We start from the raw sequence: 72,089 nt of genomic DNA, 5'->3' as shown, positions 1-72,089 counted from the left end.
AAATACCAACTTCTTTTATGTGTAAACAATGACCGTGCTATTAGAAAAGAGTTGTAGTTGATAAAAAAAATCGTATTTAGCAATTATTTTTATACTATATAATATTTTATTACAGAAATTCCCCTCTGGACCAAACTACTGTAGTTTTACAACAACAGATGTCACATACATATGTATTATGCCTAGACTATTAGTCACTATAATATGTACCTTTAGGATGAAATTATGGACACATTAATTCGTTATAATAAAATCTTACAAATATTCCTAGGAGCAAAACAATCCAAATTTGAAGAATTTTGGGAGAAAATATTTGCTATTTTTCCTACTAATTTACAAGTCCTCCTACAGCCCTTACTATTCATCAGGAGGAATTGTAGACTTTCGATAGATCTGGAGTTCTATACTTATTAACTGGATGCTATACTTATTTACTACCATGGTCTTTCCATTTTCTTTTTCAAAAATATTAAACCCTCCCCTCTCACATTCAACCAAGTCTAATATGCTGATAGGTAACAATTCGATTATTCCAGAAGCTAATCTTCTTGCAAAAACGAACGCTCCAGAAATGGACAGATATTGCGCCACTTATTAACTACTGTTTTCCGACACATCGACACAAGCTGATATTTCATTACCTTTTGTTAATAAGCTACATAAAGTTTCTTTTTTTAAATACGATTTACTATAATTCTTTCTTTAGTTTCGCTAAACAAAATAATTAAACGGATTAAGCGATTAATATAGCCGGGATAAGACTTTTTTTTACAAACCAAAAATTGACAGTTTATTTACTTCATAATCGTCTTATGTATGTTTGAAACCCTTTAAACAGTCTACTTCTTGGTATTTGACTGGCGTTCTTAGTTTTTATGCTAGTAAAATGAAATAAAACGGATTAAATGAATAATATAGCCGAGACTCATGTGTCTGCTGTTAACTTACACAGTGGCTTATATTGATTTACTCTAACATCAAATAATAATATTGACAGTTTATATACTTCAAAATAAACTAAGGTGTGATTTTGAAGTCTTTAAACTTTCTATTTTTTATATTTGCAAAGTGTGCTCATGTGCGTGTGTGTGCATGTGTTTGGGTGTGCTTGTGCGCATGCATGTCTGTGTGGTTACGTGTATACGTGTGCATGTGTGCGTGCATGTCGTCTGTTATTTGTGTGTATGTACATGTGTGTTTTTTTTGTATGAGGGTCTTTGGTCGTTTTTGCGTGTGTGTTCGTGTCCGGGTGCGCATTCGAGTCTGAGTGTATGTATGTGCGTGCGTGCGTGTGTGCATGTTCGTGTACCTGTGTGTGTATTGTGCGCTGGCATGTGTGTGTGTGAGTTTGTTCGTGTTTTAACGTGTGTGTGTGTGTGTGTGTGTGTATGTTCGTGTGTCTATGCGAACCAACAAAACTGGGCCACGGCAAGCTGGTCGAGCAAGTGAAATATGTTAAAAAATACTTTATTCACATAATCAACTGTACTTTGTAAACTTATAATCAAATTTAAGTCAAATATTTGTAGATGCAATTTTTACATTGAATAACATCATATTTATTACAAGCAACGTGATATATTATCCATATAATGTAATCTTGTTGTAATACATTAAATAGTAATGGTATATTGGTGAATAAATATTGATCAACTTAAATTCAACTCGGGCATATTTGAGTTTCAAATTTAGAATTGTGTAGATAAAATACTTCAAAGGGAATGAACCTTGGAGAATATTTATCACTTGATGCTTTATATATAATGTTTAAACTTAAAAATCCCGATGTGTTTTAATTTATGTGAAAAATGTATTTGCCTTTTTATTAAATAACAAACTAAATGCTCTATGTAATCGTACTATAAGCCTACTGTGTGTGTTTGTCGAACCAGTGCGTTTTTAATATTTTGTCTCGGATAATATATGCGTGTTTCTTGACTGAATGATCGTAGAAGAAAATTACAAAAAATTCATTATATTTTGACAATGGTAAATATATAACGACGTCTGTGAATTTTGTGAGATTCGTTGTGTGGTTGAAAAAAATGAGTCAGCATTTATGACTAGAATTTATTCAATTATCAAGTGTGTTTTATCATGACAGCCAATCTAGTGTTGAAAATTCGACAACACGAAATTCGAAATTAATCAGGAAAAATGGCATCATTACAACTAGCGAATAGAGATACATAAGTATAATCATCGTATAGGACCAACTGTTTCTGGAATATAATTATATATATATATATATATATATATATATATATATATATATACATATATATATATATATATATATATATACATATACATATATATGATATTAAGTGAAATATATTAGACAAATTAATCTAAAGATAATAATCTTCTTCAGAAGATACTATATATATATATATATATACACACACATATATATATATGTTTATATATACATATGCTTATATATATATATATATATATATATATATATATATATATATATATATATATATATGTATATGCTGTAGATACCGTAACGCCGTCTACTCAAATATCGTCTTCCATCAAACTGCGGTAGACTGTTGAATTACCCTTCAGACCTCCGACGTTCTGATTGTATTTTAATGCAGAAGGGCAAACGTAATGTGACCGGACGTCTCACTGCCCAACTCCGTACATAGTATCCATGCAAATAGGTGCCATATCGTATTCTCTTATGACTGAGTTGCACTCTCTCTTTTTAAGTAAAAAGCAGAAGTTGCTGTTTTAAACATATCATACATTCATATTAGAATATTGTTCAAAACGATATAAAAAATGGTAATTTTTATAGTCCTGTGCAGAGTATCAAAATTGCATTTGTAAATCTAAATTTCGTGCATTTTTCTAGTCTGAAGCAGTTTCGTTTTTGGAAATTGTATTTGAATTTTTCAGAATAAACGTGTTGAGAGAATGTATAATGAGCATGTAGAACATTATACAGACACATTAATATATCTTTTTATTTAAAAACTTTTCTTAGTTCACATAGAGGAAGGAGTGGGGGAATAAAATGTCTCGGGAAAGTAAAACAAAGTAGGCAAGTATGGAAATATGCTGACAAAAGATAGAATAAAGGAAAAATATGCGAAGATGGGCACAGAATCAACCCGAATCGGATGACAACTCTGTATAGATTCATCGATCCTTACAGCGAATTAAATCCTGACGTCGAATTTCAATTTTTGCAAAAGATAATTTTTTTAATTTAATTTTATCTTCAAGCTAATTGAATTTAAATATGTAACTTCCTGTTGTTATGTGCGTAAGTGGAAATACATTATGCATATACAATATGGAAATATATTATGCATGCATATAATATATTTCCTCTGACGTATATAACGACAACATTTTACATACGTTAAATTAAATTAATTAAATAAAAATAAAAACGATGTATTGCAAAGATTAGAAATCGAAGCTATGATTTCAGGTTTAAATGAACAGCTACAGCAATAATTGGAACACACCCTACTAAAATCTGATTTTATCAGCTGGTGAATTTAAAAATGCAATCTTACCGTAAGGACATATTAGGAGAACGATATGCAATAAAACACTTGGTGGGGTTTTAGGAAAATTGGCACAGGAATGTATAGAATGTTTCAGACTCCTCTTCAATTATCTTGCATGAATCAAGAATCCGTTTTAGAGTGGCATCAAAGACTCAAGGAAAGAAGGGAGTTTGTGGGGGATTTTAAAAATGTAGGGAAGTTACAACACCACAGTTTAATAGCCAAGTAAATAATTTTATGGATAAGGTCTGCCGTGCGTCGATAAAAAAAAACAAGTGCAAAGTTATATATATATATATATATATATATATATATATATATATATATATATATATACATATATATATATAGATATAATTATCTAAAAAGGAAATAAAGATGCGAAAGATTTGCGCGAAGTTTGTTCCAATGATAACCAATGCTTGTCACAGACTTTTTCACAAAGATAGGCATAAAGACGGTTCTCCACTTTCCATGTCTTTTGGTTATTCTATAAACTTAAAGGGAACCTTACAGACTGTCGTTATTAGATAATTGCTGTGATTCAAGAGACTTTCACTAGGGTTATTGACACGCTTCCACATATGAACTCTAATAGGGCATTCGTGAAGTTGTTAATCCGCTACAACAAGTACATTGCAGCTGAAGGAAATTACTTCAAATGGGACTAGAGTTTTATGTGTGTAATATCAATAAAAAATGTCCATACGAGAAAAGTCTGGAAATGTATTAAACTGATCTCATAAGTGATTTCGATATGCGAGGCTGAAATTTGACATCTCTTAAAAGTACCTCTATTTGCACAGTGCAACTTTTGATCTTGATTTTTTTCGCTATGAATTTTTAAATCATGTTTAATTTTTTATTCTAAACACGTTTAATTTAGAGCTTAGTTTAAAGGTTTTTCGCTTTGAAGTATAACATAATTTTAAAGTCATTACACACACACGATTTTTTTTTTAAATTACATTTTCACCCAAAACAAGGCACATTGCCACTTTGGTGTAGGCGGCTACTATCAGGGGCAACAACTACTGGGGCACTATGTTGGGATTTGGGCAGCAAGATGTCAGTTCACGTTGCACTTGAACTTCTGCATGTCAGTACAGTTAGGGAAGCAGGAACCTGCAATGGAATTCCAGAGTCTAGCGGTTCTGGTGAAGAAACTACTGAAGTAGAAATATATTTTACATCTAGGGATCTCTACTGTGTGTGTGTGGGATTTAGCTGCCTATCGGGTTTGTCGAAGGTGTCTGCGTCGTGGAGGCACAAGTGTCTGCAGTTCGTCAGGGCATTCACTATTAAAATACTTGCAGAACAGGCAGAGAGATGCAACGTTTCGTCGTTGGGACATAGGCTTAGATGCCAATTCAGGACCTATCAGATTGGCGACTTTTATAAACCTTGTCTAGGAGCGAGAGACTAGTAGGAGATGCATCAGCCCAAATGTGACAACAATACTCCGTACATGGGCGAATGGTGGCCTTTTACAGGTACAGGATACTTTCAGGTGTCAGTAGTTTTCTAGCACTTTAGAGAGAGCCTACCTTGTTCGCAGCGGCCCTAGCAATGTTTTAAATATAATTGTTCCAACTCATGTTTCCTGTGAACGTTAGGCCAAGAAGTTTGAAAGATGTACGCTCAGACAGGGAGTCACTGGTCATTGCTATTTGTGGCAGAGGTTTCTTTTAATTATTGAAGGAAACCAGTTTAGTCTTGGCAGCATATAATGTGCGCATCCATTTATGTCCCCATTCCACTGCAGATTGGAGGTCATCCTCTAGTAGTTTTACCATTTCTTTAGATATGTGTTCATTATTTTTCCTGTCATGTCTGTTATAGAGTGTAGTGTCATCAGTATATATACCCATCTCAGAGGCAGTTTTGTCGGGGAGGTCATTAATAAATATTAGGAACAATAGAGGCCCAAGGATAGACCCCTGAGGCACTCCCGCATTTATATCACACTGTTTGGATGTATGACCGTCCAGGACATCCTGGATTTGTCTCTTATCTAAGAAGGATTTAATTATGATAATTATTCTGCCAGTGATACCGTAGGATTAAATTTTCCTGAGGAGACTCTTGTGCAATACCCAGTCAAAAGCCTTAGATATATCTAGAGTTACCGCTCTGCCCTCCCCCGCTTTGTCTAGTGAATGGTATATACGTTCAGAGATTACAGTGAGGATATCAGCTGTGGAACGGGCTTGTCTAAATCCATATTGTTTGTCAGTCAGAAGTGTAGCATCTAAAAGGTGCCGGACTAGAGCATGGTTAATTATGGTTTCAAATATTTTGCCGACAAGTGGGAGGAGGCTAATGGGGCGATAATTTGAGGGGTACGTTCTTTCGGCAGAATTCTTGAAAACTGGTACCACAGAAAGTCGGAGTAAACAGAAAGTCGGAGAAAAAATATTTTAACGTTAGAGAGACTAAGACGCACTTATATACCAAAAGACATCGAGAAAATACTTACACTAATTCTGAAACTGTGTCTGGATGTCACAAGGTCGAATTGTTCCGCACAGTATGTGAAGCAGATTTCCAACAGCCCGGAAAGCATTATTAATTAAGGCATTTGTTGTGGAGTTTGGAGAGACCTGAAGCTACTTCGGCTGATCACTTTTTTAATAGCACAGCTGGGATGAGATCAGGTCCACATGCTTTTGAAGTGTCAAGGTTTTTTTATGATAGCATGTACCTGAGCAGGGGTGATTTTTAGATCGTCTAGCGTGGCGTCTGTCCGCAAAGGAAAGTCAGGCAGGGGGTGGTTGGTTGAGGGAATTGCATTATAGAAGTCGGAGAAAACTATTTTAACGATAGAGAGACTAAAACGCACTTATATACCAAAAGACATCGAGAAAATACTTACACTAATTCTGAAACTGTGTCTGGATGTCACAAGGTCGAATTGTTCCGCACAGTATGTGAATACATATTTAATTACTAATGAGGTTGACTGTAGTCAATTTTTTTTTTATTTGTAGTCTGATGGCTTCTTTGCGTACATCAATTGATTTTAAATCAAAGCATGACGGATGAAAATATTAAGTGTCAAAAGCGAGATCTGTTACTTTTTATTGTAATTGATGTAATCTGTATGTTTACGGAAGAATATAGAGCACACCACATTATTGTAACAAAAAGCAATATACGTTACTGTCCATTAAAATATAGTGTATTGTACATAATGTTACAAACAAAACAGTAACCATTGTGGTATAACTTTTGTTTAACCAACAATTACGTAACATCATCGAATAAATTAAATATAGAAAACGGACGTACAGAATACTACCAGTATGGAAAATAAACAAGATATTTATCCTTACATTAATAGGCTCGCACAAGAAACATGTGAAACAATTAAACTTTTTATATTTAAATAAACAATTTCAATTGAAAAATTCGAGCTTGAAAAGAAATATGCTTACTCTTAAACATGGTAAAATAAAGGACTAGTTATTAACACTGAAAAAGTAAAAGACGAGATGATCTAGTAAAAAAAGATAACTAATTTATAACTTAAAATATTGCACCATTAAAATTGATTATATAATATTACACACTGAATTCTAAACGAAATCGGAATGCTGCAATATTTTAAGTTATAATTTAATTATATTTTTTACTCAAATATCCTGTCCTTTTCTTTTCCAGACTAACCAACTAGTCCTTTTCTGTTCCATGATTAAGCGTTACCATATTACTTTTTATGCTCGTATTTTTCTATTGTAATTCATGATTTTTCGAGGCTTCCAGTAAATTAACTTATTCTTTGTTAAAGTAACACTTATTAAGCCTTTTCGATTCTTACTTTTGCCGTAGCTGCAGCCTTATATTCGGTTGCATAATCCGCCGAATAACTAATTCAACACGACAAGAGATTACACCGGTACGACTCACCCTTCCTTATCTATTCATATATTTTGAAGGAATTAGGAAGCATTTATATAACGGATTTTTATGTTCAACCTTCCAGAGATGTAATCAACCGGATTGGCAGAAGTTAAAATATACTGAACGTTGACTATGATGCTAAATTATATTCAATGTTTTAGTTAGTTGAGTAATATTGTGTAATCGTTTTCGTACATGTTTTTCCGTGTTTATGAATTTAGAAAGAATCAAAGACAAGACTATCTTAGCGTTTTTTTTCACGTAAAAAAGTTTACTAGAATATTTTCTGAAGATCATTTGTAGAAAAGGAAACATTCAACGGCTTACAACACTGACAAGAATTATAATGTTTATTTGGATTTGCCCTGTAGAGGAGCTAATTTTGCTTTTACTAAGATAAGAGAAGGCTAGTGCACCGTGCACTGCAAAACCGTTGTCAGCTTTCGGAGCATCACAAAAAATAACTTGGTATCGTTCCCTTCATTTAAATCTCCCGTAGTAAATGATACATGGTTTTACGCTGATAGATACTTCCCCTGCGTTCTCCAAACTGAAATCTGTCTTTGTTGAACCTCATCATCCAAACTCAGTTTTGTCTCTACAATTCTCCTATCAGACGACTTTGTACTGTAACAATCAGATTAAGAAACAAAGGATCAGACACTTTATCTTACTCGTAGGTGACGTCTTCATATCGCACAGTTGTGGAGAACTTTTATAGAATACTTATAGAACGTTTCCCAACCAGAATCACATCTTGAACATTTTTTATCAGCCTATATTTTCTTTTGTAGCCTTGCAGAATTGAAATTGCAAGACCGTAAATAAAATCCCATTACTACAGAACCTTCGGCGCAGATACATAAATAACAGATGTGGAGTCTGCATTATTCCCAGTGGTCACAATATTGTCTACATAAAAGTTGGACTTAAGAGCTTCCGAAAATCTATCCAAGGAAATTTGGCGGCATGCAACTTAAATAACTAGTATAAAATAAAAAAGCTTGTGGTTATCCTTTACCAATGCAAGTTTCCCGTTCTTCAGAACAGAAGTAAAACCGATTACGATCCTTTTTCTGATGCCAGGCGAACACTTCGAAATGCATTTCTGATCTTAGCTTACAAAACATATCGGTTTGTTCTTAGGAAAACCAGGGGGTTTACAATTCCTTGATGAGATGTACTGCTTCATTAGCTTTAATGCCGACGTCTAGAGAATAATACAGCGGCCGTCTACAAACGCTCTAGGATATACAATTATTTCTGTAATAATACCCTTGTTTCTTGTTGTCGCAAAACTCGCAGGTTGGACTATACAGCCGTTTTTTTTCGAGAGACTTTTCTAATATCCTCTAAGCCATGTGAGCAGCAGTGTCTTTAAAGGATACTGATTAAACTTTATATTCATACTATCAAAGATGTATATGAATACCAATATGATAATATCATAACTGGGTTACTTTTCTTCATTAAAGTTGGAAAGTTCCGGTCCTAGGTAATTCAATGGATTTAGCATTGAACATCTTCTCGAATGCCCGCTTAACCTAGCTTTGTTCGTACTTAATTCACACTAGGTTTGAGTAGCATATATCTATATAGTTTATTCTAGAAGATAATAGTGCCCAACAATCATCTATCGACAAAGTAGCATCGATATTGATGCTTAGATTGGCTTTGAATTGCCTTCTGTAGAAGACATAACCGTTGTCGTTCTACATACTTAAAGTGGTAAAGGGTAACCCCGACACGGATTAAGATTCTTGCTTTCAACCTAATTGTTCATTATGTCAAAGCGAAATGCGTAAATTCTTCCGACCAACCTAATATGTAATGCCTGAATACATGGTATCCTCTACAAAACCCTGCTTTGTCTTCTGAAATATTTCTAAAATTTTCTGGATATTACTTTTAAAACAATTTTGTTCAACTTGAGGTCTTCTATCTGATTTTAAACATGGGCATTTTCTTCCGCTAACAAACTGAAGATATTTCGTTGCAATGTGTCCGAATTATGTAACAGAGGAATAAAAAGATGAAAATACAGCTTGCAAAGAAATGGCGTCTTTATTTATCGTAAAAAGAGACGCTGGAAACGCAGACAAATAAAAATCACACATGTCTTCAGCCTGATAACTTTTTAAAAAATGCTGACTTCTCTTTCCGCGAGATTTGACGAGAGTTGGGAAAGTCTACATAACACCTAAAATGAGGGCACTCGATTAAGTAACAGAAAATGATCTAGCATCGTCCATAGTTGCGTGAGAATGTTTTCTTTCCTTCTGATTTACCCTTAGTATACCACTCAGAATACTTGTCTATAAATGAAACATACATAGAAAGAGTATAAAGAGTATAATTTCTTTATGTTTTTAGAAGAAACATGGCGATTATTATTTGAAAAGGGCTAATATGTTACGGACGCATGATTTCACACTGTTGCCATTGATTGCATCAGTTATGAGATATATTTCGCGTTGTGAAAAAAACATCACTCCCTGACGATGATTGATAGAAGATATACGAGTGGCGTGCAATAAGTAATGCCCCTGACTCACTTCCCATAATAGTAGAGGAACGAAACTTGGTACAGTCATTAGTCTTTCTCTATCTAGGAACCACCCAGAGTTATGCATTCTCCCACATTTTGATGCTCTTCTAGAGACCGTTTTTGTAGAAAACCCCAGGTCGGTCCTCCACCCACGACGTGACTTCAGAAATCAAGGCTGTATCATCTGAGAAACGCTTCCATTTCCAAAAAAAGTCAGAGGGTGCAAGGTCAGGAGAGTAGGGAAGATGGGCGAGGAGTCCATAACCACACGCCCGTGTTTCTGATCTGGCTACATGCGAGTTGTGGACCGGAGCGCTGTCCTGCAGGCAGAGAGTACCTTTGCTGATCTTGCCCCGCCTCGTGATTTTGATAGCTTAACTTAATTTCCTAAAAAATTACGCATAATAGTCTCCTTTAATTGTGGTACCCTTTTCCAGGAAATCTGTCATCACTACTATGTCCTGGTTCCAGAAGACTGCGAGCATAACTTTGCCAGCGGAGGGCTTAACACTCGACGTAACAAACTCCAAAATGCCATCATGACAAGTTTCAATAAAAAATACACGATTAAACCCGGATCTGAAAGTTCCAACGTAGACCACCACTACCATGTCTCCTTCTCCAACATCAGGGGGCTACGTTCTAACCGTCCAGAGGTAGAAGCCCAATTACAAGAGACTAAACCAGACCTTTTATTTTTGAGCGAAACTGGAATTGGACAGACTATTTCCCTAAATGAGTTCGTAATTAAAGGATATTCTAACCTAACTTCCAAATCTGACCCCCGAGATCGCTATGAGCATGGAATATGTGCCTATATAAAAGACGGATTTCCATGTGGTAAGGACATCTCCAGAGAAGATCCTATCTTACCCTATATGTGTTTCGGAGTAGCACTAGCTAACTACGGCATTTATATTTACTCTCTACTGCCCCCATAACAGCGGAGTTACTATCTTTAAAAGCATATCTGATAAAATTGACCAAGTTCTATCAGCATATCCTTCAGATAACATTCACGTATGTGTAGACTTCAATGTTCACAATGTGGAATGGTTGACCTACTCAAAAAAGACCGATGATGAGAGGAGATTCTGTCATGATTTCTCCATTGCTTATGACCTTACGCAGATTGTTCACGAACCCACCCGTGTGCCCGACAATGACGGCCAGTATGCGAGTTTCCTAGACCTTTTTCTCACAACTTGCCATGAACTATGTTCAGTTTCCGTTCTGTCTCCTCTTGGATCTTCCGACCACTCAGCTGTATCAAAAACACTTCAAGAAAGTTAAAAGAATTTCCATTTGTACAAGTAAAATCCAAGGAAATCCCGTGAAGTCTTACATTTGAATTTTACCGTCACTGGATTTTTTTATCTTCCACCAGACTATCCATTCATGTGTACCCCCCTTTTTCCTTACCATATTCCTTCTGCTTAACTTATTTTGTTTTCAAGTAAGATCTTTGACTTACTTGTTGTTTCATCAAATACTTATGCATGCAAAATCCGATCCCGCATTTTGCTAATTCCTAACCTCTGATGAGGAGAGTATTTCTTCGAAATTCCGCGGATTAAGGACTATCCATTAATCTAGTGTTTCCTTTTCAGATTAAATATGTTTTTTAACTCATTTCAAAGGTTTTTTTTAACATATTTTATTAACTGTTTGCTCATATTTATATATATATATATATATATATATTTGTGGGGCATAAGAGAAATTAGTTGTTATCTATCTATTTATCGATTTTAGTATCTATTTATCTAGCTATCGATCGATCTGTCTCTTTATTTATCTATCCATCGACGTATTTGTATCTAGTTGGTAGTAAGATAGAGATGAGGTGTGAAATTATGTTTGATTAAAATTGTCAAAACATTTTAATTTGTTTACTTGACAATTTGCACCGGAAAAAAAGTTAACCAGCACTGAGTGTACGTGTCTGTAATGACGTGTTCTGGTTAGCTAGGAAAAATAGAGGAGTTAGAAAGATATCGTCTAACAGAGGGGCAGGTTTAACAGATTGAGCTCCTCACTAGGGAGTGAGCTGACGTGTATCTAAATGGAGACTACTATTACCCACCTAAGTACATATATTCACATCCCATTTTTCTGCAATCGGTCGACACCTGGGAAGTCATAAAAAACTATATAAAATGAAACATCATCTTGGAGTTGAAATGCATTCTGGCCAAAAGTTTCAGCTTCCATTGAAAAACAGATGAAATTCCCATGTGGACACAAAAGACCTAGGACGCAGTTGATGAGGAATGTCGTAATACACGAATGTGTTTATATAAATATCAGACACACTCGCACGCAAGACACAGGTTACTTAGATAAATAGACTGAAACACGATAACGTTGAGGTCAGAAAGTGAGGAAGACAATATATAAACATTTATTAACACGAGACAATGACATAAAAAGAAACCCCTACATTATATATATATATATATATATATATATATATATATATATATATATATATATATATATATATACATATATATATAGAGAGAGAGAAAGAGAGATTGAGAGAGAGAAAGAGAGAGGGTGCGTTAAGTAGGTTGGCATTAAGCATATTTATTTAGAGATCACATGCACGTACAACTTTATGTTATAAAACTATAATATCAATGAAAATGTAATATTATTTATGAACGATTTAGAAACATAAGCACCTATATCTTATATAAATTATAGCTGCAAAAACCAACATATTTGTATAATAACTTATTTTTGTGTGATTAATTTAATTTTATGTCCGCTGCATCTCAATCTATTATATATATATATATATATATATATATATATATATATATATATATATATATATATATATATATATATATATATACAAGCAAAAGTACCCGTCGTTGACTGGGTTCAAAAACAGCCTACAGAAAATGAACTCTGATTTATGAAAGTATGATATGTTATGAAAAGGAAGTGTTGTAAAATTGGGTTGAATTTGGGGGTATCAAAACCAAAGCGAAATATGATGAAAGTAAAAATAAAATAGATACCCCCCTAATTTATTATACCATACCTGTTCACACTGAAACACTTATCACACTATTCTGTAGATCTATATAAAAAAAAACCTCGTAAAATTTTGTGACACATTTCCATTCTATGGAGGTCAGGTGCGAACGAACACCCCATAATTTTATTATACCATACTCCTTCAAACTAAGAAAATTAAACAGAAGGTTTATATACATCATAATAGCAAAAACAACAAAAAACTTATCGATGTATGTCCGAAATAAAAGAATACATAACTCGTTGCCCGATTATAATTTCGTTTTACAGTAAGATATTTTATAAACGTGCACTGTGATTTTACTGGAGGCATTGCCCTTTCGTTTACTATTTTACCAGGTTCCTCAAATGCAAAATTGCGTTTTCTTTATACTTACCTGATTTAAATAGGTATGCCATTTGACACAAAAAAACAAGCATATAATATAGCGTCTCTTTTTAAATGCCTCCTGGCGATTTCTGTTTCTAATCTTCAGTTTTCTTTTAAAAACACTCCGGATTTCGACATCGTATACCGTTCTCATGTTCAATAAGACATTTACAATTATCAAAGCGTGGAAATAAATGGTCATGAAATTTCGATTATATCACGTCTGGCAGATGTTTTATTGAGTAAAAAATGATCTCTAACAATAATTTATGTATTACATTTAAATAAAAATCTCGACAAGATTACCATTTTTAATTATTGATATTTGAGTTGGCTTATTGTTTGTTTAAAATATTAGCTTTAATTTATCATATAAAAATAACTGATTGCATTTACATTACAATAGGTACTATCATTATTTTATGTTAAGGGAAAAGAAGCATATACACCGAATTATTGAAAAGTGTGAACTTGCAATCTCCCCTGTCATATCTTCTGAAATGATGTTGCTTGTTTGACGTCTTGTGTTATCTATTATATGAAATGGGTGTAGGGTTGTATATGTGGCTAAAACTAATGACAACACAAAGCCAAAATATAGTATATTGTAGATTGACGTTTCCTATGTTAAATAATATCCAAACGTTTTAAATAATATATAAAGTTCCATTGTCTGTATATGCATTTAAAAAAGAGGAATGGATAGGCGTAAAATAACGAGAGAGGCAAAAAAACAGAGAGGGGGCGATATATATATATATATATATATATAGATATAGATATAGATATATATATATATATAGAGAGAGAGAGATAGATATATAGATAGATATAGAGACAGACAGAGAGAGAGAGAGAGAGAGAGAGCGTTAATAGACACTAACAACTATCCAGGCGTTCCCATGGATATAACGAAGACCAACGTGTGTTGCAATATTCCAATATTTTAATCGTAATGGAAAACGGTTTCATCATCCATTTCTTAATCAAATCTATTAGTTGTCTGCTGTTGTTGGGGATCTCACCGCGTGATCCGGGAAAAAGCTCTATAAGGTAAGCTGCAACTGTGTCGTCTACATTTCAATATAGAGAACATACTGCAGGGTGTATAAAATTATTTTGATGTCATAGCTTTAATTACAGTTTGAATTACACAAGTCATGCATTGTAATTGATTTGTGCTCCAAGCAGAAACATTAATTTCGCACGTAATCTGATATCTGAAGTAAACAATTTTTGATTTTAAACATCAGATCCTTGCAGGATTAACGGGGTTATTACTGTAGTAAACACATCTTAGAACACCCCAATAAATATAACATATATGAGTTGGAAATATAATATTCACAGTGATGGATCTCATGTGGTAATGCTCCTTCTTTATTATTAACTAGCATGGGTGTCCGGCGTTGCCCGGGTGTTTGGATGTGTGTGTTGAGCAAAAAAGACGTGGTAGTCCGAAGCCAGGCTCGAACCCCTACCGCGAACGAGGAAAAGAACGGGTGGGGAAACGTGACACCTTTGCTCTTACGACCACCGACAAACCGGAATAGATGTAGGTTTAAATTAAGGCTAAACAATCGAAAAGAGGGGATGGCTTTCGAAAATCACGGCGAAAAAGCGACCTCTCCGTGTAGAAAAGTTCTCAGTTAAAGGTGAACAAATTAATATGTTTAGCTAATTTTTCGGTATTTGTCGTCTGAATGGTCGACCTTCAAAACGATACTGATCTTGTGAAAATCCGTCGCCCCTGTCGAAATTTTCAGGCAGATATGCAAACATACATGCATACATTTATATATTGGTAGCTCAAATGTTCGACCCAAGCCGAATAATAAGCGTGTCCGATCTCTGAATATCCTTTATGTCAAATTTCAAATGCTTAGACCAGAAATTGTCTGAGTAATTTGACTCCTGTTATGACCCCTTAACATTAATTGTTTTAGGCTCAAATCAAGTTATTAAGTTAGATTATTGTCCAAAGAACCTATATCTAAATTTTCAAGTGCTTTGACACAAAATTGGCGGAGGAGTCTTACAGAGTTTTCAATGGTCAAATTGTTGCACTTTGACCCCTTTAACAGCTAAATTTCTAAACGAAACCTGATTACAAATATTTTCCCAAATCTCACTACCCTATGCATCAAATTCCAAGTTTGTATACTGAAATTGACAGAGTTATTGACTAGGGAAATGTATACAGACTCACAAACACACATACAGGCAGACACAATCACTTTTATAAATATATAGATAGTTATTGCGTAGGGAAATGTACACATACACACAAACACATATACAGACAGACATGCCCTTTACTTTTATAGATATATAGATAGATTATTTCTACTTTCTGAAGAGCGTTTTCTATTGCTATTTTAGTATTCAATTTGTAAGAGAACGAGCTATATTGGACATTTCCCATGCTTGGTAACTTCGTTTGTAACGAAACAGCAAATTCCCTCATTTAACAGACTTACGTTTTAGCCAGCATTCTATCTTACCTTTATTTTCAGTATGTATCTTTATCCATACAATTAAGTGTGCAAATTACAACTATCGATTATGGAATCGATTCGATCTAACAATAGTTTAAGGTACACCGTAAAAGGACAGATAGTTCTAAGCGATGCATTAAAATTCAAATAAGATATATTTACGGATATTTCTGGTGAAGATAGTGTTTGTTTGCTTCGATGTGCTGTCAACCACAAAACATTATTTTATATGAAAAGCATATGCATTACTTCTATAATAGTTACTCTATATGTGAATATATTTCCTTGATGTATGTTTTTCAAAAAAAAATGTGTAACCGAGCACTTATATTAAAAGAAATAGATACGTTTTTAGCAATTACTACCAAGCGCCTACGTAGCAAACTTGAGGGAAACACTTCACAAAGAAATGTTGTTTATTCATTGGTGTCATTTGTTGTAGCATACATGGACAGCTAGAAATAATAATTTATTTATTTCCTTTATTGCATTTTAATAAAAAATATTTTGAACGATAATTACTCACAGAACTGAACACTTCTAGAACCGTAACGCCCGTTGCACATGTGGACCAAGGCAGAATTAAAACATAGTTTCAAGTTCAGCAACGCTAGCTTTCAATTAAAAGGCGAGCCATTAAAACTAGCAAAATCAAACTGATACTGTTTTCCAATTCAGCCATTGTAAACAAATAAAGAGTATTTCAATGCATGGTATATAAACGAAGCTTTCTATTTAAACCTGGCTTTTGAGTGTATTACAACGCATTATCTGCGTTAGATTGGGAACACTAGTAAAGAAATTAGTGTCTCACACAACCTAAATGTTGTCACGTCTTACCAGATCTGTTTCATTCATAGCTATAAAGTCGTATTCCTGTGTCTGTTTTTTGTTCACAATGTTTTTATTATATTCAACAGATACATTGTTTCACAACTATATTGACGATATCTATATGCATAGTAATTATTAAAAATTAATCAACTATCAGGTTATATCATTATATCATTGCATATTCTATTAAATAAAATTTGTTTTTATAATTAACTCTAATTTTTAGTGGAAATTAGTAATATAATTATTTTAAGTAAAAAAGGTTGGTTTGGTTACATTATATTAAATAGAAATTTAATAAAATTAATGTAGAATTATAAAGCTGCGTTTAATAGGCAAGGTTTTCGGTTAAAATTAGTTATTTTTCCTTTAAGCTTTAAATTAGATTTCACAGTTTTAATTTCATAGGTAAGATCAATATATATTTGTTTTCTACAACAACAAAATATGGTTAAGATTCAAGAAAATCGCAACAAGTTAAGATATTTGGACTATCCTGAATAATATGTTCCTTAAACTACCGCAAGCCTACGTTTATTTTATTTGGCAACGCAAGGCATGGACAGCTAGTATATATATATATATATATATATATATATATATATATATATATATATATATATATATATATCCGTATTTCTATATGTTTGTGTGTTCACAATTTCATTACTATATACGTAGGATCTGTTACTTTGTTAATTTATATATTCTACATATAGTATGATTGTTGCGACCAAATCGATGAAATAAGTAATACAGTACATACAATACAATACATACAATACACAATTCGTGCAATACATACAATGCAATACATACAATACAATACAATCCATACAATAAAGAGGTTACCTTATTTGCATATTATAGTAAGGAAAATAAGTTTTACCAAATAGCTGTATGTTAGTTCATATTTCTTGCAAGAAATATAATTATCAACTTTAAATAACAATTATATTGACAATATATTTAATTTAATTTATTTGGAATTATTATTTCCGACATCGATTTTTTTAGAAAGGTAGTTCCTCTGTAAACGGCGAAACATAAAAAAACACTTCCCCAAATAATTTAGCGTGAGAAAATTGTTGTGTGTAAAAAATATTTTGCTTTTTGTTTTAATATTCAAGCAAATAAATAAATACAAACACTTGTGAATAAACAAGTGTTCTCATTTTCGTATTTTTGGCCAGTGAATTGAATTCCCTTTCTTTCTTAAACTTCAATTAAAAGTCACGTACGCGTTTATATTTATACATATGATTTTTTCGACTATAATAAGACGATTCGTCGTGGTGCAGCGGGGAAAAACGTTTAAAGTAATTACCTTTTTCGCATTTCAGTTTCGAGCATGCCTACGTGGCTATTTTTATTAATTTATTTTTTGTCGGTTGCTCTGGCACTCGCTGCTATTTTCATTGTAAAAAAGTGTTGTTTGGTTCATTTATTTTTTTTATTTTTCTGTGAGGGAGTTTTCAGCACATGAGCAAGAAAATGTGTTCATTATATGGAGAATAGTTTCTCGTTGCTTCTGCCAAAATATCTGGTGGAGAGGTTATCACGTACTTCGTTTTCTGGGCGATTATTTACATATGTTTATCCGTTCTCTTATTTTTAAAATTAATGTGGAGGTATCAACGTTGCGCACGATGAAAATGATTAATATCCTTAATATAGCAGGTGTGTTTAAAACGGAACTTCATATAAGATATTTATGGATACAGGATATTATGATGCATTGAAATAATTCGTATGCAATTTACATATTATCAAGTTGACAAGAATGTTCTTGTGGTTTGAAACGTTCGATTAATAACTCTCGGCTAATTTAAAAATTAGTGACCATAATAAGCCCGTCAGAATCAACACACTTTTGCAAACGCCAAATAGTGTATTAATATCAATGCTGTAACAAAACAGTCGTTCTCGTTGCGACCAAGTCGATGAAAGCATGTTTGTTATTGTTTCCGCTTTTGAAACATTTCTCACTCAGAAAGTAGTCGAGATGCTTGAAAAGGTGGTAGATGGTAGGTGAGAATTATGGCGGATGAGGCAGAGTTTCGCAACATAATCCGTTCAACTACAATAAGGTCAGTATAGCAGCGTGCGGTCGGGCCTTTACTGTTGAATAATGCACTCTGTAATTGTCGAAGTTTCTGATGCATTTCAAATATTTGTTGAAAGTATTTCGATGCACTAAAGGTTTTTCCGTTACTCAAAACACCTTAATGGATGAAACCAGTCGCAAAAAATAACAGTCAACCTGTCCTATTTCTAATGTAACTCTGGCTTCCGAAAGTTTCCTGGAGATTCGCTAGCGTCTAACCCCTCAGCTGAGCGTCGCAAGTTGTCGTAAAAAAACACGCACACACACACACACACACACACCTTTAATCGTAAATCACAACCGGTTGAAAAACGGGTCGTTCCTGTTGCGTAAAGAAAGACAACACTTTCTTACTGCGTATTCTTACTTTCTTGTTCAATACGTAAGGCACCCAGTAATCATTTTTTTCTGTCTTTCCTCTATCTCTCGTGTTGGAAATTGTCGTATACGTTAGACCTAATTCGAAAGCATGTTTTCGGACAATTATGAGTATATTAGCGTCGACAAAGGCTCTTAACTGATCGTTGTCAACACCTGATGGCCGACTACTACGCTCATCATTCTTAAAACTCTCGTGGCTGCCACAACATTTCTTAAACACTTATTGTGTTCTGCGTTCAGAAGTGTTTCCTAGGCAAAATGTTTCGTTGTTCGTAACTTGAACTGCAATAAGAAAATTGTAATAATTTCCATGTTTTTTTCATCTCATATACAAGGTTCTGAAAAGAAGACATCCTGGTCATTAAACGATTACAATTACATCTGTAAGAAAACGCGAAACACGTTCTTAAAAAAAAAGAAAATATAAAGTAAAGGTAATATAACGAACACTAATTTGAAAATACATCATTTGAAATTACATTAAAAATTACTGATTAAGTTTCTTGTCTAATAATACCGACAGTTGAGCTGGTTTTGTATTGTTTCTGCAAATATTGGTAAAGAAGAAAATGTGAGATAACAAACGGAATTTAAAAAATACTTCAAACATGTTCATTTCTATATTCGAGCCGCGTAAACCATATCTACAAAATTCTTAGTAGAATACGCTGAGCATGCCTATATGTGCTATACATATATATATATATATATATATATATATATATATATATATATATATATATATATATAGTAAAACTGGTAATTAGTAAAAACCTGAAGAGAGTGCTCAATACCATTGCATAGCAAATATGTGCGTTTATTTTTATTGCAGTTTTATCTGTTTGGTTACATATGTTTCGGACGTTGGACCATGTTTACGGCCCAACAGCGTCGTCAGACCTTACAGTATTCATTGCTGTGCAGTCTTACGAGGCTGTTGGATCGTAAACATGGTCCAACATCCGAAACATATGTAACCAAACAGATAAAACAGTAATAAAAAATAAAACATATATATATATATATATATATATATATATATATATATATATATATATATATATATAATGAAACAACTATTACAGTTAAGTTTACCAAAATAATCCAAGATGGCAAATCTAAAGTATATTATAAATATTTAAGAGTTAATATTTATAACGTAATCTCACCCAGATGTAAAAGCTCGATAAAACCAAATAGGAAATAGAGTTTATGATATAATAATAGAACTCCGGATGCACGGAGGCTCTTCTTACTGAAATAAATTAAATACCATTTTAAACATATCCGAGAGGGCCTTTATAGAGACGATGTCCTTTTCCCTACTACAGCCATGGCAAGAGAGTACAACAAACTAATTTAAAAAATTACATAACTTTTTTTTAACAACTTTGGCTTTTCTATAATTATCGAACCCCCCAAAAAATAAAAATTCCTAGACATTACACTTAATCGTAAGACTGAGTCTTCTAATCTCTATGATACACCCAACCTTACACTTTTATACGTCCATAAATGTTCAGATACCCTCAACACAATTAGAAAATCTATAGTACGATCTGTCTCTAGAAAAACTTCTAATCTTTCTGCCGATAAAGAAACCTTTAATCAAACGCTACTTTCTTTAATAACGCCTTAATAAATTCAGGATACAATGAAAAGATTAAATGCACCCATTACGCTCCTCTTACTAGTTGCTTTTTATCTGCAATCACACACAATATGACTCGCAAGAAACCAGTTCAAATATCAAGATCTGCGGCTATCAATAGTAATGACCCACTTTACATATATACTCCAAACCAACATACTGATCGTAATACCTCTTACCCACCCAGACGCATCAGAACAAAGAAATTTTTTTTGGTTTAATCTTCCATTTAGCGTAAATGTCAAAACCAATATACCTAAGGAATTCTTCAACATTGTACAACACTCTTTCAAATACGCACACAGATATAGTTCTATTTTCAATAAAAATTCAATGAGGATTTCTTATTCAACTATGCCTAATTTTTCACAATGAATCTAAACATCTAATAACAATAGAAAATTTAGTCTACCCTTAATTAAACGCAAAACTAATTGCAAGCGTAATAACAAACATCTTTTATCACCCAGTAATGATTATATCCATAGAGATGTTATACATTCATGCACAATTATGGAGCTCGCACGCGATCCTCCCATAACAGACACTAATATTTTTCACCCTCCTTCTGATATAGTTATTAATCCAATAAACTATTCAAGCAGCCCTTCATTTGCAATCATATAATTAGCAATAATAAGAATAAGAATAATAATAATAATAATAATATTTCTCATAACAGCCATCCTAATACTTACAACACTCATCATCCCTTCCAAAACAGTCCTCCTACAGTCATTGACCCGTCTTTTCTTCATCACAATGAACAAAATTCAAACTATTTCCCCAGTATAAATCAGCAAATTAATACTTATTTAAGACCTCGAGCTGTTAATAAAGTACACACATATTGGCGCTACTTCAACATTAATTAAGAAAATAATATCAAACCAGACTTCTAATAATAACCAAGGAAATTCTAAAACCATGTTAATTTAAAAAAAAAAAAAAACTAGATTCTTACAATACCCCCTTCTCAACTAAATGGACTATCCCAAAAAGGTTAAGTCTTATACTCAAGACGCTAAGTCATGTCGCCTCTGCACAACCGAAGCTATAACTATAATTACTTCCCCTCAAAGTAGTAATATAATAAACTTAAAAAAACAAACTGATTTCCTACTGGAAGCATAAGACTAAATTTAAATGTGGTAAATTTGAAATAATATAGCTATTAATTTACCCTTTCAGATACATATATATATACACACACACACACACACACACACATATATATATATATATATATATATACATATATACAGAAAAGCATATATAGAAAGGTATTGGACTTGTAGTTTAATCAAATATTTTTGCAAGCAAAATCCGATCTCGCATTTTGCTAAATCCTACCCGCTGATGAGAAGGAAAGTATTTCTTAGAAACTCCGCGGAGTAATGAATACCAACTTATTTTATGCTCCCTATTTAAAATTAAATATATTTCTAACTTCTTTTCAAAGTGTTTCTACATGATTTATTAAATACTTATTCTCATATATATATATATATATATATATATATATATATATATATATATATGTATATGTATATATATATACACGAGTACATACACATAGAAACATACAGACAGACACACACACACACACACACACACACATATATATATATATATATATATATATATATATATATATATATATATATATATATATATATATATATGATAAGAATAATGGAAATAGTATTCCGACAAAATAGAGAAAAAAAATAAAAAGGAAAAAAATTGAGTTATGTTCATCAATGTTTTATCTTTTATTTCTCTCTCCTACTTTCTCTCTCAGCCACTCTCTCTCTCTCTTTCTCTCTCTCTTTCTCTCTCTCTCTCTATATATATATATGTATATGTAAAGTAAATTTTACATACATTCGCACATGTAAGTATACGTAAAAATTTTCCTTGTTGCTTTTATTTATATATCTACTAATTTTCATACATTCATGATCAGAGTCATTTCATATATGTGATCTTTCTTTGTTTATTGTATGGAATGTGCATTGTACAGATATCCCTTATAAACTGAATAAAACATAATATATTCTTTTATATATTACAGTGTATACCTGTTTTTTTTATTTGTTAATTTTATAGGTATGTATGTATATATATATATATATATATATATATATATATATATATATATATATATATACATATGCATATGTATATATATTATTTGAATATATTTATTCGTCAAATATTTACTTCACGTAATGATATATTCTCTCCGGTTACACAATTTGTAAGCAAGCCCGTCGTGTAGTCGATATTTTGTCACGCGAATATATGTTTAGTATTGATCTGAAATCAAAGCTAAAAGTTTTTTATAAAAAATGACTCACTGAATATATATATAAACAATTACAATATCAGTGTCTGAAAACATACATTTTCGCCAACATCTATAATAGCAAATCGGGATGCAAACATGTGTGCGCGCACACACACTTCACACACAGAGTTTTACGCATTTGTCACGAGATACTAAGATTTTTATAACAAAGTGTCACTAACTTCAAGAGTCAACATCTGCATATTTTATATAAGTCAGATAAAATATATTGGGTGTAGTTTGAAACTATATAGCAAATTAATACAATCTATTTCCATAAAAGGCGATACAAAATCTAAGTTTACATTAGTCGACGATCCTTTAGTAGTTTAGTAATTGTGTAGTCAAAGGATAGGATATCTTATAAAGCTGGACTGTGTGTAATTGCCTGTTGGCTATAGATGCGTTTAAATTCAGATAACACCCTATACATAATGATCTCATAACGTAATGCTCCAGGTTAAATATATATAATATGATGCTGGAAATGTCTACATAGTGAAATAGTATTTTTGTTATTTTTATTATTATACTTTATTACTAAAATTGTTTTTTAGTTCTAGTAGCTCTAGTATATGATTATTTTCAGATTTTCATAAATCATTACAATCGTTTTAAAACTACAGTTTTTGATCTCTGGATTGCCATTAATAAGTCTTGAAATATTTACGGCAAATTATATGAAACTCTTTTAAATCAATAAACGTTATCGGAAAATCAATATATATCTTATATCTTACTAATAAAAAACGACCGCTGTGTCTAGAACCGTGCAAGGGAAAACTGTATATGGACGTCCTTCTCAGAATTTTCCTCTTTGAACATTCCTAACAATGTTGCCTTGTAATAACATATCCATAACAAAAAATACATATTTCATAACATATTGTTAATATTATTATCATTATTATTATTATTAATGTTATTATAAAATCTTAAGTTATAAAGTGTGTGGCTGGTTGTTTTCATCGCTGGCATTATGTTTGTTGGCGCGTCATAACAAATAGCATAAGATATCTTCAATTATAAAACTATCCCAAATAGTTTCTATGCTAGCCCAGATCATGTTCATAGCTGTAATTATTATATAGCATATATAGATTGGTGAAAATTGTACTATTAATAAGCAATTCCATATATTACTAAATCCTCTCTGGCAAAATGCCTATCCGCCGATTTTACCTCAATATTGTTACTGACAACAGTCCCTTTTAATATGTGCTTTTCCCACGCAGCGTTCAGCTTTACCTGAGCTATTCAAGAATTACATCTTTACTCTTGTAAACTTTAACCACATTTTGAGTTTGCTTCAGCTTATATTCTACAGAATTATATAAATAGTTTATGTACAACGCACATACGTTCTTTTTGAACACGCAAAATTTACCGACAAATTTTATGCATTCTTCTGCGTTTGGCTGTTCATTTATAGAATTTCAACTTATATAAACTTCATTGGGACACTTCTGGTCCAAAGCAAAAAACACATTCTAACTAAACTCTTCAGTTCTCTCTTTGCATCGCTTCACATGTGCGCATTTAGCCGCCACGGTTTGTTATTTCTTTTATGACAATTTCATTCGCTGTGGTTCTACTCTATATTTCAATTCAGATATTTTTAATATTTTTTTTAATATTTAGATAATATTTTTGCCTTAAACTATTCTCTTTTGAATCCCCTTAAAATGATTCACATTTTATTTTAATTTCTTTTTTAGATTCTACTTTTCTTTATTTCAATATTTACTCACTTAATTTTAAACAATCGTTATATTTAATCTGCGTTTTTCTGCGACTCGACCACTTCCTGCTTCAATCAAAATACATTTTTCTTTTATAGGCATGTATTTTAAATAATTCACTCTTTCATTTATATAATCTTAGTTCTCAGAGGTTTATCTCTAATTTTTTAAGCATGATACACTCATTGTATTATTATTTTTATTATGATTATTATTAGTATTATTATTATTATCATCATTATTATCATTTATTATTATTATTATTATGATGATTATTATTTTTATTATTATTATTATTATCATTATTATTTTTTTTATTCTTGCTATCATTATTATTATTAATGGATATATTGGGAGGTGTTTAAGAAGGTTGGAGTGAAGTGTGCTGGAAAATGGTTTGAGGAGGTTCCTGGTGAAGTGAGAACAAGTGAGGATGGCAAAGTAGAGGTATGGTGGGACAAAAGTGTCATAACGACCAAGCAATTGAAACATAATCGTCCGGATTTGGTCGTCATCGACAAGGTTTTAAAAAAACTGGCAGATTGTAGACTTCTCAGTACACTAGGGCAGGAATGTGAGATAGAAGGAGAATGAGAAGTGGAGCAATTATGCTCCATTGGCCTTGGAGATAAGGCGTACACACAGGGTTAAAACACAAATAATCTCAGTTGAAGTTTGTACACTAGGAGTAGTATCAAGTCGTCTGGAAGGACAATTAAAAAAAACTACAGACCCCCGATGTTTTAGGTGGCGTTCACACCTCTGCAATTATAGGTACAACCAACATCCTTAGGAAAAACCTTGAAGCTCCTGGTTTGAAGCCCATGCAGCATCCCTTTCCAGAGAGACGTTCATAAAAGAAATCAGAATTATTATTATTATTATTATTATTATTATTATTATTATTATTATTATTATTATTATTACTGTTGTTGTTGTTGTTGTTGTTATTATTCACTAGAATTAATTCCAAACGCCATCATCTAAGATGGCTCAGTGAGAACAACCTCTGGTGTACCCTGGAGGCTGAGTGACACCAAGTCTCCTAAGATTTCCAGTACTCTCAACAACTCTCGATAATCATTGAATTAGAATTTGCGTTATCGCAACAGACTCCCAGCATAGCTTTCTCGTTGGTTGTGACCGTAATTCCTCATTGGATTTATGATGGAAACACGCCTCCCAGAGGTCCAAGTCTTCTCTGTACTCATCCACTGAAGTTTCGACTAGTGCTTTCTCTTCTCAGTCTTTCTACCCCTCTTGACCATCCTTACTTTGTGTGGTTCCCGTTTATGATGCCTTCACAGAAAAAAAGGACGGTGGCATCTTACAATTATATTATTTGAGTTTTCATGATTCCATGTGATGCCCCTTTTTTGCATCTGTAACCGGTTTACTTTGTGTGTAGCTAATGTGCGGTGTTAGTCCCCACACTGAAGTGATTTCCTTAATATTTCCGCAGTTTTTACTATTGAAATTTTTAGTGGACTCTGGGTTTTCCTATGATTCCAATATTTCTCAATCTCTTAGCGCCTCTACTATTTACTTACTTCATTTTCCAGATCCCTTTGAGCTCTTTGGCCTGTTCCGTGTATTTGCCCCGCTTTTCAGCCCCCGTGATATTTACCCTGTGGTCTACTTGATCGGCAAAACCTACAATCTGACAGGACTTTTTCTTCTTGTTAACTATTATGACATCCGGTATTCTTGCTTGGTTGGGTTTAATCGTTTGTATATCTATGACCCACAAGATCTTGTGATTGTCATTTCCCAGTAGTACTGCCAATTTGTGTTTGTACCATTTGTCTGTGTGTTTTAGATACAAGTATTAGCATCTTGTCAATGTACTGCCTTCTCCACTTGATTGTGTCCATTTTTATATTCTTTTAGGGCCAGTTTGCTGCATTCACTTTTCATATAATTTATTGTTTCGTCTCTTTATCCGCAGAGTCAGCATTTGCTTTTTCTTGTGTCTTGTTGACCATAGCTTTGATTTGGTTGGTTCTAATGGCGTAAATTTGTGCAGCTGTTATTAGTTATTCAGTTTCCTTGTTTAGGTTTCCAAATGTTTTCCTTGATGTCTTCTTTTGCATTCGTTATGGATCGTGCATGTAGATGTTTTCTTCCCATGTTTCCTTTCTCATCTAATTCTTCGTCTCTTTTCTATCTTGTTTGTTTCCCCCCGGTCTCTTGCTGCACTAATTATTTTGAGGTGTTTAGCATTATGTATTTTTCTAATCTTTTATTGTGTTATTTACTGTCTTCGATGTAGAGCAGTCCCCTTCCGCCGTTTTTTTAATTTTTATAAATAGTCGGCTAGTATCATACTCCGGGTGTTGTGTATTGTGAATCGTCATGAGAATACTAGTATTCTTGTCGAAATTTCTTAGTTCTGCTTTTAACCAGCTTATGAACGGCCCAGAATATCTTATTAGTGTCACTGCCCGTTATTTATTCTTTTAAGTAGATTTCGACTATTTTTGTTTAGTTTCGAGGAGCTTTTGTTCTTCTGAATCATTCTTTTCCTTTTTTCTCTTTCATTTCAGTTGCTCTGATGGCGTCTGCTTACAGTACTTTCAATTATTTGTAGCTGTGTATACCTAGTAGTTAATTTCTGTTTGATTGGGTTGTGTTATAATGTTTTTTTACATGGTAGTCACCACTTATCTAGGACCAGGAGCAACTTAGGGATAAGGGTTATTGCGTGTACAGTAATCAATGGGAAAATACCGTAGTAATCTTTAGTAATTGAGATTCGATAAAATGTCTTTGTCAAGGGGGTGGATTATCAGGATTTTTTTATGTTGGACTTGAAGACATCCAAGTTGTAGTCAGGTGGGAAACAGGCGAACGGAAAAGAGTTCCCCAGGCGTGTACTTCTAAGAAATCATCTTTGCTCATAGAATCTACGTTTATTTAGGCACAGATAAAGAGTGTGAGAAATTATTGACAGTGGTTTCTGCTAGACGGGTGTTTTTCGTGAAATATTGGCGAGATTAGAGCTCAGACAGGCACTTGCAATGGAAATAAGGATAAACCAAAGGCAGGCTTTCAATGTCTCTTTTGTGGTAGAGAGGTTGCAGGGAAAAGAAAAGGACATCCCCCACTAAGAAACGAAGTCTATTTTGTACTCTGTCAAGGCAGGATAGGCAATTTTTAGCAGTTCCTGTCCAGATGTGGCAGCAGTACTCCATCATTGGACGTACCTGGCTCTTATATAGATAGAGAATTGCATCAGCAGTGATATAACTTCTGGAGCGGTAGAAGGATTCTACCATTTTTCCAGCGACCTTGTCAACATACTTGATGTACGTGTTCCATTTTAGATCAGGAGTATAGGTAAATCCCAGAAGCTTGTCAAAACGGAGCCTCACCAAGACGAGAGTCATCCATTTCAATTGATCCCAGATGTGGAACAGAGAGTTGATGATGTAAAGATAGGAGCTTGGTTTTAGATGCATTAACAGTAACCAGTCACCTCTTCCTCCACGGTACCACGAGCTCAAGATCAGAGGAGAGAGAACCAGAGAGAACTTTGTCATTTACGGCCTTTGATATGTTGCCATAGATTGTCGTGTCATCAAGATAGATGTAAACGAATGATTTAATTATGTGTTTTTGGAGATCACTGATGTAGATAAGGTAAAAGTTGGGCCAAGGATGGCCCCCTGAGGGCTCCAGCCTTAATACTGCGAGCCTCTGATTTCTGCCCATCAACCACTACCCTTATGAAGCTATCAGATAGAAACTATTTAATAATTAAGAAAACGCTGCTGGAAATCTTGTGAAGTAGGCCTTGATGCCATACCTTATCGAAGGCCTTTGATACGACAAGAAAAATTGCCCTAGAAAAGAAGCCTTCAAGTTTTCCTATTTCCATGGTAAAGAGTGCGGATTTTTCCAGACCGAATTATATTTGGATCTACTGAGTAATGATTTTGGGCATGTGTATTAATGTTTCTAATTCTCTGTTTGTTTTTGCAAACAGTTTAAGTTGTTCGTTCTTTCTTCTGTGTTAGTGGCTTGTATCTGGCATGATATTTTCTCAGGCTGTTGTTCACGGGCTTAGTTGCTATAATGAAAAGTAATAGTGACATGAAATTACCTTGGAAAATCTCTTTTTGTATTTTGAAAGTAGAGAATATTAGAATATTAAATACATGATCATGTATAGAATCTGAACTGAAGAACTAACTCAACCAACCTGACTAGAAATAATGATAACCACGCAATAATACTATATATACTGTGGAGTTTTTATTCCCTAGTTTGCCTCTACCATCCTCTTTGCATATCGAATATCAATAAGACCGGAAATAATTATACTCAAGAAGAAAAAAAATAATACATATTTTATAATTCTAAGAGCATCAGAGTGTTTGTTTCGGAGGATGTCAATGGTTAGAACACCTTAAATTCCGTGAATTTATGCATTTAAAAAAAAAACAATAACTGTTTCATTTCGAAATAAACAGAAGATTTTACCGATTTTACAATTCCTCCACCTTATGCTTAATAAAATTGGAGTAACAAATTATATTCAAAGTACTAATCATATCATACCTTTTTACACTTAAGACAAAACACATGGTATCAGGCAAAATGTTACTTTAATTTGGCATGTAATATTTCAAATGGATATTTACCGCTTGTTCCTATCGACCGTAGTGATAGAAGACCGTAAATTGATGCTAATATTTAATGTCAATTTGACTAAGCTGCCCTCCTTTAACAATTAAAAGACGCCTCTTCAACAATCGATATTCATTAAAAATTAAACCCTACCTGAGATTTTTTTTAGAACTCTTTGGTTTAACATTAACGTGCAATATGAATTAGAAACATACATTGAGGACACTTCGAAGGATACTGCAAGGCGGGTTGCTCTCTATCGTGTCAAAAAAACTGTTAGCAAATGAGAGTATTCTGTACCGCTACAAAGTCACAATTCTCATGAATGGAATATTGTTGCCATACCTGGATTAGTGTTTCTACCACAAGCTTCTCCCTCTTGGAGAGGGCCTCAAATAGTCTTCAATTTTATAAGTCCACGTTGTAGAAATAAGCTCCGTGTCCAATGTTTAACCTATGTGTCTGTTTTACAAGTATTTTCAAGAAATTTGCTCTGATGAACACGTTTCACTTGTGCACTCTCGACGTAATATTTCCGACAAAACCGCTCAGTAACAAATTTACATCTCTCTGCTGTTTAGGTCTCTTAATGGCAGAAAGATTTGTATCTAATCGTTGCTACCCTCCAAGAGCTACACATGGGAATTCCCTGTTTGCTACCTTCCTTTTTTATTACACTTATTTGCAGCAGTTTAAATATAACGTAAACTAAAATCTTGTTAATCTTTCCTAGGCATGGTTTCAAATAGAAACCACTTGTGTCTAATTTGCAATATGTCTCATTAGGATAAACGTGAGCAAAACCATATCCATCTCATTTTCTATGAACACAAGTGTGTGTTGAAATGATGTATTCCAACTCTTCATATGTCACAGTCTGTTTTTAAATGGCGTTGTTCTGTAGCAGTTGATTTTGATATAGCATGCTGGAAATTGCATATCTATTGTCATCTAAGTCGTAAATAAATATCATTCATCTGTTACGCTTAATAATGAAAATAATTTTATTGCAGAAGACACATCTTCAATTTCACACCCTTCGCATGGACTTATATTATCAACATCTATGTTCTTATTATCGTATATATACTTTATGTTCTATATATGTAGTAATGTAAACACTTTTTTGCAGAGTGTGGGTATGAGTGATTGTTGTTTGCGTTAAATCGTAGATAATACTAGTTGGCAGGGGAGAAACGATGGAGTCTGGTTACATATAATTCTTGTTTGGTCGCAGAGCAGATAAGAGGTGTATAGATTTAACCTTGCATCTATGAGTCCATTATAGTCGATTACATCTCTTAAAGAGAAAAACATTACACACAAAAAAGAATCGTCTGGCCATAAATATCTTAGTCTATGATTCTAAATTTTTCTTATGATGATAGGTATTTAGGATTTTTGTAGTGTTCGGACTACTGTACTTATCTTGCTATTTTACACAAATTTCAATCGCTATAGCTTTAGAGCTTCGTCGGGCGTATATTTTTGGACAAGGTTATCTTTCTCTAAGATTTGAGAACTTTCCTCTCTGAATTGACGACTTGCACGAGATTTCAAATGGAATCTTCGGGGCATGTGATCCTGTTCTACCCGCTATGACTGGATAAACTAAGTAAGTAACTTGTAATAGAATTTTAAGTGCCACTAAAACAATTAATCGAATCTTAAACATCTAGAGGAGTGTAACATTCAATTTTAATTACCAGGTACTTCATCTACCACGCAGGTGTACTCACAAGGCTCAATTATACTGACTGACACACACACACAGACTCAAATACATATATATTTGCGTTTTACTCGAACAATTCTCTGCTTCACACAATAATAAATAGATAATATGGTGATAAATTTTCTGACAACCAGGCTACCCATTTTGGAGAATCGTCCGAAAAAAACAGCATGAGATTGTCAAACATATTGCCCCATCATAAAATAATTTTGGTTCATATCAAAGAAGCTGAAGATATAAACAATTATTTATTGTGGATATTAATTTCAAAATTAACTTTCAAAGTTTCAGGCAAAAACAATAATGCGTCAGTGGTTGATATTGTTATTTCCATGTTTTACTTAATTGAATTAAATTAGTTTACTTTATAATTTTACTTTAGACTTGCGGTGTAATTTGTGTATGTGTTTCTCTTTTTATCGGATAATATTTAACAATATTTTCTATTATTTTTTGTTATTTGATCGGTTCGTATTTCAAAGATCAAAATTATCGATACTAATCGAAATAATAATAATAATAATAATACTTATTATTATTATTATTATTATTTTCTGTCACTTGTCCTGATGTCTCTCTAGCAAGGGAAATTAGTCTTCACACGGATATAAGTGGCATGTGCTTTCACGAGGTCCCAGTTCTTTTCGGACATCATGCAAATAGATAGTTACTGATAGCCGACTTCGATCTTTCCTTCTGTAATTGAGTTTCACACACACTGTATAGCATTAGTCTTAACTATTACACTCTTTTTTATTTGCATTCATTTATTTTATTTTATATCAGTATTAATTTTTATGCTTGATTATATTTTTTAAATAGGCCTGAATTCCAGTGTCCTTATGGTCATAGTCCTACTTTCTGTCAACGAATATTAGTTTACTTTCAGGTTCTTTGTAACTAACTAGTGTTCGCAGTATACACTGGTTACTTTCTGAATGCAATGATTTTTATTGAGTTTTTAGATTGTTTAAACATTGCTGTTCATTGGCTAGCTTAAAGTTTCTGTGAGATTCGAATTTCTCGTTGTCAATGTTTTAAAACATTTACTATTTCCTATTTTTTGGTTATTTCAAAAACTTTGTGCATTTGAAAAATATATGGAATATAATCGCAAAACTTACAAATTGTCATGTTTTTCTTATGATGACGCCCGATCTTATTGCTTGAATGTGTGTGCATGTTTGTGCTCCGTGTGCGACAGTTTTACTTTCTTTGTTTTCGAGTACTATCTCTGTTTCATGTCTGTACAATTTATCTTCACGTCCAAAATGTCATTATAATTGTTCCCAGTGCACAGCTTTGTTAGCGCAGTCGAGTCTGCCCCTATATATTTGGAGACTACTTTGCTGCATTCATTTATTGTGTAATATACTCATCCATCACAAAGTGTATATTCACTATTTTCTTTTGCGTTTTAATCTCTCTTTGCTGTAATGTAGTTTCTAATAAGAGTAGCTTTTTTCTTTTTTCTATATATTATTAGAATTATAACTAGTACTATTTTTATTATCATTATTATGATGCTGTTTTTATTGTTATTATTTGTATTTTATTATTATCACTGTTATTATTGTTATTGTTATCACTTATATTATTATTTACTCTCGAGGATGAGACACACAGGTCATCACCAAAGATTTCTCTTTGAGAGTAAATTGAAGTGTTCTCTGAAATCAGTGTGACAACAAATCTCCCCATATTTTCAGTACTCTCCGCCTCTCGCGATAACTCTTTGCGGATGAATTTGCATCATCGTATTATCGCAACGGCACCTTATCATTGATTTTCGTAAGAAGATATTATAAGTTCTCACTAGAATTTGAATGGCAGTATATCTTCCCAAGGACCGTTTTGCTAGCTCTCGTCCAATAAATATCTAGCTAGGTATTTTTCCCCTGTATATTTCCATCCTTCTTGGCCCTCCTTACTTATTTGCTGTTCAATTAGGTGATAGTCAAAATAGAAAGATAATAATAGGGAGCGACTTATATTTCTACAGATTCCATCCGGTCTTTTTTTGTGTTTTATTTCTCTGCAGGCTTTTATATGTCTAGCTGGCGCCTGTGAACCATTAGTTTTGTCTCCGCGTTTAAGAGTTTTCCTTAATATTTGAATCGTTTTTATTATTTTTATCTGTTGTATCTTCTCAATTCTGATTACAATGGTTGTGTTTAACAGTTCAGATCATCTATGTGTATCCTGTGGTTCATGCTTTCATCTGAATGAAGGAACTTTCAAGCGTCTCTGCACTTAATATTTTAACTTTGAATATGACGAACAGCTTGAAAATTACTTCTTCGTATTTTTATCTCAGTTATGTATTGTTCATCAGTTGGCAGGTTAAATCTTCATGTTCTCATTGCATTTTCTATCAAATCGATATTCTTGTCTGGTATTTTGTACATTCTAAGACATATTATAATCTCTTAATGTGGGATCCTGTCATAGGAGTTCATTTAGTCGATTGCCAATTTCACTTTTCTAATTTTTACCTCATTGAGCTTTCTATAGTCTATGTATATTAGGTCATATGTTCATCTTTTTCATATTAAGCAGTTTTTAGTTTCCTCAAAAAGTATTTCGCAATTCTGAATGTAATGATAAATTTGTCCCCTCTGTCGTGCTACGAGTATTTTTCAAATTGTGAGTAAGCATTTCATAGGTATATATTTGCTTGGAGTGGTATATTTTTCTAAGTCGTTTTCTATCTATTTGTGGCACAATGAAGAGGCCCCTTTTGAAGGAGATGCGGGCTTCTACATTAATAATCCTTGCGCCTTACTTTCCTGTACATTTGAGGTGAAGATGTGTGAAGCAGTCACGTTGTAGTTTGGGAAGTTATAGCATGTCGGCTGGGTAAGAATGGTATTTGTTTATTAATATTCAGCTAAGTCAAAATGATTTGAGATCCTAGAATTTGAAACCTCAATCCCGAAAGAACTCATGATGGGATACAAAAAGAAAACAATGTTTTAATGTTATGTATGAATGTTTCCTTTTCTCTCTTTTACCCTATCTCTTTCTCTATTTCTCTTTATTCAATAAAGAAAGAGAGAATTAAATTTCCAGTTCATTGTGTGTTTCTTCTTCGATTTTCAGCGATTCTCTTTTAATTTTTCCCCGCCTTTCGGCATTTCTATTATAACCCCGTCGCTCCTCGCATATCGTGCCCACAGTGCATTTTATTTCTGTCTGGTTCAGTTGTTATGTTCTTGTTCTTCCTCCATTTACATTTTAACAAACCTGGCTTTCATGTTTTCCAAGGTTCTGCTTTGTTTGCAATGTTCAGATTTGTATTATCGTCTTAATCTAATTTCTTTTACTGCTATTTTTGCTTAAATTCTACCTGTTTCTATATAAACCTTTTCTAGCTAGTTACATTTCGATTTTTTTTATTTTCTTCTAGTGGCTTACAATCTTGTTTATTGCTTTTACTTTTAGGAGTTTTTATCTGAGTTTCCTGCCTCAATTATCATGAAGTTGAACTCGGCCAATTTTCTTACCATGCCTTTTCTCTACTTTAAACTTCATACTTACTGTCTTGGCACCTACGTAAATTAAATTGTTTAAGATTGTTATTGTATATGTTGGAATGTATGTAATGAGCTTGCTCAGCTTCTCTGGTTTCACTTTTAATTTCTCCCACTCTTTGACCCTTAACAACAAGAGCTATTTTTTATTCGTTCATAAATTTTAGGATATTTTCTATTTCTGCTGCTTCATTTTCGTTAAGATTCATTGTTTCATAGAGCTCAATTTCCATATTCCTTGTGTGTGAACTTTGCAAGGATCCTATATTTGCATGTTATATGCGTGAGGTTCCCGTGATAGGGTTTCGTTGTCTTTTCTATCATTTTTTTGTTGCATGTCAATTAGTTCTAGATTTAAAAGGCAACCTTTCCTAAGCATAGTCCAAAAATATGTATTATATTGTCTGGTAGTCACTGGACATGTCCCATAACTTTTTAATCCGTTTTCAGTATCGTCAGTCTTCGGGATGACTTCTTTAATAGCATTTTATTACCAGTCAATTTCTTGTTTTGTTGTCTATTTCTTCTTCGAGTTTTTAGTCTATGATGATTAATTTGGTTATGCTGTGTTCGATCCGTCTTATTTTAGTACTAGAAATTATAGGGGATACTTACCCTTTCTGTGTCATATATGTTACTGTTTCTGAAATCAGAAAAAAGCCAACATTCGAAGGATAATGTCTGCGTCCCCCACGCAGGCCACAGATGAAGCACCTGCGGATCATGACACCCAGATTTTTCTTCTAGGTCCGATGTTCTGTATAGATTATTTGATGCATAGTTCATACTGTGGTGCCTTTTGCTATATCATGCCCAGAAGACGTTCACCTGTGGTTCTGTCATACGGATACTGTTACACCCTTGCCTAGATAATAGATAATGTTCGTTATTACACGTACAAAAAGGGCATTACAGACGGTACAAAACAGACAAAAACTAAATAGATGTACTTAGTATAACTTTTATTGGATAACTTAGGATATGCACCACTTAAATAAAAATATTACTTTAAATTATGGTCACAGATACTTTTGAATTAAATGCTACATGGTTTGAGCAAATACTATATATATACAGTGATGATCATATTTATTGGCACGGTAAAATAAAAGTTAAATTTTGTCTAATAAATTCTAAAAAAGGGATTAAATTAAATAAAATAACAAAGTATATTATGTATTTTAACTGGCCTTTCCGATGCAGCAATCGGATTTTAGAAAAAAATAAATAACAAAGGAACAACAAACATAATTGCAAAAAACCCTTGTTCAAAATTATTGGCACGGCTTTGTTTTTCTTTTAGTATCAGTATAATATCAATCAATTTCCGGTTTACGTGCTTTCTGAACTTTTTTATAGCCATATTATGCTTGTTTAACGCTAATTCAGTGAATAATTTATTTCAGATAATTTTTAGATAGCGATTTATTTAAACTATTATAAGTGACTAAATTATAATTTTCAATCGCCATGGTTAAAACTAAGGAACACAGCGAAGACGTCAGGAAGCTTGTTGTAGCATGCCATACAAATGGGGAGGGCTATGATAAGATTTCAAAGAAGCTAAACCTTCCCAAATCCACTGTTAGAGCCATAATAAACAAGTTCAAATCGCAAGGCCACGTTATGAGTTTAGAGGGTAGAGGGAGAAAAAGGATTCTTTCCCCAAGAGATGAACGGAAAATTGTTCGACAAGTAAAACAAAACCCAAGGATCTCTGTTGGGGAGATTGTTGATGAACAGAGCACCTCTGGAGTGAATGTATCTCGACATACAGTCGGTAGAGTTTGGAAGAGAGCTGGTTTAAAAGCATGTCGTCCGAGAAAGACTCCCTTATTGAAGCCTATGCACCTGAAAGCAAGGCTAGCCTTTGCAAAACGTCATATTGATAAAGATGTTGCATTCTGGAAACGTGTTCTATGGACTGACGAAACGAAAATAGAGTTATTTGGCCATAATAAAGTGTCTTATATTTACAGAAAATCTGGCGAAGCTTTCCTGCCTAAGAACACCATACCCACAGTGAAGCGCGGTGGAGGCAGTCTGATGTTTTGGGGATCCTTTGCTGCCTCTGGACCAGGGCGACTTGTTAAGGTCACAGGCAGCATAAAAAAGGAAGATTATGTTAAAATATTGGATGAAAACCTGAAAGACTCTGCTAAAGAGCTCTCACTTGGTCGTCGTTGGTGGTTCATGCAAGATAATGACCCAAAGCATTCGGCTAAACTGACTAAGAAATGGCTTGAGGACAATCATATTAATGTTTTGGAGTGGCCATCACAAAGCCCAGACCTTAATCCAATTGAAAATTTATGGAGAACATTAAAATTGAGGGTAATGCAAAGGAAGCCTAAGAATCTTATTCAATTGGAGGATTATTGTCAGGAAGAGTGGGCTAAAATTACTACTGAAGAGTGCAACAACTTGGTTGTAAACTATGAAAAGCGACTGAGGAAGGTAATCAAGGCCAAAGGCTATACAATTGATTATTAAATAAATCGTGCCAATAATTTTGAACAAGGGTTTTTTGCCATTATGTTTGTTGTTCCTTTGTTTTTTATTTTTTCTAAAATCCGATTGCATCGGAAAGGCAAGTTAAAAATACATAATATACTTTGTTATTTTCTTTAATTTAATCCCTTTTTTAGAATTTATTAGACAAAATTTAACTTTTATTTTACCGTGCCAATAAATATGATCATCACTGTATATACAAATTAACATCTTCAATGGAACACGGCAATGAAAACAGCTTAAAGATTCGTTTAATTAAAAGCGATTTTTGTCAGTAAGTCCTGCATGCTGTCTCTGTATTCATATCTTTTTTTAAAAGTATAAGAGCTATTAATAGAAATTAGCACGTGGCATTTAGTCGAACCAGAAATGCAGAGGAAAGAAATAAGAAAGTGACTATTCTAGCGATAAATATTTTTCTGTTTTTTTTTTTAATTAGAAAGAAATATAAAGATCCATAGTGTAGTAATACATTTTAAAGCACAGCATTACACTATACATGCATTCTAATAACTAATTGAAAAATTTCGAATATTTGTTTAAGTAACGGTTACTTTGGTCAGTTAGCCTTGGCTTTTGCATTTTAAATCATTATTTTTTAAAAGCATCACAACTAATTATAATAGTTATCACGTTGCATTTAATCGAAATTGGGGGAGGTGAAGGTAGAGGATTATTCTAGCGATGACCTTGTTTGATATTTTCAGTCAGAATGCAATATGAGCATCTATACTTTAGTAACAAATTTAAAAGACCCAAATGCAACTAAAAATGCATTAAATATTATAATTAATACCATTGTTATTATTATTATTATTATTATTATTATTATTATTATTATTATCAGCATTGCGGGTGTATTAGTAGCAGAAGAAGGAGAAAGACTAGGAGTAGGGATAATATTTACGTCTTGTATGGTTTTTCATATGAATTATTATATTCCAGTGGCCAGAATTTCAATAAGAACATATTTTCCAAGATATTGACTTGTCAGCAAAACGTTTACATTCTAAACACAGGTGTATAATATCTGTTTCTTCCTCAGTTACGTTTTGCCTTTTTCTGACATTTGAATAACAATACCCCCTCCGGTTTCAGTATTGCCCTTTTTATTCCCATATTCCTATTTACACAATACTTCTCAGTAGACCCTTTGCAAGCTAACACTTTCTAGTAAACACACAGCCTTCTTATAAATATGCATGCCAACAAACATTCTCACATTTCAACGATGTTTCGAAGGAGACGTTTGTCGACATGTTTTCATTATTAACGGTCAAAAGATTTCTTTGGAATTGCAGTGACTATAAGCCTACACGTTTTTCAATGTTTCGTCTCCTTCTAGTCGAGTTCATGACAGTGCAAGCCACTCTCCGTCTCCTCATAATCTCAATTTATTCACAGCTGTCTGTGATAAAAATCGGTGTTGGTGCCAATGCATTTTTTCCATTGCTTTGGCTAGATTACAATTTTCGGTTTCAATTCCCTTGGGTTGGTAAAAGTGTCTACAAAAAGGCGATTATATAAATCGGCCTGTGTTATTTTCGCAATATAAGTTCCTGTGAGTGGCTTTATTTTATCATTGCCAATTTAATTTGTGTCAGACAGAAGCATCATGATGAGGATAACGACCAACATCGACGAATAATTTAGTGATAACACTGGTAGAGGTGAGGACATACCACGACACTTCTTCTTTTGATGACGTTTCTAAACCGTCGATTAGTTGGATTAAACGTTTGATTTATGAAAGAAATGTCAAGATATCGATCAGCAGTTAAATTACTTCGATCTTTACGTGTCACACTGTTGAAAGCAATAAAGATACGTAGTGAAAGAATTAGTGAAACATGTATGCAGTCTATAATGCACACAGACACAAGTATATATACTAGCTGCATATACCTGCAAGGTCTAATACATCATACAAAGTAAATATACATGTTACATTATTTGCTATTATGTCATATATGACGTCATAGATGATAACGGCATATATTACATGACCCGATTTACTATGATGCCATATATTACGTATGTGAAAAAAAACAATACAACCGATGGGGAGTTAAGCATGATATATATATATATATATATATATATATATATATATATATATATATATATATGTATATATATATATATATATACATATACACATCATAGCAAAAAAAAGAAAGAAACTAATACAGATGATGAAGTTTATCTTCGAAATATTATTATAAATTTCAATATAATTTCAAACAAAATTAATACATGTTATTTTGTAATAATGCCTTGTTTTGGCTTCAAACTTATCTAATATGTATTTAATGCACACAGACACAAGGATATATACTAGCTGCATATACCTGGAAGGTTGAATATATAATTACAAAGTAATCATACATGGCTACTTTATTTGCTATGATGTCATATATGACGTCATAGCTGATAACGACATATATTACCTGACGCGAAATACTATGATGTCATATATTACGTATGTGAAAAAAACAATACAACCGATGGGGAGTTAAGCATTATTTTTATATATATATATATATATATATATATATATATATATATATATATATATATATATATATATATATATATATTCAAACAGGGCTTTTATACAAGGAACACAAACCATAACATGAATTCCGCGTGACCAACGCACCGTTCGACATTTCAATTACTACCCTAAAAATAACAGCAGACTTCTACTGATTATATTCTCTAACAGCAACATTGCAAAAAAGAAAGAAACTAATACTGAATATGAGGTGTATATTCGAAATATATTTATAAATTTCAATAGAAAGATCAAACAAAATAAATAGCTGTTTATTTTTTAATGCGTTGTTTTGTCTTCACACATATCAGACACTTTTGTATATATATATATATATATATATATATACATATATATATATACATTAAATAAATTAATATATATGTATATATATACAGCCCCACACATATGTAACTGAAAACATTATATATATATATATATATATATATATATATATATATATATATATATATATGTATATGTGTGTGTGTATTCGCTCATATGGGAAGGTCCTCATATAATGACCAGATAACTCTGAGAGACGTTGAAAGCATTTAAAAAGAATAAATGTATAAATCTCTACTGCATCTCTAGCGGTTGACGGTAGACTAATTGTAGTGCGTCCTTGCTAATCAAGTCAGACATGACTTCCCGATGATTCCCGAAAGGATGAAACACTGCACTGATGATTCCCAGAAGGATAAAACACTAGTGAATCTAGGTAATTAATAAAGTAAAATAAGTATATATATATATATATATATATATATATATATATATATGCAATGATTCACAAACACGTTTGTCTTTTAAGATGTCTATGAGGCTAGACATACAAGCAAGCAATCATTTGGGTTCCATATTTATTTTTCTACATAATCACCACAAGTTTTTTAACACTTTTGTCAACAATGTACGTTGTAAGGTCCCTGAATTACTCCATTCAATATTGATCTTCACTTTATAATGCCTAGACTTTACCAAAACGTATTCGTTATGAATAACCCGATTTTTTTCTGTTAAATTTCATCAAGCATACGTACTGTCATGGAAAATTAGCTTGTTAACCTGTGGTAAAATTATCAATAAGTTAATTGAGGAAAAAATATATACTGTTTCTGATTCAAAATGTGAATAATTTAGATAAAAATGGGAATAGTTCATTTCAAAATAAGACATTTAAAATAAAATAAAATGTCCTTTATAAATATCTTTGGTGCTACAACGGGGTATTGGTGTGTTAATTCTTTTATGCTAATGGTTAGGTCACATGAAAACCGCGATAAAGGAGAAGTTTTAAAGTACATATCTTGGAAGTATATGAGATGGATGGAAATAGGAAAGCTCTCCGGAAAATATTTCTATTACGAAAACCACCTTCTATAGCTGGATTAGTAAGTGAAATCAACCTGATACAAGCAGAGGGCCTCGAAATTGTAGGGAAAAACGGGTGCATTTGGATTTTATTCAAGCACCACTGGATGAAATTCCTAGGATATAATTAAATGTGATATGTGAAAGGATTTATGCTAAGTTTAGGTTTAAACTGTCGAAATCTACAGTAGGGAAGCAACTAGGTATGATGACTTATATAACCTAGTTTCCGCCGGAACGCAGGGTATCAATATCAACGTAATTCAATGTATTGGTCCCAATGGCATCGTGTACCATGAAATTCAAAGAGAATTTTTTCGAAAGGAACGCCTACTGCCTTGGATGCGAGAATGTTTTAGAGCTGCAAAGAGACAATATTGGAGCCCAGGTGTGATGGTTTTGACAATGTCCTATGTCACTCAAACAGGGAAGAACTTTTTTATTGAAGAAGAATTTCTAGGATGTAATGTGCTTAGGTTTGGACCATACACTCCAATTGAACAAATGTGGTCTTTAATCAAAGCTTACGTCAAGGAGGAATCGGCTGCTAAAATTGTGAGTATCCTTGCAATGGAGAGAAGTGATGCCTTGTCAATTACTGGAGAAAATGCAAGAGCTTTGACTTCATTGATTGAGGAAGAATCATGAAAGGCTTACACCAGAAGTACGCAATGTTTTCATAGCAGAAATTCAATCTAAAATTCCTGCAGATGGAGCTTTAGAAGATGTCGTGTTCTAATAAATGACTTGGCTATTTTTTATATTATAAAAATGTAACAATTTTATTGCTAAAATGATTCATAGACTATTGTTTATATTTGTACTTATAATAATTTTTGTATTTAGCACTGAACTATTCCTAGTTTGAATTGGAAAAGGTATAGAAATTATAACTCAAACTAAATAATAATTTAATTCATATTTCACATAATTATATCCTACATTGGTTTGCAAATTGTAGTTAAAGCTGTTGAGTACGCAAGTATATACGTAGTGGTAACGCATCTTAATATTAAATTAGAATTGGGTTTGTACATTTTTTACTCGTGTGCATCCTCTAAAAAGCATATCGGCACTTGAACGTAATGGACTACTATCTGGGGACATGTCTAGGAAAGATTATCCAGATATTTGTTTATGTTACATTTAAACGTTATCGTATCAGTACAGCAAGGAAATAAGGCAGCAGGGAGGGGTTGCCCATTATTCACTACACTATTATAGATTTTCCAGAAATCATTATTTCCTATCTTTTGCGATTCAATGCGTTCCCTCATTATTTCAGCATGTTTTCTTTTGGCTGTTGCTATTTCACTCTTACAATGATTTCTAGTATCTACTAATTTTTGCCTATTTGTCTTTGACTTATGACGTATCAACCGGCAGACTGCACACTGTCTTTGCTCAATCGCAGCTGCACAGTCTGCAGTGAACCATGGTGGTGAGTGCGGCTTGCTATAATACTTCCGTGTGGGAACATGTGCTTCAATGCCCGCTTTACACTATTCAGTTGTCTCATTGGCACACTGTTAAGAAGTAGGAGAGAACATATCGACCCATAGGGCATCTCGGATGTGTTATCTAATGGCTTCCCAGTAAGGCCTGATGTATTACCTCGTTGATTTGAGCAAATAAATGTGATGTCAATTGATACCACTAGGGGGTCTGCGTTTCCAAGTGGATTGTGGGCATTACTCAGGTACTGTGGAAGGAAATAGGTCTGAAAGTGAAACCTGCTGCGGTTCACTATCTGATAGGCGCGTTGGGAACATAACTGTGTGTGAAGGAATTGATCCGTTTGTGTAACCTGAGAAACCAAGCAAATTTTTATGGTGGACTTTAAAGTCAGTTTACACTTCTATCTGGGCGTTACTATCTAAGAGAGTGATTGTTATGATTTAATTTGTTGTTAAGAGTTATCCCCCTTGGGATTGACATTCATAATAAAAGCGCCCTCTGTTTCATTTTCCCGCTCGATCCTTTCAAGAGCGTACGTGTATTTTACAGTTAATAAAACCTTTCTAAAAGGCAATTCTTTACTTACTGATACTATTCACTTCAATTTTATTAACTGTAAAAAAAAAAATAAAATAAATAAAAAAATAATGGATCGAATCTTACGTCCCGACAGATTCGAGGTGGAACCTACATGCCCTAATTCCGAAAAATCCTATAGGCATTGGAAATTAACCCTCCAGAATTATATCCGCTCACATAATAACGGATTAATCGAAAACACTTCAGATAATTTCTTTGCCTTGATCAATTGTATTTCAGCCTCTGTTTTCGATTTAATAAGCGATAAAACCGACTACGATAGTGCATTAAGAACATTGGACGCCGCTTATTTAAAACCTGAAAATATTGTTTATAATAGATATCGATTGATGACGACGAAGCAACAAACAACACAAAATATAGATGCCTTCATACTACAATTGGAAATGCTTGCCAAAACATGTAACTTCGAAGCGGTTTCTGCTGAAGAAAACAAAAACCAATACATTCGGGAAGCTTTCATCGGTGGAATTTCTTCTTCGTCCATCCGACAACGACTGTTAAAAAAACCCATCCTTACTTTACAAGACACATATGCCACGGCCAGATCTCTTGAACAAGCAGAAAAGCATTCGATAAGCTATGCAAATAACTTTACTGTAGCAGCTACAAATAATCCTTCGGGCTACAATCGTATAGCTGTGACTAAAGAAAATATGCATCCAAAAGGGGCTTGTTTTTTCTGTGGAAAATCACGTCATCCTCGATATTTATGTCCTGCACGAAACGCCGAATGTAAAAAATGCAATAAAAATGGTCATTGGGCTAAAGTGTGTAAATCTTCTATTTCTAACACTCATACTGCTGTTCTTTATGACGACTCTGACTACCCCTCACCTTCTCTATCCTGACTAGGAACTAACTCCAAATATGTCACATTCACTCAATGCCAAATTAACGGGCACTTCGTGAACGCTATGGTGGACTCCGGCAGTGTAAAAACATTCATTAATGAAAATACTGCTAAAAAACTTAAACTCTTCACAATACCTAAAAACAAAACTACAGCTCTGGCTGCTTCCGATCAACATGCTAAAATAACTGGCGAAGCTGTCGTGGATTTTATACTGAAAGATAAAACCCATTCTGGAATAACACTTGAAATCATTGAAAACCTTTTCATTGATTTAATAATCGGAAAAGATATTTTAAAAAAATATAAAAAAGTAACACTTAAATTCGACGGTCCTAGAGACAAACTTATAATTGGAGCTATAAACACGAATAATTTTTTTCCTACCATAAACGTTCCACCCCCTCCTCTCTTTTCTAATCTTTCTCTTCATACTACTCCTATTGCGACAAAATCCCGACGTTACACTTTTGCCGCCAACAAATTCATAAAAGAAGAGACTGCTAGAATGTTGAAAGAAGGCATAATTGAACCTTCGATATCTCCGTGGCGAGCGCAAGTTCTTGTAACTTCGAATGAGAATCATAAGAAAAGAATGGTAGTCGACTACAGCGATACCATTAATAGATTCACGGAACTAGACGCTTACCCAATGCCTAATATCAATAAGATGGTAGACGACATCGCTCAATATAACATCTTCTCTACTCTCGACCTAAAATCTGCTTATCACCAAATACCTATAAATCATGCTGATCGTAAATTCACTGCGTTTGAAGTAAGTGGCAAACTTTTTCAATTTACTCGTCTTCCTTTTGGCGTCACCAATGGAGTAAGTGCTTTCCAGAGGAGCATAGACTATATTATAGAAAAAGAAAATCTAACCGATACCTTTGTGTATGTTGATAACGTACCTATATGCGGAAAAAATCAAGAAGAACACGATTACAATCTTCAAAAATTCTACAAAATTGCTAAACAATATAACATCACTTTAAATGAAAATAAAAGCATAATTTCTTCTAGTTCTATTACTCTACTCGGCTACACCATAGAAAATAATCAAATAGCTCCCGATTATCAAAGACTAAAACCATTACTCGAAATGCCACCTCCGCCGAATCTTAAATCTCAAAAAAGAATAGTTGGAATGTTTTCCTATTACTGCAAATTCATTAAAAAAATTTCTGATAAAATTTTATTACTAAATCAAAACAAAGAATTTCCACTACCTCCATCTGTATTAAAATCTGTATAGGTGCTTAATTTCGTTAGTATTGAGAGTTATTGAAAAAAATGCAATAGGACGACCTTCTTGATTTAGTGTTGCAGCAATGCAATAGTTACTAGCGTCCGTTTCTACTTCAAATTCTTTATTTGGATCTACCGTTATTAAAGTGGCGTCTTTTAGATCGTTTTTCAATGTTTGAAAAGATTTTAATACAGATGGTGTTTATTTGCTCCCCCACTGAGCAAATTAAGCACAAGGCCGATTTTAATGTGAGGTAAAAACCAGCTCCCCTAAAAGTAGGCAAAAAGGGGGCACTCTGGTTACCAAAAATAATAATTGTCCCAGTATAGAGGGTTTCCCCTCCATTGACTGGTACAAATTATCTTAAGTGCAGCATCTGCCGGAACAGATACTACACTTTGATCCCGGCCCGAAGGCCAAGAACAATAAAAGTCCTATTGCATTTTTTTCAATAACTCTCAATACTAACGAAATTAAGCACCATGCAGTAGAAAAAGAGGCAGTCGCTATTGTAGAAGCTCTCCGTAAGTGGCGACATTTTCTACTCGGCAGGCACTTTAAAGTCATCACAGATCAGAAGAGCATCAGCTTCATATTCGACAATAAAAGAAAATCAAAAATTAAGAATGACAAAATATGTCGTTGGCGTATAGAATTATCCCAATACAATTTCACTATAGTTTATCGACCTGGACCTGAAAATATTGCTGCTGACACATTCTCTCGCATCTCTGCTCTTACTTACAATCTACAGGATCTTCGTGATTTACATAAACAATTATGTCATCCTGGTGTTTCAAAACTAAGCCATTTTATAAGAACGAGGAACCTCCCTTTTACTTTGGATCAAATTAAGAATATTACTGACTCTTGCTCATCCTGTCAATTACTGAAACCCAAATTCGCCAATACCAATGGAGGGACTCTCATTCAAGCCATATTACCTTTTCAACGATTAAATCTTGATTTTAAAGGCCCTCTACCTACTTCTATACATGGCAACAAATATCTACTTACTCTAATTGATGAGTATTCCCGTTTTCCTTTCGCTTTTCCTTGCAGAGATATGACAAGCAAAACCATTATCCACTGTCTAAACAAACTCTTTTCAATTTTTGGTTTGCCTTACATGATACATACTGACCGTGCTTCTGATTTCTTAGCAAGAGAAATAAAGGATTTTTTACACAAAAAAGGAATTGCTACTTCTAAAACAAGTAGGTATCATCCTGAAGGTAATGGACAGATTGAAAAACTCAACGGTACCTTATGGAAGGCCATTCAAACAACATTACATTCTAATCAAATGAAACTACCTTATTGGGAAGACATACTACCGGACGCACTTCATTCAATTAGATCATTACTTTGTACTGCCACTAATATGACTCCCCATGATAGACTATTTAAATATAGTCGTAAATCTGCTTCCGGAATTTCAATTCCTTCTTGGGTTAAACCAGCCCCAATATATATTAGAAACCACACTAAAACAAGTAAACATGACCCTCCTGTAACGCCTGCCACCCTAATAGATGTCAACCCCCACTACGCTTATGTTCAACTACCTTCTGGTACTGAAACCACTGTCAACGTTCGAGACTTAGCTCCAAACTCATCAAATGAAGAAAACTCTAATAATAATCCTACTACTTCAGAGACTTTATTTGAACCTTCTACTAATGAAAACATTGGTCATGAGGAAGACAAAAATCAATCGTCTGATCTTGAAGAAAATCAGATTTCACTAAAAAATAATACTGAAAATCAGCATTCCTGCCAATCTGTGCGGAGGTCGTCCCGAGTTCGACAATTCCCTAGTAAATATAAGGATTTTGTGACTAAATACTGAAAAAACTGCAGTTTGGGTTCATATGTTATTTGTAAATAAAATGATTCTTATGTGACTGTAAAAAAAAAAAAAAAAAGAAAAAAAAATGTCTATAATTAATTACCCCTTACTTGAATACTTTAGGACGGGGAAAATGTTATGATTTAATTTGTTCTTAAGAGTTATCCCCCTTGGGATTGACATTCATAATAAAAGCGCCCTCTGTTTCATTTTCCCGCTCGATCCTTTCAAGAGCGTACGTGTATTTTACAGTTAATAAAATCTTTCTAAAAGGCAATTCTTTACTTACTGATACTATTCACTTCAGTGATGCATCTATACTATCAGATACATGATCGATTTGGGAACAATCACGACTTGAGGGAGGAAGGTAGAGAAAATATAATTAATTATAGCAGTGATGAAATATTTGTCGAAAGCTAATAAATGCCTGGCCACCGATTCAAGATTTTGCTCTCTCGTTTATGGGAGGGTGCAACAGATATAGGCCCGTGCATATATCTATCCGAGTCCTTTCAGAAAAGTCGGAGGTATTCTGGCATGTTAAAGTAGTTAGAGGGGGTTTTAAGATTGTAAGTTTGTTTCACTTAATTCTAAAATATCCGGGGTGTTTACTAAAAGTTAAGACTCTACATCATCTAGATTACCTCTAATCCACGTATATTCGTGAAAGATAGCGTCAAGAGTGAAGGCGAATATGTTTTGTTTAGGTAATTGTCCGGTTTTATCGTGATATTTGTTTAGGCTGTCATTTCTTTACGTTTTTGTTTAATGTCAGGTTAGGGGAAGAGTTTTGAGCAAAGTGGGCCGGTTTTAACGCCTAGTATACACACACCGTGGTTCATTAACCGTGTATTGTCTAGAAAGTTGTGACCGCATGAAAGCCCACAGAGATAGTAGTTGCTTCCCTTTCCATACGCGACATGGCACTACATCAACCTGATATTATACAAATGAAGATAGGGCAGCCGCTCTAAGCGCTACCAAAGAGTAAGGGGTCCTGTACTGTCAATCGACAACATCAGTCAAACTGTCAATCAGGTTCATCTCAACCTCTCAAACAATACCAGCCCAAACGACTCCAGTGAGCACAAGTGGCATGCACGCAAACCTACTTTTATCAGTTCCTGAAAGTAATAGAGAAATTTAAAATCGGCAATAGGGAATAGGAGAACGGTGCTCAATGTCTTAGTCAGGAAACAAGGCCAAGCACACGATTGCTCAGGTGGTACAATCCATCTATTACTTTTATAGATGTTGACAGAATCTCTTGACTGACTATTGGTTATTTGATAATATTTCGTGTAAATTGACAATTTGAAATAGTTCTAAATGCATGCCCGACTAAATTTAAAAACATAAAATAGCGAAAATGATACGACCGATAAAAGGCAGTAAGCCAATGGCGTAACCTGAGTACTACGATCGACAATATATCTCAGATATTATAGGTCAGAATGTGATGTAATGTACATAGTAATAATCGCATTTATCGCCAGTACAAAACAGACTGCTATTGTTAAGTGGAAAATTGCGAAAGAGAATACAGAGACACTAAGAGTACTTATACGTATAGGTGGCGTTTGGTCCTCAATAAACTATGAACTTACTGTCGAAAATAAAGTTTCAGAATTTAAAATTAACTGAGCGTATTCAGTATTTAAAACGGTAGAGCAAGGACTTTTCCACTATTGTACTCTAATGTTTTTCTTGATTTCTTTCTTTTTTATTGCTTTGAATATATGGTAACACTGGTGTCGATGTGATACCGCGTAATAAGTACTGCCTAATAATTTATCACGCTTATATAATTAAAGATCATAATTCGCAGATGAATGTGATATATCCATGAGTCGAACATATATTTTTATTTATTAGCCGTAAATATGATGGGGAAATGTCGGACTTAATGTTAGACACCACACACAAAGTTTAGTATTGATTATAAATACAATTTTGAATATAAGTATGTTATACAAAAATATTTTAGTTTTTTTGTAAATATCCACCGATTGTTTATAATCGAAATACAATAAATTTTACTCAACATATATTGGAATAAGTTATGAATTCAGTTTCACATTTACAGAGTCAATAAAATATTACAGTCCTATTAGTCAATTTATTACAACTTAATAATTCACTAGGTTATTTGTTGTATGTTTGAAATGAAAGCAGTAACAGACAGAAATAGATAAGTTTTTAAATATACAAATTATTCAGCCTTGTTTCGAACGAATGTAAGGAAACTAGGAAAAAAAACAGTGGGGATAATTTGGGGAAAATGTATCAATTATAAACAGATTCATACTCACACAATACCTCTCCCTTTATTTCCATCTATCTCGACTATAGTTTCTTTGAAGCAAAATCACCCTGTAGTTTGATTTTTGTGCGATTTGAAAAAATATTTTCCATCAGTATTCTCCAACAACACCAATCTTTACAGCATCAGGCAAATATAAAACTGAATATAATAATGATCTAGTGTGCTCCTGTGTGTAATACCCTACAAGTAAATATGTTTTCATATTTAGTAACTCAATTGTCTAAAATATGAGGGGCATTTAATGTTATTGAGGATATAAAAGTGCCGGGTTCGTATATTATCAATATTTCCAATATAAATTAATTCATCTTTATCGAAAATAAGAGAACCGACGAAACTCCATTAATACAAAAAAGATGTGATTCAATGTAAGCTGCAATTCATAGTGTCAATATTAAACGGTAAAGTTGGGTAATTCTGCGTTTTAAAAGGCATTTACATTAGATATTTACGCGTAGGGAAATGTGTTTCATTTTGCCGTGTGTTTTTACCGGGTAAACTTTTATAGTATTATTCTGAGTAGAGTGTACATGGTGTGTAACACACATTCTTTCATTTCCTACGATTGTGATAACTAATACTTCGGGCCAGGATCAAAGTTTATTATCTGTTCTTCAGATGCTACACTTCAATTTCTTGTTCTTTATCAGTGGGGGATAATCCCCCCAGGACTGAGACAATTTCTATTTTTGTCCCTTTTCTATACGTTAAAAACGACCCTGCCTCGTTGGGAGGCATTTTAAATAGGAAAAAAAAAAACAAGTCATACTTGATTATGTAGCGATTAAATGAAGACACAAAATCATGGGATTAGTTAATCGTAATATATATGTATGTCTATAGAAGGGTTAAACACAATCTTAAATATTAAAACATGCCAACTCTATATTAAATACAGTCAAAATAAAAACTAATCAAGAATTTACATTACATTGTACTGTAATTTCATTGCAATATCATAAAAATATAAATCTTACACAGCTTTATTTTGAAAAGTCGGGGCCTTCTTGTTAGTTATTGTTCATTAGCTAAATATTTTTACTAACTGTTTACTTCATAAACGCTATATTTAAAGACAATATATTAAAGTGGCGATAATAATTTGTTCAAACAGTATTTTGTCTCGAAACTGACATCACAATATAAAAGACTAGTATTTTATTCTGTATTTTATATACAGACAAATAGAAAGATTAGAAGAGGAATCTTTAAAAGTGTATCAATACACTGTATGCATGTTGATGTATGTTGTAATACAGTTTATGTATCTAAACCTAACATAATTCCGGGATAATATTTTTCAAAGATACATTAGTTAATGACGTTTGAAGGAGGTTATTAAAAGAGTGTTCAATATCAAAGTAAAGCAATATATAATTTTTATTTGTTTATTATAAGCATTAATATGCCGCAAAACATTCATACGCATGTTCCGGTCAGCAAGTGTTAAGTAACTAAATACTTCTTTCTTATTCCGTACTCAACTACACTGTAATGTTGATTTTACAGTGGGTTGAGCACTTTGTAAATATATTTCCACCCGACGCGTATTTAAAGCGATGAGGCGAAGCCCACTATTAATTTGTTTGTAAACAAGGTGATGGTTCGAGCACTTTGCGACGGGAGGATGTAGATTTAATACACACTCTAGTTCTAGGAGAACTATTTAAGGCACTGATTTGTAGCCGAATGGTGAGAGCTGCCGACTGTCAATGCGACGGTTGTAGGTTCAATCCTGGCTGGGGAAATGTGTTTGTCTGGCCCCACTGATTAATTGTGTTACAACGAAACAGTACTGTATATGGGTAACAATATATATATATATATATATATATATATATATATATATATATATATATAATGTAATAATACGAGATAATTATATATATATATATGTATATATATAATTAAATAATACGAGATCCTTATATATATAATTATAATTAAAAGCCACGAGATCCTTATATATATATATATATATATATATATATATATAACTCAAATGATCTTGTAACGAGTGACGTAACCCACTTTTACGTTTACAACATTGGCCCATAATATCGTAAACAAATAAACACAAATCGCTTTTTTTTTTTGCAGATTTTGACCTGCGCATTGAAATATTAACCTTATTATTTCGAAATTATTATTTAATATGGGAAGAGTGCGGCTGTTTTGCAACTATTTATTACAGCTATACTGTCGCTATTCCCTTACAATAAACAAATTTAACCCGTTGACAACTTTAAGCGTAATTGTAGTAAAGTCAAAAGTACTACTACTACTACTACTACTACTACTACTACTACTACTCTCTATCCGTCCCTTTTCCTTCCTTCCTTCCTCCTTTTTTATTTTTTGTTGTTTTTGTTTATGTTTTGTTTACATTTCTAGATACAAATTAGTTGTGTGAGAACGGTGAATTAGTTGACACATTTACTAATCTGTTGTAATATTAGGTTTATTTTATTTTATTTATTTACGTTTTATATTTTTGTTTCAAGTTTTATTAATTTCATTTTTTAGATATTAAGTTTCTATAACTTAGTTGAAAAATTTCAATAAGGGTGTTTCATTCTTATATTTCTCATCGGTAGGTTCATGTGCGTTTTTGCTGCTAAATGACTTTCATCGGTGTTCGATTCGTAGGAAAATCATGTTTAATTTTCGAGTTTTGAGCGATTATTTTGAAAATAGATAACTTTACACGTATAGGGAGGATATTTTTTCATGTGTTAGTGATCCGGCCATGATTTTTCATTTTAATATACGTTCATAGAGTTTTTTTTTCTGTTATGTAAATAAAAACCTATTTTCTTTACGTCACAAGTGTCACGCTCATACATGAATTCCATAGCTATTATAACATACTGACCCAACGGGCCACGAGTTGTCTAGTATATATATATATATATATATATACATATATATATATGTATATATATATGTATATATATATATATGTATATATATATATATATATATATATATATATATATATATATATATATATATATATATATATATAAGGTAAATGTTTCTATTATCTTTTGATTTTACGTAATTGCAAAACTATTTCACTGGTCATATAGATGCGTTTACTGTTACTTTTTTTAATGTTTACAATATTTTACTTTCACAACACAATCATTTTATTGCATTGTTCTATTAAATGTTATACATCGACTTAAATCTTCCGAATAACGAGGTTCGTCTGATGAATAAACGAAGTTTCATTTCCCCGCTATAATCTTCACTTCTTGTTAATTCCACATATTATATATGATTCTTTTTGTAAATCGAAAGGGTTTTAATATTTTTCTTATTTGTGTATTTTCATACTTTGCAAGAAAAGAACAAGAAACAGAATCTTGAAGATATTTGGCATTAAACCATCTTTTCTTGGATATCTTCCAACGCCATTATAGGAAATATGAAAAAAAAAGCATTGGTCTTTATACTAAAAAGAACGTGCTTGTATCTTCTGGCTGATTCGAGTCCGATCATCGCCGCATGAGACCTTTTTATCCTAGGTGTTACTATAGTGAATATATCCTGTAGAGGGGTTAAATTGATAAAATTATTCTTTACCGAAGACCCAATATAGAAGATTGGTTGGAATTATTCGACTTTGTTTTTGTTGTGTTTACACGATTCGCTGGAATTTTTTCCCCTGAAAAGATACGGCAGACTTAATAAACTTGTTCAAGCTTTAACTAATATTGGCAGAAAATAAAGATTTAATCAGACGACACAGGACACTATAGGACCAACGAAAATAAACACTTACAACGTGATGATATGAAAGGAAAATTAATAAAGAACAAAAACGTATATTATTAAGATGCATCCATTTAATTTGCGCGTTAAACGATAGAAAAAAAAACACAAATAAAAATCATCACAGACGAACCCGAATCTAATTTGTAATCATGAAAATATAAAAACAATTACAATAATCATGAATTATCGAAACGTAGATTTGATAAGATATATATATATATATATATATATATATATATATATATATATATATATATATATATATATATTCTTGTTAATACAATAATCGAATTTAAGCAAAATATAATTGTGATGTAATGAGACTTAAAAAACAAAATTGTTATTACATTTTCATCCCAAACCAGGCACGTTGCCACTTTGATGTTGGGGGGCTACTATCATGGACATAAGCTACAGGATCATTATGTGGTGAGTTTGGCAGAAAGACATCGGTTCATTACAATTGAACTTTTGCATGGCAGTAGAATTGGGGAAGCAGGGACCCAGAGGGGAATTCCAAAGTCTAGCGCTTCTGGGGAAGAAAGTACTGGAGTAGAAGGATCTCTTACACATAGGGATCTCTACTGTGAAGAGGTGGGGTTAAGCTTCTAGTCGGGTTTGTCGGGGTATTTACGTCGAGGAGGTACAACTGCTTGCAGTTCGTCAGAGCATATACTGTTAAAGTACTTGTAGAACAGGCAGATGGATGCAACATTTCGTTAATGGGGCAGATGCTGAAGCTTAGATGAAAGTTCAGGAGTTATTAGGTTGGTTACTCTCTTTTGAACCTTGTTTATTAGCGAGAGACTAGTAGCAGATGCACCAGCCCAAATATGACCACAATACTCCATACATGTGCGAATGGTAGCCTTATAGAGGTGCAGAATACATTCGGGCGTGAGTAGCTTTCTAGCACGGTAGAGAGAACCTACCTTTTCGCAGCGGTCCTGACAATACTCTCGATATAATTGTTCCAACTCATGTTTTCTGTTAACGTAAGGCCGAGGAGTTTAAAAGATCTTCTTTCAGATAAAAAAGTCATTTGCTTTGCTATTGGTGGTAGAGAAGGTTTCTTGTACTTATTGAACGAAACAATTTAGTATTGGCAGCATTGAATGTGACCATCCATTAATTCCCCCCATTCTACTACCGATTGGAGGTCATCCTCAAGTGTTTCTACGATTTCTTTAGACATGTGTTAATTTGTTGTCCTGTCGTGCCTTTTATAGAGTGTGGTATCATCAGCATATATACCTATCTAACAGAGGGCATTTAAGAATATTAGAGATAATAGAGGTCCAAAGATAGCCCCTGGAGGCACTCCCGCATTTATATCATATTGTTTAGATGTACGACCGTCGAGGACAACCTGGATTTTTCTCTTATCTAAGAAGGATTTTATTATGTTAAGTATTCTCCCAGTGATATCGTATGATTTGATTTTCCTGAGAAAACGTTCATGCCATATCCTGTCAAAATCCTTAGATATATCTATAGCTACCGCTCTACCCCCCCCGGCTTTGTCCATTGAATTGTATATACGTTCAGATATTACAGTTAGGGTAGCTGCTTTGGAAGTGGCTTGCCTAAATCCATATTTTTGGTCGATCAGGAGTTTAGCAACTTTAAGGTGATGGACTAGAGCTTGGTTAATTATGGACTCAAATATTTTGGCGAAAAGTGGGAGGAGGCTAATTGGGCGATGATTTACTGGGTCAGTTCTTTCGCCAGAATTCTTGAAAACTGGTACCGCAGAATCAGTTTTCCAGCAGGTAGGAAAGCAAGATTCATTCAGGTCAGTTTTCCAGCAGGTAGGAAAGCAAGATTTATTATTGTTTAGATTTTTTATGATAGAATATACCTGAAAAGGGTTGATTTTCAGATTGTCTAGTGTGGCGTCTGTCCGCAAAGGAAATAAGGGAGGGGATGTTTAGCAGGGTCTAGTGTGGAGTTGAAGGCAAAGCGACTGGCAAACATGTTAGCCTTCTCGGTTGCTAAGCAAAAAATGAATGTTGGATAGTGGGGGACTTGTGAATTGTCCATTATTTATGACACTGTTGTAGATTTTGCAGACGTCACGGGTTCCTAATTCATGTGCTTCGGTGTGTATGTGTGTGTGTTTTGTGGTTTCAGTAAATTCTCTCTTAGCTATCAATATTTCGTTCTTACAATTACTTCTGGCTTCTATACTCTTCTGTCTGTTTGAACTGGACTTATGTTTGTTAAATCTGCGGTACGCATGCTGACTTTTCCCCATGACAGCTGCACCAGTAGAAGTAAACGATTGGGCAGAGTGGGGCTATGAAATTTCCGCTTGGGAACATGCGCTTCAATTTCCGTTTTGAACCATTCGGTGATCTCATTTGTGCACTATTCACCACGAAGTGAAAAGATAGTTCGCCATGGGGCGTCTCGGATGAGATTCCTGATGCCATTCCAGTCAGCCTTTTAATAATATCTCGTTGTCTGTAGCATTGGCCCTTCAGTTTGGGCTCTAGAGTTTTGGTTGATTTCAATCATTATCGCTGCATGATGGACGTTCAAAAGTGGGGTGTGGGCATTCGTCGCACAATCATCGGGAACTCTGGTCAGAAACGAATCTACGCGGTATAGTTAAATAAAAATACAGGAAAAGTGAGAAAATAAATGACAAACGATTAGTAATGTGCATTTCTTCGTAAACATCAAAGAGGAAATAGGTAAAGAAACACGGTATAAAACAATAGAAGAGCAATATACGAACTCAACACTAAACACAAGATGTAAGTAGCAATCATGCATGTTATTAATCGGCTACGAAAACGGAATATCCTTATCTTTGTTTAGACTCTATAGTATATATCAGACAAAGTTAGAAATTAATCAACCGAGAACCACATCACTCTATATATAAAGCATATCAACTGATACACACTCAAGAGTTAAGAAAATGAAAAGAATATGCTGTTTTCATAGACTTAGATACCAAAGACAGTGCGAAGTCACCGTTATATTACAACTGAGCGAGCATAATAATTCTCTCTTCCCAATGACAGTGATGTAATTTTAGAAATATGTATATATATATATATGTATATATATATATATATATATATATATATATATATGCACATGAAAATATGTATATATGTGCATATATATTATATGATATACAGTATATTTATAACATATTTAATATTTATGCATACATACAATTGTTTCCCTTTGCTACAATCTCTAAGCGTATAAAATTATAATTACTGCTGTAAAATGACTGAAATGTATTTCAAACGTCAGCTTTGCCACAGCAAGCTTTTAATTCCAAGCTTATTTCAAATTGGTATGGTCATGAAGAGCATTTAAATGTTTTAATATGTAAAATATGTGGGCGTAAAAAATATGCTTTGTCATACATTATTCAATGAATATATTAATTTATAAATGTATCATATTTTTTATGCCTTATCTTTTCAATATCTAGTTTAACAACTAGTTTTTAATACTTTTTAAATTTGTATCTTTACTATATTACTTTAGATGCTCACATTTTATATAATATATAAATATATATACATATATTTAAACATATATTTATTGATACATATATATGCATATACATATAGATATATAAATACAAATATTTATATAGTATTATAGTTTAATCTGCTTAGTTACACATGTTTCGGTTACAGAAACATGTGTAATATCGCATATAAAACGGTAATATGAATAAACATTCTCTGTACATTTTTATTGAGCACTATTGTCAGGTTTTTACTAATAACCATTTTTGATATATATATATGTATGTATATATATATAAATATATATATATATGTATAAATATATATATATATATATATATATATATATATATGACCATCCCTCTTAGAAAAGCCCGCATAAATCGGGCGAAACGTTGAGTATTAAGGTCTTTCTACCTCCAATCTATTTTTATATCCTCAAATATCATCCATCTTAAAATTATATATATATATATATATATATATATATATATAGAGAGAGAGAGAGAGAGAGAGAGAGAAATAAAAAGGAACAAACCGTATTATGTGTTCATCAACGTTTCGTCTTTATTTCGAGACTTCCTCTCGAAATAAAGACGAAACGTTGATGAACACATAATACGGTTTGTTCCTTTTTATTTTTCTCTATTTTGTCGGAATATTATTTCCATTATTTTCATCAGATATATATATATATATATATATATATATATATATATATATATATATATATATATATATATATAGCAGAGCCCGTTTTTTAGCAGTACCCGTTAATCGGTGTTGCCCGGTGGAATCATGCTTTACCTACTCGTAAAAAATTAATTGCGGTGTTGTTGGTGATGGTTGCCGATCACTAACATTCTAATGTTAAGAACGGCTTTCGTAATTGAAACCACTTACCTCCTAATGTAAATAACATCTTATGGAATAGACACGTTCAACCTCGACATGGTAAGTACGGATTCGTAATAGACTCCTCCCATTTTATGTTGGTCGGGGGTCTCCAGATATATGCCGACATGTTTAACCTTAATATATGTTGTCAGCATACCAACCTGAAAAGATTTTAAACCAAAAATAAACTTGGGGGCAGTGTCGTGCGGAGACAACTATACTTGTTTAATGCGTTTCTGTAGAACACTGAAGTACAGTGCATTATGCATGTCATTATTTCTCGAAAACTACTTGTCTCCGCCAAAGTTAAAAATAGATTGTTTTATTCAACATATTTTTAAACCTAAAGGAATCGTCAGTTTAAAGGAAATTGTGTTAATGCGCTAAGTTAAAAAAAGTACCTAATACAAAAAATAATGCATGAACAGTGTTAAAGATGTGTCCAGAAAATAGAACTAAAAAAACACAACAATTATATTAAAAAACAAAACAAGATATAATAAATCTATCCGTAGGCAATGTAATGAAGGGAAAACTTTTTTTTTTACTTTAGCGGCGTAAATTATTTGACAGACAAAAGAATTGAAAAAATTAGACGTAAATGTAGTCAGATAATAACTGAATAAAAATTAATTAAAATGAGAAATATTCTGGATTTGATTTAGGCTCTGTGTGTATAATGTTGTTTAATAAGTAATAGTTTTATGATTTGTAACTCTGTACAAAAAACAAAGCATCCACTACTGTGGAAGTAAATAATAAAAAGCAGGATAAAAGAATTCTACGCCACCATAAAACACAGACAAAGAAAAATTAAACATAAAATATGATCGTGTTCGGATTAAAGAAAACGCTCCAAAATCATATATATATATATATATATATATATATATATATATATATATATATATATATATATATATGTGTGTGTGTGTATGTGTGTGTGGGTGTGTGTGTGTGTAGGTGTGTGTGTGCGTGTGTGTCTGTCTCTCTGTATGTGTGTATGTATTTGTGTCTGTGCGTGTGTGTATTTATTAAATCACCCCAATCTACTTGCCACTTTGATGTAGGGGGCTACTACAACACTATTTTATTAAGGTATGCCTTTTTTTTCATCTGATAAATTCAGACGCTCCATCGAACTATGTTTTTTAGTAAAGGAAGAATGCTGGTACATTGATTTTTTAATATTGAAGACAAATCTTTTAAGATAGCTCATATCACATGTACTGTTTAATTTAAAAAAGAAACAGTTGTCGCAGATAATTTTATAAATGTTTTCATACAAAAGAAAATATTGTTGTTTCGTATTTTTTAGAACCTTAGTATATAACTTACTGTTAAAATAAACTAAAAAAAATGTTCTAATGTAATTTAAGTGAATTAGTGAGATAACAGCTTGTATATGTATACTTTGAGATCAGTTCATTTCATCATCGTACAGTTTAGGACACTGCAACCGTACAGGCTAAAAAGAAAGCTGAGACAATTTTATGTTTATACTCTGGTAGGGACAATATCCTGTATTTGTTTACTTACCAATATGTAAATAATGTTAATCGAAATAATGAAAAAGTGCATAATTACCCACGCTATAATCAACGAGGCAACAGCATTTGAATTCGACATAAGTATTAAGATAAGAAGCTGCGCAAACTTATATGTACCAAATTTATGACTATTTTTTTGTGTAACTTAAAAGTAAATGCTATGGTAAGTTTTTGAAAACATTAATCTATAAGATCACGGAAAATATGACGATGGACAATTAGAATTAAATTTCAAAGCTACATGTCGATAATGTGTCTGTGTATTAAAACTTGAGGATATAACTACGTAAAGCTATGAATATGAGCGTGGTGCAGTTGTTTTATTTAGTTAATATGTATAAAAGTAATGTTTATATAGGTTGAGCGGCCATATTGAACAGGTTCTGAGGTGTTAATTTTTGTATGAATATCTGCTTTCCGGAGTAATATTATGTTATGGTGTCCGCCAATAGAAACATCCACAATAGTAGTGGGGGGATCGGCATTGTCGAATTGTGAACAGTAAATATAGTTGTATATGGATCAGTGTTTTATCCAGTACAGAAGGAGTGTAGGGCAATGCAGTTATAATGTTTAAATAAGCATTTGGTGATCATTAGAAGCAAGGAAAGTCTTTTGCTTTCAGAGAGGAAATTACAAGCTAATGCAACTTAAGGCCTTATAATCACGCTCGTAGGAAGTAAGACAGGATATTATTTTAACGAATAAATGTGTACATAACGACATTCGGAAGTTACATGGGATCATGGATAACAGTATAGACATAAAAACATTTCTATGTGACATTTTTTCATATCAAACCTACCGTAATTTGTTTCAGAGGGGTATTCCTGCAATCTCTCCCCCCATACATACATATATATACACACACACACATATATATATATATATATATATATATATATATATATATATATATATATATATATATATATATTACGGTACAAAACTTATAAAGCGCTTTAAACAAGGTCAGGAAGACTCTAGGAGCCCCTTTCATCAACAAGCTCATCAGGAGTCAATCGTTAGATTTCTATCAAGTGTAAAACAAATGCCACGCAAGATCGAAGACTTACGTGGGAATTACTTATAATAGTATAACGAATGGATGAAGTGAATATATATATATATATATATATATATATATATATATATATATATAATGAAATGGAGGGCGAATGTGATTACGAGTAAAATACGAGAAGATTATACGTTGTAAAGTATATACAATTGTATAAAATATATGTAAAAAAATGGAATATGTGGCGAAGTTTAAATTTAAAATACATCCCAAAATAAGTCCAAAGATTTTACGAATTCCTTCTGTCGGCAGAGAGAAGGTATGCGTGACAGGGTAGAGGCTGACTTCATAATCCTCAGGTGATTCTAAGAGTCAGCCCGTTGTGTAATCCTAAGACAGTCCATTGGCACACGTTGAATTTTCAGCGAGGTGCTGACCAATAGCAGATTACAAGGTGAACGAGGGGTGACGAGGCTTACCTAGTCTGATGCTTGCAGGAACATGTTGGTTTATACTTGTCTGCAAATTTTAACGGGTTAGATCTACATGGATAGACGCACACTGACAGTTGAACTAATAAATCACATTACTATTTGTGAAGTAGGGCAAACTATCCTTCACCACTGAAGGAAATGCACACTTAACACGATAAACCAAGCGAGGATAAACAAATGGGAAACAATTAGATAAAGACTTGATAACAAGTCTACCCAAACACTAACTAGGGGGCCAAGTCCAAGGGATTTTTAAATAAACATGACATTGGTGGGACCAAAATCTGTAGGAGAATTGTGAGCTTTAACTTTATTCTAAAGAATATTGTCAACCAATTTCTCCGGATAACCATTGTGAATAAAAATATATTTAATCTTCTTTAATTCACAACCCATTTTACTAGAGGAACAGATTCTAAGGGCGCTATACACTAATGTCCGAATCAGCACTATTTTTTTTGAAGTAGGGACGAATGAACGACAATTTGTGTAGAGCCCGGTAAATGTCGGATTACGATTAACAGTCGTGAGAAAAGATTTCTTACCACGTTCAATTAAAACGTCAAGACAGGACAAGAAACCGTCATAATCATCCTCTATAGTAAATGTTAATGATTTATGGAGAGAATAAAGTATATCGAAGAGGCTAATGTCTAGTTTTCTGATGCAAAAGCGGCAAATGTGTCCTCGATGCATCTAATGTATATCGACGGTTTCGATATACTGTTAAAAAGTACAGACTCATAATATCCCAGGAAAATGTCGGCTACTGCCGGCCCCAGGGGACTTCCAATCTGAGCCCCATCAATCTGACTATACATGATGTTATCAAACCGAAATTCTACAGTTTAGTACAGATTAATATGAGTTCAACAAATATTTCTCTAGGGAAGTGGGGGGTAACCCACTGTTCTAAAAGGAGATCAGAAAGATTTATAGTCGCTTGTAGCGGGATATTGGAAAATAAATTAAATGTGTCGAAAGAACACATAAAGCTGCCCTCAATGCCGGGTTGCAATTGGTGTAAGTAATTAACTAATCTAAATGAGTCACTATACAATGTTTAGTGTATAAAGCTTGAACCGGTTCTATAATGGTTAGAAGCCATTGGGTTAGGGAGTGCTGGGCAGACCCCGCCATAAACAAAATAGTTCTTAGCGGAATACCTTCTTTGTGGATCTTAGGAAGGCCATACACTCTAGGTCCCAGAGCGCCAGAAGGCCTTATTTTTTCATAAATATTTTTTTCTAAAATAACCTTTTTTGTAAAGGTATAAAAGGCGTTTCTGGATTTAGACATCATTTTTATAGGTGGTATCGTCAATATCGGCAGGACCAATACATAGGAATTTACCAGGATCATTTAAAGTAAGTGACATTTTCTGGACAGAGTCCGCTCGGTCCAAGATACACCAGCACCTTTGTCAGATCTACAAATATAAATAACTTTGTTAGATTTAAGTGGTTTAATGGTTTTAAAGTGTGTGCTGGACACAAACAAAATCTTCCGAGTCAATGTTTGAATTTGAGTAACGAAGAGCCAAGTCCTTCAAACTGGCCTGCGCGGTGGTTACATGTTCAGGTTTAAGAGGATCCTGGTGTTTATGTTGAGAAAATAAAACTTCAAATGCTGCAAGTGTTTCTTATTTAATGATACGAGTCGGGGGGCACAAAAATTCAACCCCTTAGACAACACTGCAGTCTCAACTATAGAAAAAAACAAGATTTTAATAATTAAAAATATTCTTGGCCTCAGCCCCAGAGTCACGTCAAAATCTAACCCGAACGAGTAAATACAATTGTTTATTTAGTTTAAAAGAAATATGTTGTCCAGAAAATTCCTCTCAGTGTGCCAAATACTTTGATAATCGAAAGAAGTCATAAAAGCTACCTAAACTTTTAATTAATGTAAGAGACACGTTGTCTGCATAACTTGTTTATTTCATCGTGGATGAAAGGCCGTTCTATTCTGAGGCTAAGTGTTACGTTAGGAGAAATAGTTTTGTTGTTATTATAAAATACAGAGACGTTTTCTTCAAGGCATGAGCAAAGAAAACGAATGGATAGTTTTATATATATGCATATATATATATATATATATATATATATATATATATATATATATATATATATATATATAATACCTTCATATAAACATTCACACAATAATTGCCAACATTGTTAAATATACATAATATTAATTACTGTTGGAGTGTTATAGCGCACTTTTTTTAAACGCCGGAGTTTTAGTGTATTTGCGGCTGGGAATAATATATATATATATATATATATATATATATATATATATATATATATATATATATATATATATAATTAATAAGTGCCCTCGCTTCAAATAAAATTTCACTGTGTTTCGATCTTTGATATTCAATGAGAGGTACATACATGCTGAAGCTTTTTGTGTATTTTTGTTTATCGCCACAAGTGCTTGTTTTTACTTCGACTTATTTCCTGTTTATAAGAACGAAAACTATTGCAAAAAAGAAAATATCCATTAAAAAACCCAGATAAAATCACAATAAAAAATAATGCGCAAAGTTCAAGCCAAAATATCTTTTTAAAAAAACCTAGGTTGCAAAAATTATTTCCTTGTAAAGATAATAACGGCTCGCTCAGTCAAAGGTCGTACAATATCGGAGCAGACACACACATACATATATACATATATATACATATATATATGCACACATACATACATATACATACAGACACACAAATGCACACATACATATACATGCATACACACAGTCATATACATGTATATACATATATGCATACATATACAATAACACACACATGTATACACATATATATATATATATATATACAAAAACACACACGTATGTATACATACATATCCAAAAACATATACAACATGAACACAAATAAATACACACATAGTTAGTTATTGAACTAAATAAAAAAACACTTCAAATTTTCTAGACATTACACTTAATCTTAATACCGAAACTTACAGCCCCTATCATAAACCCAACCTTACGTTTTTATACGTTCATAACTCTTCTAACCACCCCAATTCAATTATACCATCCGTCTCTAGAAGAATGTCTACGCTCTCAGCCGATAAAAAAACCTTTAATCAAAATGCTACTTTCTTCAAGAATGCCTTAAGAAATGCAGGATACAATGAAAAGATTCAATATAACTATTATGGTCCACTGTAGGCCGTCTAAAATCTGTAATCACACACAATATGACTCGCAAGAAACCAGTTCAAATAACAAGATCTTCTGCTATCAATAGCAATGACCTACTCTACAAATATCACTCGAACCAACATGCTAATCGTAATACTTCTAACCCCCCAGCAGCACTAGGAGAAAGAAACATATTTTGTGTAATCCTCCATTTAACGTACATTTTAAAACCAATACACCTAAAGGAGTTTTCAATATTGTAGAACACTCTTTCAAATACCCACACAGTTCAATTTTTAATAAAAACTCAATAAAAATTTCCTTTTCTACTATGCCTTATTTAGCACAAAAAATCTTAGCATCTAATAACAACAAAAATTAAATCAGCCCAAAAAATCCCTTTCCCAATACAACCCAAAAGCAACTGCAATTGTATTAACAAACATCTTTGCCCACTTAATAATGATTGCATCCAGAAAGATGTAATATATTCATGCACAATTACAGAGCTCCCACGCAATTCTCCCATAATAGACCATAATATTTTGTCACCAAATAATCCTTCCTCCGACCCTCCCTCTGATATAGTTATTAATCTAACAACCGAATAAACCATCCCCTCTATTTTCAATCATACAATCAGCTATAATAATAATAATAATAATAATAATAATAATAATAATAATAATAATAATAATAATAATAATAATAATAATATTTTTCATAAGAGCCATCCTAACACTGACAACACTAATTATCCCCTCCAAAACCAATCCTGCTACAATCATTGTCTTACCCTCTGTTCATAAAATGAACAAAATTTGAATTCTCTTCCCAGTATAAATCAACAAATTAATATTAATTCTCGAGCCCGAGCTATTAATAAAACATATACATATATTTGTGCTACTTCAACTTTAATAAAAAAAAAGAATTGCAAACCACACTTCTTCTTTCAATAACCAAAATTCAAATAATAACCAGGGAACTTCTCTAACTACACTGGTTAAAAAACTTAATTCTGCCAATACCCACATTTCAATTAAATGGACCATCCTAAAAAAAGTTAAGTCTTATACTCCAGGATCTAAGACTTGTAACCTCTGTACATCTGAAGCTATAACTATTATCACCTTCCCTCAAAGTAGTAATATAATAAACTCTAAAACCAAACTGATCTCCTATTGCAAACATATGTGCAAATTTGAAGATGGTAAATTTGAAATTACATAGCTATTAAGTTAACCCTTCAAATATATATCTTTTTCCATAATTATTTTGTATCTTATCCTTCTAAGCTTTTTATATTTAAATTTTATTTGTTTGCTTTTATTTCTTTGGCCGTTTTCCCATCTGCTGTCTCCGTTTTATTGTATAAGTATACATATTAATTGAATATATACATAAGCCTACTCATTTTTATTCTATGTATTTATTTACTTAGATTTTACTATATGCATTTACATACACATTTGTTTGCCTTATTCCAGAGTTTGTAGATACCGGCCATTCCCTCCCCTTAAATTGTATGTACGTACGTATGTATTTGTTTTTATGTTGTGTATGTTTTTGGATATGTATGTATGCATACGTGTGTGTGTTTGTATATATATGTGTATACATGTGTGGGTGTTAGTGTATATGTATGTATATATGTATATATATGTATATGCGTGTGTGTATGTATATATATGTGCATTTGTGTGTATGTATGTATGTATTTGTATGTATGTGTATATATATGCATATGAATATGTATATATATGTATATATGTAGGTATGTGTATATATGTATATATAGTTTTTTAATTTTTCTTAACTTTTTAATTTATAATTTTTAATTTTTAATTTATTTATTTTCATTTTTATTTATTTATTTATTTATTGCTTATTGTTTTATTTTTTATTTACTTATTCACTTTTTGTACTCTTTTTAATATAATAGACTCTCCATTTCATAAACTTAGCTATTTACCTGTTTCATGACTCGTGTTTCTTAATTTCATTCTGGGACTTTCACCTGCGTATTTAAGTTGATCTCATTATTAACGCTACCTTTCGCGCTTTTGGTCTGGGTCATTTTGACCCTGCTTTTTTAAATTTAAACTTTCTCCGATTTTTCGTTTGTTCTTTTTTTTAACCTTAATTTACTTGATTCTTCCAGCTTTGGCAGACGTGTTTTAAATATTCTCTCTAGTGCTTTTTCTGTGCACATTTGACATTTTCTTTTACTGATTTGTGATTTTTTCAAAGAAATTCTGCATTTTAGATCATTTTACCCTTCTTCCAGTTACGCGATTCCTTTGGAACTTACCTGTTGGATTGGAAGTTTGTAATTCCACCGAGGTTTGATTTTACCATTCTTGGATTTTTTACCCTTCACCGGACTATCCATTCATGTGAAATATTTGTATCATTTTTTCTTTTACCTCCTATTCCACTTACCTCACCCTTTTTATTTTAACCAAGTAAGATATCTGACTTACTTGTGGTTTCATTAAATACTTTTACATGCAAAATCCGATCCCGCATTTTGCTAATTCCTGTCATCTGATGAGAAGGAGGGCATTTCTTCGAAACTTCGCGGATTAAGGACTATCCATTTATCTTGTAATTTCTTTTTGAAATTACATATGTTTTAACTCTTTTTCAAGATGTTTTTAACATGTTTTATTAATCATTTGTTCATATTGTAAGCTCTATTTCCTTTTCGGTTTTATTGAGCTTTTAAATCTAGTTGAGATTACTTTACTTGTAAATATTAACTCTTTAATATTTATAATACTTTTTAAATTTATCATTTTGATTACCTTGGTAAACTTATTGTAATTTATATATATATATATATATATATATATATATATATATATATATATATATATATAAATTAGTATTCCTGTTACTTTGATTGTTTGTTTGTTTTTTTTTGTTCACAATTTGATTTATATATACAAAAGTTGCATTACAATAATACGTCATTCATTTCTATATATAGTAATATTCTTGCAAAATAGACGATTAAGAGATGATCTCATTTGTATATTACCTTAAGGGAACTCGATTTATTAAATAGCGGTGTGTTAGTTATTGTTTATAGTGAAAATATTGTTAAAGTGTTCTAATTAAGTTCATTATTCAAATTGGATTTATATTGAGAACATTTAATTTAATTTATTTTAAATAACATCGATTTTTTTATAAACCGATTTTACTAATTTCAGTTTTGGAGTTATTTTCTTTGGACGGTAACTTTCTTCTTTTTGTTTTTTTTTCTTTTCTGCCTGTAATCAAACTAAACACAACGTTTCAAACATTATTTATTGAATCGTTCGAATAAAATAATTTCCGTAATTTCGAAATCCAATAGATTTTTTTAAATAGAAAAATAATCCAATTCAAATATGATTATTAAAAAAAACGAAAAACCTTTCATTTAAGTTTTTTTTGCCAGTTTTTTTCTTCAAATGTTTTTGACATCGTAACTGCTAATATTTTTTCTTTTATAACACAATTATTCAAAACTCATAATTTTTATAACATAAAAACGTGTATTTCGGTTAATACAAATTCTACTTTTGTATTTTTGAACCTGAATTATTTACAGATTGTTTTCTTTGCAACAAACCGTAATGACAATTTTTCTAGATTGCCGGAGCATAAAAGAAATTGGCTTAAACTGGAATATAGTCATAAAAGGTGATCACTATCCGGAGAATAGTTTCTCTTCGTATCCTTTCTGCAAAAATATCTGGTGGAGAGTTTGTTTTTCGGGGGGGGGGGTACATTTTCGTGTTTTCATTCGATCTTTTTTTTTTGAGATTTTTGTTGAGTAACGAAGGAAGTGACGTAAATTAATGAAAAACTGCTCAATATTCTTAGTATAGCAAGTGTTTAAAAACCGAACTTCATATTGACCCTGGCAACGCCGGGTATTTATGTTAGTATATATATATATATATATATATATATATATATATATATATGCAATAAAGTAAATTCGAACTTTCCCCTGAAACTATTGTAATTATATTTTATTAAACAAGTTCTCTATATAAATCCTGTATGGGCATTCATGTTGCGAAGAATGCATTTTGTTTGATTTCATAATTCCAGTAGCACTGACTCTCTTAAGCAGATATTACATACACTGTGTCGAATAAACGTTTCGGCAAATACAAAAGTCTAAAAGCACCACATCACTCATTCACAGAGTCTGCTATATAATATAAATTATCAGCATATGTATGATCGTTAAGTCTTTGTATCTCCGTCTCCTGCATTTTTTTATGTTGCCTCTTCCCCGGTCCATCTCACATCTCTGACTGTTGTCTTTACTGCGGCCGTATTCATGAAATTCTGTGTGTACATAGAGTAGAGGGGGGTCCTTCTTTCCTGGTCAATCAATTGATGCAGCGAGCTTCTATATTCTTTTAAATGGATATTCTTTATTTTAAAATAATATATTTTTTCACTTAACAATAATTTTAAAAAGGTCTCTTATGTTGACAACATCATTCATTATAAGCATAACGTATTTGTCTGCTAGAACGATTAAATTATTGTCAATTGACTATCTCTTTGAACTTTAAAGAAACACGTATTCTTATATAAGTTTAACCAAATTCGACTAAATCATTTGTCAAAACAATTAATCTTGTGATTATCGTGCCTTAAAACCAATTAGTCATTTGGTTATTGCATTATTGCTAACCCACACATATATTGACCACAATACGTACTATAAAAACACGTATTATGTCTTAGGGGATGAATCGTACGGTACCAACGAGACTTATTGCTAACACACAGATATTGGCCACAATATTTACTAGAACACGTATCCTGCCTTAGGTGATGAATCGTACGGTAACAACAAGACTTATTAAATACTGGGGATCATATTGGTGTTATTTTCTCACATAAAACAACTCTGATGTATTTTTCTTTCCTTTTTCCACTGTTCCCCTCTTTCCATTTTCCCTAATTACTTGTTTTTGTTTTGTTTTCCTTCTATGTTTCATCTCCTATCATAATAACATAAAAAAAGCTTCATTTGGTTAAAAAACAGGCACGACTCGATTAACCATACTGAAACTGGAAACCATGTGAGTTCGTAAATATTATTTTCCGTAGAACTTAAATTTGTTGATGGAGTAAAAAATGTAATCATAATAAGTTAGAAATTATGCCTTTAGATTTTTCTAATAATTTACTCACCTTTATAATTCGTGTAAACTTACTTCCAACTAGATCAGAATTCTAAATTTAGAGTGCAGTATGAACAAATTTCTCCTGTCAAAAGATGGCGATTTTTACAACTAACGAAGATCTGAGGTAATATCGGCTGGAAATTTGTTTAGATAAGACATACTATGATAACAATTTACCGATTAATCTAAATAATACAAAGGAATAAGATACTTGTACAGAATTTTCCCATTCAGAAAAAATGTTAACCTTAACCCTGGCAGAAGTAAAGGTCGTGAAGCGAAATTCACGTAATAAATGATGAAAATACAGTAAGGTACTCTGTAACAAACACGTTACACAGAATGGTGTCCAATTCCTTATATTTTTCAAGTTCAGAATTATATTTGGAACATTATTGATGTTAAATCCAAGTATACTCAATTCTCGTAATAGAGTTGATATGTGTTATAATCTCATTTTACCCTGGATAATCTCATGCTGTGTCTAATTACAATAACTACGCTTGATAAAATATATAATGCAATGAAATAGAGACGAACAGAGAATTATAAGCAAAGAATGGGGGGGTTTGACAGCATAGTATATGAAATTGCATTTGCTATTTCCGTTTGTTGTTGTATGTTGTGTTGCGTATTTTTAAATATCAATAACAATTATATTTCTATATCAGTAACTGCTAAAAACGATATGTTTTATTTATACATAGCAGTAAAAGACATAAGTAATGAATAGTAATTTTAAATTCAATTTAATATTTATAAATATTTATAAAGAATATAGGGCTTGACTTTTAACGTTCAAATTATGCCATCCTTATTCTTAAGGTTCATAAAACATTGCTTAACCATTTATCATGCCTTCCAATACGGATATATATATATATATATATATATATATAAATATATGTATATATATATATATATATATATATATATATATATTAACGAGTAAGAGAATAACAATATAACTGCATTTAAAGTTCAACATATTTATTTTTATATGCCACAGATCTTTCAGCACGTTAATATTTTGGTACATTTTTTAGAGATCAATTTCGGTATGCAGTTTATTATTTTGTCAAAGGGAAATTCATAGAAAACTCAGAATGGTGTATTTTTTTCCTGAAGAAATCTTAGTTTATAGTGTAAAGCTAGAGATGTTATATTCTGTATTCAACGCTTGGATAAAAATGATCTAAAATTGAGTTATTCTACAATTAAATTATTTGCTATTATTCTAACTTTATCTTTATTTATTTAATAATTCCTCTAAACTGTTAATTTAAATTATATATTCACAGAATTTACATAGGCTGAAAAATAAAAATCAACTAATTTTTACATTCCTTTCTATGCATCCAGTACAGCCGAAGCTCGTATTGAATTCACTACACGAGCTTGTAGTGTAATTTAAATCTTGACGGTAGCTTTAACCGATGTCGCGAGGGCTACCAACGGTATTTTTATCATGACGCCATCATTAAATGGCGTGTTTATCATGGCTTAAGTGAATCCATCTAACTTCAAAGGGATAGACCGTGCCAGTTTCTCAATCTGGTATTTTTACCTCCGAATGTTTTTTTTGTAATCGTCCCTATAATATTCAACTGTTTTGTGTTTTACTAATATAATATATATATATATATATATATATATATATCTATATATATATATATATATATATATATGTGTGTGGGGGGGTATGTGTGTACGTGTGTGTGAGAGGTGCGTGTGTCTGTGTGTATGTCTGTGTGTGTGTCTGTGTGTATTAAAAAGTACATTTTTATATCAAATAAATCATTATATTTAAGTTGATTCGGATTTAAGTAAGAATTATTTTGTACTCAAAGAGCCAAACATAACCTGTCAATTTTAAGTACGATTATCCAATGAGAACTGTTAACAGCTAGTTGCCTTTGATTAATAGATATAATAAAAACATAAACACATATGTGTGCCTATATAACACATGCATTTATTTATTTAAATACTTGCTAACATTTTTTATTTGGGTGTCACCCCTTATCCATGTTCAATGGCCACTCGTAAGTAAAAGTTAATGAATTTAAGAGAGTCGTGTAGTAATCGATAATTGTTTAAATTAAGTAGAACCTTGTTAATCATGGGGACGGCTAAAGAGTACATTGTTTACATGAAATTTGAAGGATGCCACATATTATTCATCGCGGAGAGAGGACAATGGAATAGTCGTGCAATTCTAAGACATAATCTTTGATTATTGCATCTGCGTTTAGATTCAGGCACGGACTGAGAGTTGAAGAAATCACATATAGTGGATTTAGCTAGTCAAGGTTTTTGTGGAAATTTTCAAGGATGCGCCGAACATTTGAGTTCAACTGAGCACTTGCCATGAAAATAAAGACGGAGCAAAGACAGGCTCGCAAAATTTCCTCAATTGGAAAAGGTAGCAAGGAAGAGAATAGGCCATCACTTAGTAGGTTAAGAAGCCGGTGTCGCACTCTTTCACGGAATCATACGTCGAGCCGAGCAGCTCTTACGCAGATGAGCAACAGTGCTTTGTTTCATAACTTTACGGAAGCCTCATGTTTCCTCATGTTTTACTTATACTCTCGGTGATTTCAGTTAGATTTTTATTGAATAAGTGCCAAGCAAAACAATTCTTTATGAAATATTTGTTTAAACTGTCTTAAGATTTCATACTAGGTACTTGGAGATATATTGTTACATTGTTTTGGCAATTATATTCTGTCATTAACGTTGTTTTCACTTTTCGATGTTTTCTTTTAAATTTATTTATTCATTGTTTAT

This window comes from Euprymna scolopes, chromosome 20 (genome assembly GCF_053919585.1).
Source record: "Euprymna scolopes isolate OS-2025 chromosome 20, ASM5391958v1, whole genome shotgun sequence".
Taxonomy (NCBI): Eukaryota; Metazoa; Mollusca; class Cephalopoda; order Sepiida; family Sepiolidae; genus Euprymna; species Euprymna scolopes.
Note: the sequence above shows the minus strand (reverse complement) of the source record.